Genomic DNA, 66,531 nt, shown 5'->3' on the forward strand with positions numbered 1-66,531 from the left:
CCGTCCTAATTAGAGGTCCCTTAGAAGCTGCAACTGAAAAATCACAGAGGTGGTGGGAACCCATGCCTCCCCCTCCCCCTCCCCCTGCCACGCCTCCCCCTCCTTGGTCCCCCCAAGGCAGTGAGCCCAGGATGAGGGAGGTTGCTGGGTCCCCACAGGCTGTGATTTTTTTACCATCCCCTCCTCCCGTTCATGGCATATCTCAGCCTGGAGCAGCCTGAGCCTTGCTCGGTCTGCAGTTCTCCCTCCCCCAGCACCATCCACACAGAGAAGGGCACAGTGTGGCCCAAGATGGGAAGGCCTTGCTCAGGAGGCTGCCCAGGGAGCTGGGTGTGGGATCTCGCTCCTGGGTTCCTGGCTCTCCGCAGCCCAGCTTCTAGGCTCTGACTCCCACCACCTCCCCAGAGCAGAGAGGAGGAGTGCCTCCCATCACCTACAACCCAGGGGGGTGACAGCACCCTCGACTCAAGCCGCCTGAGCCCCAGCCACCAACTTCTGGGCGGCCTTCGGGGAGGGGAAGGGAAGTACCAGAGCTCACCCTCTAGACCACCTTCACTCCCCAGAATCACCAGGCCTAGAACATGCCTTTGACCCCCTAAACCCCAGTTTGGCTCCAGTTCAGCAGAAGCCCTCATTCCAGATTCAGTCTCACCTTCTAAGAGTTATGTAAAAAGAGGAACCAATATGAAATTCTCTTCATGCCGAACCTCCCACTCCTAGGCTCTCTGTGTGACCTTGGGCAAAGTTCTGCCCTCTCTGGGCTCCTGTTTCCCTGAGAATTTCTAAAGCATACCCTGCCTTGAGGAGTCTTACCTTATTTCCTGGGGAGCCCAAACAAGCTGAAGGAAGATCCCCTCCTTCTTTTTTCTGAGTCCTCCCAGACCCTCCCCTCAGGCGCCAATGGGGGTCAGGAGCTTTGGGTGAGGTTGGCACCCCGTTTATTGGAGAAGACCCCAGAACCCACCCCCTGAGGTCCTGGGGGGCCTCGGCATCTCCTCCGTCTTGAGTGCTGGGCCAGGAAACAGAGCTCCCAAGAGTCAGGTCTAGCGGTTGACTGAGAGCGGAGCCTGGCTGGGCCCGGGGGACCAGGAAGCCTTCTGTCCAGCTGGGCAGCCCCCGTGGGTCCCTGGTGCAGCCTGGCCCATGTGTCCAACGCATGCCCCTTCCCCCACCCCACAGAGCGGGGGCTGCGCCCCATCACACGCTGGTTCTGCAGGTCTGCACCCCTGTGAGGCTGCCCCGGTGGGGCACGGGTTCCGTTGAGCCCTTGCTCCCGGCATGGGTGACCCAGCGATAACAGTCGGTCACGCGCTTATTGGGCGCGTGGGGGCCACAGCGGGTACAGTACACGATGCCCAGTGCAAGTAGGACCACCAAGAAGACGCATGTTGGCACTAGGAGTGCCACCAGCAACCACCGATCATCCCTGCGGCTGCGGCCTGCTGGACTGGCCTCCCCCAGGGCTGTGGGGACTGCCGAGGGCAGCCAGGGGGCCAGGTTGGGGTCAGGGGTACCTTCCCTTGGGACTTGTGGGGCTTTGGAATGGGGGTGTGTCGGGCTAGCGGGTGAGGTCTGGTTAGTGGGGCTCTCTGGGGGCAGGGGAGTATGGAAGGCTGGGGGTTGGGTGGCAGCAGGCACGGGGACTTGATGGGCAGGCGACACAGGGGGCCTGGAGGTAGTGGTCAGAGAAGGCTGGACAGTGGAAGTAATGGGATGGTGGGTGGCCTGGGCTTTGAGGACCGGGATATCTGGGGTCACAGGGGTTTGACGGGCGCTGGAGGTGGTGACCAGAGGGGCGTGGTTAGCTGGGATTCGAGGCAAATGAGTGGTGTTCTGGGTATCAACGACCTGGGTATCTGGAAACACGGGGGACTGGTGAGCGGGGAACAGTTCAGGATATTTGGCTGAGATAATTGGGGGCCGGTGGGCAGGGGTCGGTCCTGGGTGTGTGGCAGAGATAACGGGGGGTTGGTGGGCAGAAGGCAGATCTGGATAGTTGGCTGAGATCTTGGGGAACTGGTGGTCAGAGGGCAAAGCTGGGTGTATGGCAGGGACCACGGGGGGCTGAGGGGCAGGAGTCAGGGGCGGACGCGTGGCAGAGACAATAGGGGGTTGGTGGGCAGAAGGCAGTGGGGGGCGTGTGGCAGAGACCACCACAGGCCGGGTGACAGAGAGCACTGAGGAGTGGTAGGGGACCCTAGGGGCACTAAGCGGGGGTGGCCAGGTGGGGTCCAGGTAGGGCATCCGTGACTCTCTGTCCTCTGGGAAGCTAGGTCTATAGGCCAAGCCAAAGTCAGGTGACTGCGTGGCCTCCATCCACGGGATCCCAGGCATCTCTGTCCAGCCACCATCGAAGACCTCCCAGGCTTCATCTTCATCCTCTTCATCCTCCCCATCATCCAGCAACTCGTCCCCAAGGTCCTGGGAAGCCCGGGCGCCCATGGCCCCAGCGGGGCTGCAGCTGATGCCATCAGCCTCCAGCTCGTGGCCCTCGCTGCAGTAGCACTCAAAGCCACCAACGTAGTTGACGCACATCTGCTGGCACACGCCGGCAATCTGGCATTCATCTGTGTCCACGCAGCGGTGCGGCTCATCCTCGGCTGGCCGGAAACCCAGGCGACAGTGGCAGCTGTAGCCCTGTGGCCCTCCAGGCTCACACTGCTGCTCACACAGGGCATGGGCACAGGGGTCCTCGCAGCTGCGCCCGTCCACTGCCAGCCGGAAGCCCTCGGTGCAGCGACAGGACACCCGACCGTCCGTCTCCTCCACGCACTCGTGTTCACAGCCCCCGTTGTCCGGGCCGCAGCCGGTACCGGGGCACAAGGGCCCAGTCCGCGACCAGCCCACGCCACCGTCAGGCTGCTTCACGCAGAGCAGAGAGGCTTCTCTGCCAGCCTGGCATGGCACGGCAGCCACAGAGCCGAAGGGCAGCCACTGAAACTCTGCGGAGACCAGGTGGAAGGGCGTGGTGTAGACGGCGGGGCCGGCCTGGCCTGCCTCATCGGGCAGCGCTGGGCAGGAGCCCTCGAAGCCAAACTGGCACAGGTAGCCATCGACGGCCAGCGTGCACGAGCCCTCGAGCCAGCGATGCTCGCCACTCGCCTCAAGGGCCGCACAGCGCTGGGCCGGGCAGGGCCCACCCGTGGCGGGCTGGGCCCAGTTGGTGAAGGCCGTGTCCTGGTCCCCTGTGGTCCACGTGAAGCCCCGCAGTGGGCGCTGCGGCTGGCAGTGCCGGGCCTGCCGCTGCAGCCCGATCCACAGCAGCCGGCTGGCCGGGCCGGAGCCCACCAGGCTGTCCACGCGCCGGGCCTCCTCGGGGGTCCGCGGCGTGGCCAGGTCGCCCCCCAGCTCACGGCAGGCCCGCCAGGCCTCCAGGAAGGTGCGGCGCCGCGGGAAGAGCGCGTAACAGCTGCCGGGGCCGCAGGCAGCGCGGGGCTCGGCGGCCCAGGGGGCCTGGCCCAGCGTAGGCACCGCGGCCGCCCAGGCCAGCAGCAGGCGCAGCAGCATCGCGACGCCCCCCGACTGGCCCGGGCCCGGCCGGCAGCCGCTCTTGACAGGGGGCGGGACTGGGGCCTCTGGCAGGCGGGCCGGGGGCGGGCCCGGGCCGGGCTCAGGCCTTGTAAGGAGTGGGCTGGGGCCGCTGCCAGCTCCCTGCTCCCGCTCCCCCGGGGCCGCCAGAGCAGGAAGCAGTCGGGCGGGGGGCAGGGGTGGGGGGTGCTGGGAGTGGGGGCAGGGGAGGGGAGGAGGCGCTGCTAACGGGCTGGGAATCGAGGAGAGGAGGCTGGACGACCCTCAGAAAACTCCAGCGCCGTCTGGGGCTCTTGGCGGTGGGTTGAGGTCGCTTCCCAGAGACTCACAGAGACCCCAGTCGGGACACACCGACCTCGTCACACCCGTGAACAGCTGCTTGTCATGTGTGTGGAAACATGCTCTGACTCACGCTCTCACGTCACACACGTGTGTATGCTCCTCTCCACACACAAGCGCACGTTCTCCATACTCTGTCCCTTCGTCCCAGAGTTGCACATACTCTGACATGCTAAACCCTTTAGGTGTGCATGCGAAAAGTGGTGTGGGTTCTGCAGGCCCTAACACAGGAAGTCACCCACCTTCACATGCAGGCCCTGGATGTGGGAACCACCTCGATCACACAGGCGTGGGCATCCGCAGCCCTCATTTATATACTGAGCTCCTACCTCTGCCCTCAAGCCTCCTGGCTCCAGCTGGACCGGGCGTTGGGGGTGGCCGGGGAAGGAGGAGGGGCAGGGGGCTGCCCTCCCTTCACCTCTGCTCAGCCTGGGGCCCTGGGAACCTGGACTTAGAGGGGGAGGAGGCGGCCCCCAAACAGGAAATGCTTCTCTGGGCTCCCTACTGCAGGAGGGCAGGGTGCATGGGGGAGGGGGTGGGCAGGGTGAGCAGGGCTGGCTGGGAGGGGACTGGTGAGAGGCCATGTATGGACATGGGGCACACAATGGTACACACGTGTGTGTGACACAGGCGTCACATGTGTGGAGCCCTCCTTGCCCCCAGGCAGGGCCTGCTGCGTAGGCCTGGCCGGGGTCCTCTTCCCGCCCCTCCTGGACGCCTCTGGAGGCATGTGTACTGAGCCCATTATTCAGGATGGTCCCTGGGGAGCTGGTTGTCAGATTAACCCGTGCACACCCACTGCACTCTTAGCAGAAATTTGAGCCGGGGCGGGGATGCTGAGAAGAGGTTCTGCCCCTCAGCGTGCTGTCCTGATCCGGCTTCCCACTCTGCCACAATCGGCTGTGTGACTGCAGGAAGTCGCTGACCTTCTCTGGGTCTCCATTTTTCTTACCTACAAAACGGGGCTAACGTGTCAGGGCCCTTCAGCTCAGCAGGGCTATTGTATCACGGCACTCAGTGTGTGCAAATGTGCTTTGTCAGCTGCAAAGCATGAGACAAATGTTCCTTAGTCTTCTGAGCAAATCTGGGGGGGGCGGGGGATGGAACCAGGGCGGCTTTGCTAACCTTCTTACAGTGGCAGGGCTGGCCTTGCAGACGCGGCCAATCCCCTTGAGAACCAGGACTTTAGAAGGGCTTGCTATATGCCAGGAAGGTCGTTCTTTCAAGGTTTACATCTGTGAAGCACAGAGAATTATCCCCCTTCTCATGAGAGGAAAGTCAATGTGGGGCAGTTCATCCTTCCACTGGCTCAGACCCAAAGCCTTGAGATCATCCTTGACTCCTCTTTCTCCCACACCCCACATCCAGTCTCTCAGAAAATCCTGTTGTCTTCACCTTCAGAACAGATCCAGAATCTGACTGCGTCTCACCACCTTTGCCACCCATGTCTGGCCCAAGTCACTACACTTGTCCATTTAGATTCATGCAACATCCTCTCCTCTGGTCTCTCTCTTGCCTTCTCCATCCTGCCAGAGGGATCTTTTTAAACCCCAAGTCAGATCCAGTCACTCTCCTGCTCAGAACCCTCGAGGCCCCCATCTCACTCAGAAGAAAGGCCGGTCTTTACCATGCTCGGCCTCCAGGCTCTTGTGATCTCCCCGCAAACTCCCTCTCTCATCCCTCTCCCTTCCCCTCATTCCCTCTGCTCCAGCCACTCTGGCCTGTGGATGTTCCTCAAACTCACCAGGCACATGTCTACCTCAGGGCCTTTGTATTGGCTGTTCCTCTGCTTAGAACACTCTTCCTGCAAGATGCAAAGTCTCTGCTTCTTCACTTTCTTCAGGTCTCAGCTCGGGCATCAACATCCCAGACCACCACCCTCCTCCACCATACCCTGGGGCTCCCTGGCCCCCTGGTCTTGTTCCATTTTTCTCCTTTGCACTTACCCCTATCTGACATGGTATATATTTGCTTGCTGGCCTGAATTCCCCGATAGCCAGGGTTTCTCGCCGTCAGTATTATTGAGAGTCAGGGCTGGGTAATGATGTCTCCTAGAGACTATGCTGTGCGTTGTAAGATGTCTAGCAGCATCCCTCCAGTTGGGACAATAAAAAATGACTCCTTGGGACTTCCCTGGTGTTCCAGTGGTTAAGACTCCACGCTTCCACTGCAGGGGGCACAGGTTCGATCCTGGGGAACTAAGATCCCACAGGACTCGCAGTGCAGCCAAAAAAAAAAAAAAAAAGACTCCAGACATTGCCAAATGTCATGTCCCCTGGGGGCAGCACTGCCCCCAGTGGAGAACTCCAGCCCTAGGAGACTGCGAGCTCCATTTTGGCAGGGTCATTGTCTTATTTCCTACTGTATCCCCTGAGCCTGGAAAGCTCCTGGCCCACAGATGCTGCTCAATGGGGTTTGCTGAACGAAAGAATGAATGAATGCATGCATGAATGAGTGAATGAGACTCAGCTAAGTGAAGAATCTGGCTCAGGGCAACGCAGGGGGGATGATGCAATTCTGCCTGGAGCCAAAGCCCACCTGCTCCCCACATTCACCCAGCCTTCCCCGGAAGTCATACCATCCTAGACCTGGGAGATCCCTGGAAACCAGCAAGCTTTTTTGTGGGTGGGTACGCTGAGGCCCAGGGGGTCTCAGAGAGACTGTGTGGCAGGGCTGGGACCAGAACCAAGGCCTCGGACCCTTCTTCCAGTTCTCTTTTTGCTGCAGTGCCCTGAGGAGTCGTTGGAGCAGTCTGAGAGTTTGGTATGATGTCAAGAAATGAGGATGGAAGGAAGGCATGATGGGAAGAAGGCACAGCCTAGACAAAGTTACTGAGCTGGGAGAGCTCAAGATGTGTTTGGAGAATACAAAGGACTCTGCCGGGGCCTGGAGGGAGGTTTAGGGTTAGAGGGACAGTGAAGAGTGGAGAGAAAGTATCAGAAAGGGGGTAGAGGCCTGGCCTGGAAAGCGGTGGAGCTGCCCCTGGAAGGCTGGCCTCCATCATGGGGGTCACGGGGAAGAGGCATGATGAGAGATCCCTGTGGCTGGTATGCGGTGGGTGGAGGGGGGACCGGAGGCCAGGGACCAGTCAGGAGGTTGCTGCAATAGTCTGGGAGAGGGGAGGGAGCTGGCTGGAGAGCTGGGTAGCAAGGCGGGGCAGGCTGGGGAAGGCAGCCGCTAGAGGCTCTTCAGGGGCGGGCGGGGGCTGGCCAGAGCCTGGTCCAAGGGTGTGGCGGTCCCAGTCATGATTCGGGCAATGGCCAGTGCTAGGGCGTCTGAGGGGAGGCTGCAGGCCGTCTGGCGAGTGGGCGGGTCAGATCAGAGGTCAGGACTACAGCCTCAGTGGGGGTGAGGCATTGGGGGGCAGGCAAGCAAAGCAGGAGGAGGAGGGTCAAAGGCCAAATTCCAGATGGCCTGGCTGGGCAAGTGGAGGGAAGCCTGATCCAGGAGGCGGGCGGTAGTGGGGAGGAGTGGGACACCCTGATCCCAACAAGACTAAGGGTTTGGTAGGTAGAGAATGAGACTTGGAGATGCACCTGGGTGCCCAGTTTGGGTGGGCATCTAGCACTCACCTACCCGCCCACCCCCAGGGCCATCCATGTTGGGAGAGGTGGGGTGGAGGCTGCCTAAGACTTTCCTACCCTAGGGCTTCCCTGGTGGTGCAGTGGTTAAGAATCCACCTGCCAATGCAGGGGACATGGCTTCGAGCCCTGGTCCGGGAAGATCCCACATGCCGCGGAGCAGCTAAGCCTGTGCGCCACAACAACTGAGCCTGAGCTCTAGAGCCCGCGAGCCACAACTGCTGAGCCCACGTGCCACAACTACTGAAGCCCGCGCGCCTAGAGCCCGTGCTCTGAAACAAGAGAAGCCACAGCAATGAGAAGCCCGCACACCACAACAAAGAGTAGCCCCCGCTCACCGCAACTAGAGAAAGCCCATGCAAAGCAACAAAGACCCAACCCAGCCAAAAATAAACGAATGAATGAATGAATGAATTTAAAAAAAAAAGAGGGCTTCCCTGGTGGCGCAGTGGTTGAGAGTCTGCCTGCCAGTGCAGGGGACACGGGTTCGAGCCCTGGTCTGGGAAGATCCCACATGCCACGGAGCAGCTAGGCCCGTGAGCCACAATTACTGAGCCTGCGCGTCTGGAGCCTGTGCTCCGCAATGGGAGAGGCCGCGATAATGAGAGGCCCGCGCACCACGATGAAGAGTGGCCCCCGCTTGCCGCAACTAGAGGAAGCCCTCGCACAGAAACGAAGACCCAATACAGCCATAAATAAATAAATTAAAAAAAAAAAATTAACTGCTTCCACTTGTGTCCTCTTTATAAAAATAAAAAAAAAAAGAATTTCCTACCCTAGTCAGGAGAAGGTATATAGTGGGCGCAGTATCATGGATCTGGGGGTGAGGGGATAGAGAGGGTCTTGTTGTGGTCTTCATGCCAGTCCTGTTCAGCCTGACTCATCTTGGTTCCCCCATAGCACAGAGAAGATGCTAACTGATGCAATAAATGCTTGGAGGATGGGGGGAATGGGTGGATAGATGGATGGGGGGATGGATGGATAGATGGATGGATTTAGGAATGAGTAAGTGGATGGATGGATAGATGGATGGGTGGACGGATGGATAGATGGATGGATTTAGGAATGAGTAAGTGGATGGATGGATAGATGGCTAAGTAGATGGGTGTGTGGATGAGAAAACGTTTAGATGCATGGTTGGGTACAGGGAATCAGGCAGAAATGCTAATTTATAATTAGCTGCCACCGTGATGGATGGCACACTCAGAATGTAACCCTATGGATCTGTAGGAGTGCAGCCCAGGAGGACGGGACAGCTTGGGCCACCATCAGCAGGGAGCATGTGTGATGCTTCCCTGTTACCACACAGCCTGTTTTCTCTGTTGGGGCCTGAGGCCAATGTGTCTCCCTGGCTGGGGTGGGGACAGCTCAGGACACCAGGCGTGGCTGACTCACATTGGGAGTCAAGAGGCTGGGGTTCCCTGCTCCGATCATGGCCCTTTTGGGGAGAGCTCACCTCAGGAGGGCCATGGAAACAGAAGCCCACTTCCCCGGAGCGTTGTCTTCCAGCTACTGGGACAAGCCAGACGGTGATTCTGGATGCAGTATGTGGGCCTGTTGGAGTTGGGGTGAAGGCAGCTTGCAGAGGGGCTGGCCCTCAGAGGGCCCAGTGGAGCAGCCAGCATGGGGGAGCTGAGTGTGATTGGGGGGCGCCCCCCCGGGCAGGAGTCCTAGAGAGCATTGGCACGAGGGCCGCTGAGCCAGCACATTGCTTTGTGTACAAATCACCTCCTTTCCTCCTTTCTCTTTTGTCCCCATCCCCCCACCTCTCTCCATTTCTAAATTCTTCCCAAACCACCCCAGCCTTCAGGCTTCAGGAGGAAGGGCCAACGGGTGGGCGGGAGGCGCCTGGTCTTGGGTGGGAGAGGTCCCAGGGCAGGAGTGGGGAGGGAGGGGAATCTGGGAGGGAGGGGGTTGATTGCGGCCCCCTCCCCTGCCCCACGTGCTGTGCCACACCCTGTGTGCTTCTGGATGGGAGAGACCCACAGGAAGGGGTGTGTTGCCGGACCGGACAGGGTGGGAGAGAGAGGCTTGGAAAAGGTGGGACCCAGGAAGAAGGGGTGTCTTCCAGGCCTGGCCCCTGGGGTAAAGGATTCTGACAGCTGGAGGGGGCTGAGGTGGGGCAGAGGTGTCTTTGCCATACAGAGAGACTGTGTGTTTGTGGGTGTACCTTGGTGTCTGTGCATGACCGTGTGTGTGTGTGTGTGTGCGCGCGCGCACGCTTGTGAAAGTCTGGCACTGCTGTGGGTGTGCACAGCTGGGTGACGTGTGTGTCCTCGAGGGCCCGCACACACCCTGGCACTGCTGTGGGTGTGCCCACAGCTGTGAGGGAAGAAGCATATGGCTGCCCCTGGATTGCCCAACCTGGGACCAGCTGGAGCCCCAGTCTCTCTCCTGGCAGATGCCTGACCTGAACATCTGGCCACATCTGCCCAGGGGGCCATGAGTCCTGGAGTCCCCATCAGAGCTAGAGGGGCCCGACCCTTCCCCTCAGTGTTCACACGGCCCAGAGAGGGACAAGGCTTGCCCTAGGTCACACAGGCGGAGGCAGAGCGGGGACGGTACCCGAGCCTGGGGATCCCAGGACAGGTGCTCTCCCGGCCCTGTTCTTGTCCTCCCTCTGGAGCCCTTTGCCCGTGCGGCTCCATGGAGCGTCCCTGAAGCTGGCCCTGCCTTGGCCCTGCCGTGTGCTCCAGGGACGTCCCGGCTGGCCCTTCTCGGGCCACAGCTTCCTCATCTGTGTGAAGAGTACCTATGCGAGTGGACTCTCTGATCCCTGTGGCATCTGGCAGAGGCCTGCCACCCAGGGTGACCCACTCTTCCCCGTTTGCTGAGGACTTGCCTGGTCTCAGCACTGCAAGTTCCGTGTCCCTGGAGCCCCCTCAGCCCCGGGCAAACAAGGATGGTTGGTCATCCTGTCTCCAGGGACGTTTCTCTTTCCACCACATCCTTTCCATTGCTACGCCGGTCTCCGCCCGGGCCGTCTCCACTGGCACCTGGAACTTTCCCTTCTCTTCCTGCCCGTTCATGGTCCCCAGGGACCTCTGTGTCTCACTGTCCCTCCCTCTGACTGCAGGGTCTCTTCCTCCCTGTTCCTCTCTTCCCTCTCTGTCGGGGTCTCTAGCTCCCCTGTCTGTCTCTGGGGTCCCTCTTTCTCCTCTCCTGTCCCCAGCATTGTCACCTTGCTGGTTTCTGGGGTCTCTCTGTTCTCTGCCCTCTTCTGTTTCCCCCCTCTCCATCTCTGGCGTCTCACCCGCTCTGTCTCCCTGTTCCTGTCCCCGGGTCTCTGGCTCGCCACCTTCCCTGGGTGGTCCAGGCCTCCCTCGCTCCTCTCCCCCAGCTCGCACCCCCAGAGCTGGCTGGGGTGGGAGCCAGGTCTGGGGGCTGTGACCGGGCCGGGAAGGGGAACCCAAGCAGACATGATATTTATGTTAGGACTTCAAAGTGGAGCAGAGCCCGAGGCGGGAGGGGTGGGAGGGGTGGGAGGATGGCGGGCAGAAGCCAGACTGAGGTCAGCTCAGGCCCCTCCCTGGTGAGGGTCTCCTTGGTGACACACACCTCCCCCGTGGGGACACTGAGACCCAGAGTAGGAATGGAGTGGGCTATTTTGGTGCAGAGTTCCAAGAAAGGCACTTCCTGCACCCCCGTCCTGTCCCCAAGCCCATCCTTTCTTTCTGTCACCCTGCAGGAGCAGCTGGGTCCTCCAAGCATCAGCCCGGCCTGGGAGGCAGGGGCTCCGGGGGAAGCAGGAGCAGAGGGCTCCATCTCAGCAGGAAAACATCCCTGGCGCTGGGACAGGCGCGCCTTCTCAGCTCTCTGGCAGAGGCCTTGCCTGGCAGGGCAGCGAGGGTCTGTAACCCTGTCGGCCCCGACTGGGCCAGGCTGGTCCAGCCCCTCGAGGCCTCTGGGGGCCACTCGGGCTGCCTGCCCGAGGGCCCAAGGGGCCAAGATGGCCGTGAAGGTCACCCCACCCCTGCCCCCCACCCTTGGCCTAACCCCTGCTAAAGACACCCAGCTGCTGGGGCCGGGAAGGCACGGGGTCAGGGGCCCAGGCCATGGGCGGGGTGGGCGGGAGGGACTGATTGTCTCATCCTGCGACTCAGATCTGTGTCCTAAGCCCCTCCCAGGAGCCAGACCCAGCAGACACCCCTTCAGCCTGGGCCACCCCCTCGGGAAGCCCCCCTCCCAGACCAGAGGCTTGCTCTGGACCCAAGACCCTCTGGTCTGAAGCCCACCCAGGCCTCCAAAGCCCCTGCCCCGGGACCAGTCCCCCCGCCCCCCTTCCCCAGGCACTTCCCGTGAATCACTCAGGCTGGAATCTGATGAGCTCAGGCCTCCCCGCCCAGTGCTGCTGGCCTCTGCCTTCTGCCTGGCCAGTGGGGTCACCACGCCCCCAAGAGGGTCTTCTCAGCAACTCCCAGCCCCCACCAGGGTCCACCATGGGGTGGGGTAGCTTAGTGGTGGCAGGGATAGGCCACGGCAGGGGGTGAGATTAGTCAGGAGAAGGACTTGGACCTCTTCTGCATCATCAAAAATACAAAAAAGTATGTGTGTCGTTATGTTGTATGTGTATCTCTGCGTGTGTCTGCACTTGTCTCTGAGTTTGTGTGTGTCTGCACTTCCACGCCTGTGCAGCGTGGGAAGGAGGAGGCATGTCCGAGAGGGGGCCTTGGGTGTGTCAGCGGCAGTCCTGCAGGGGTAGGTGTAAGCCTGTCATGGGAGTCCTTGTGGAGCAGGTCACCGCATGTCTCTGTGTCGGCCTGTCTCCATGTATGTGTGTCAGGGTGTCACATTCTGAACCCGAGAGGGAGGGTGTGAGGGAATATCTCTGAGTTTGCAGATCTAGGGACGTCTGCATCAGGGTGTGGCTCAGAGGAGGGGCCAATGTGTGTCACTGTGTCCCATCCTGCAGGGCATGAATGACTAACAGTGTCAGGGTGTCCTAACACTCTGGGTGTTCCTGTTAAGGGTGGCGGGGCTCAGGCTTCACTGTAGGTGACCCTGGCAGGGCAGGGGGTCACACAGCCTGTGTGCAAATGTGAGTCAGGGTGTTTGCGTGTTAAGTTGTGGGCATGAAGGTGGTCACAAGGCCATGGCGGGGAGTTAATTGCTTGGTGTTGAAGTTGAGTCAGGGTGTTGTGGGTCTCAATGACTGTCTTCCCTGCCACCCTGGCAGGGTCCTCTCTCAGGCCACCCCACAGGCCTGGCTCCTGAGCCTGCCTGGCCAGAGAGCCCTGGGGGAAGAGGCCGCTCTCTCATTCCCTTCCCAACCTCCATTAGCAGGATCCCCATTCGCAGGACGGTCCCAGGGCCCCCTTCCTGGCACCAGGCCCTGCACAGGTCCTCTGAATGCCCTGGGTCCCTGGGCGGCCTCAGGAGAGAAGGGAACCTGGCATGTGACTGGGAGTGGGGCACGCCCGCCCCCTGGTGGCAGCAATGGCGGATGCACCACCCCATCTCCCAAGCCATGGGATGAACAGTTAGGCTGAGTCTTCCCGAATCAATCACTCCACATATACTTACTACGTGCCAGCTCCGGGCCAGGCATTGTTCTAGGCCCCCAAGATTCAGCAGGGAACAAGGCCGACTTGGCTCTGGCCTTCTACTGAGGAAGACAGACAATAAACAAACTCACACAGGGAACTACTGTGAGGTGATAAGTGCAACATTTCCAAGTGAGGAAATGACTCTGCTGCTCCTCCAGAGATCCAAGCGTCAGGATTCCAGCCCTGCCCTGCAGCAGTGGATGCTGGAAATGGCACGGCACCTCTCAGAGCCCTGACTTCCTCTTCCAGAAGGCCAAAGGTGGAAGGCAGTAGTGGGAGTGGGGTGGGGGGCAGTACAGAGTCTGAGCGCACAGTAGGCTGTTACTGCCCAGATCACAGCTGTCTCCCTCTGGCTGGGGTTGCGGGTGCTTGGTCCATACGGACACAATAGATTGCTGAGTGGATGAGTAAACAACTCCTTCTGTTTTGGAGGACTGCAGAATCCGAAGCTCCACGGAACCTGGTGTCTGAGTCCTCTGCCCTGTAACAAGCCACTTTGCCTGAGCAAGCCTCAGTTTCCTCATCTATAAAATGGGGATAATGAGATCAGTTCTAGACCAGCCCGTCATTGGCTGCCCTGCCTGGAGCCCCAGCCCCTGTCTCATGACCCTTGGTCATGCTGATTTATCTGGCTGGGACCTCTAACCCATCAGAATTTCTTCAGAAGGTAAACCAGAAGATTCAGGGAGCAGGCAGGGCCTGGCAGTGCTCCAGTGAGCCACCGCTGGGGTCATGCTGAATTCTCAGAGCCAGGAATTAGGACTGAGCATGGGAAGGAGGTGGGAAGGGGGTGGAAAGGGCTTGCAGAGGCCCCCTTGCAGGGGCCCAGAAGCCTCGGCCAGTCCTAGTTCCCATGAGACCAGCTCTTCATCCGGCCCTGGGGTTCTCTGAACACCCCCTGCAACCATTCCAGGTCCTTCCTCTGGGACTGAACTTGAGACATCCTGTGTTTGGTTCCCAGAACCCAGCCCTCCCTTAACCTCCCACCCCACTGCCCTTCGCTCTTAGTTATCAAACTCCAATTAGTGGACAACATTTATTGAGTGCCTGTGGAGTGCCCAGCACTGTACAGGGCACTCGGGTGGGTGCGGGACTGGGGGGGACATACAAAAGAGTGAAGGGAGACTCCCCACCAGCGAGAAGCTTGTGGGGGGCGGGTAGAAGTGGGGGAAGGAAGAGCTGCTGATGGCCTAGTGAGAAATCTGGGAGCCCTGCAACCTGGGCTGTATCTGGAGGGTCTGAAATCCCAATGTCCAGGATTTCTACCTTCCAGCTGTCATGTCTGATATATGAGCTGATGTCCCTGTGTGCTCAGTGTCTGAGGGAGCACCTCAGAGACTGGCTAGGGTCCTCCTTCCACCAGGGGCTAGTTCCTTCCCAGGGAGTGGTCCCCTGAGGCTGGCCTCATTCAGACCCCTGACTCCAAGACAGCCGAGGGCCAGAGGTCTTGGCCCTGGCACTGTCCCCAAGTTGCCTGGCAGCTGCGAGACTGCAAACCCTGTGACCACCTACACTGTCGCTGCCCTGGAGCTGCGTTCGTCCATCAGGTCACCCTCTCGGCAGCTTCCTGGGCCACGTGCACCCCCTTGGGGTTGTTGCTGGTATTTTCTTTGCTCCTTTGCTGCCTGCTCTGGGCCTCCCTTTGGGGCCTACTGGACCTTCAGGGTTAATTTATTGGTGGCTTAGAACACAAGGAGTAGCTGGAACCTGACCCCTGGTTTGGGTGTGGGGATCCCAATGGCCTCCTGTGTGGTGTCTTAGGAGTCACTTTCCCAAGCCTCAGTGGGTAAAAAGCCAGGCCCTGTGTCCCGTAAAGCTCTTGTGAGGTCCAAGAGTCAAGTGCAGAGAAGATGATTTCCGAATCCTCACCTCACTTCGGAAGTCTGTCTCCTCTGTCCCATTCCCTTGGGACATCACAGTGCCTGGGAGGACTTCCCATCTTGGGGAAAGACCAGAACGTGGGTGCCCTCTCAGCTGGACCCGACCCAGCCCCCGGGGCTGCCTGGAGAGCCTCTCCCCTCCGTGAGGGTGGAGAACGGGCCCCTGGGGAGGTGTGTGTATGTGTCTTGCTGGCATCCAACCTCCTTCCCTCCCCTTTCCCCTAGTCTGAGCTCCGCTTTGCCACAAAACCATCCATCCTGACCCGTGGAAGACTTCTGGGAGAAGGTAGGGCAGCAGTAGCACCCCGACTTCACAGGTGAGGACACTGAGGTTTGGAGGTGCTCGGCCTCCAGGTGGTCTGGGCAGGACTGGGCCCCGAGGTCTTGCTGCCTCCCCAAATCCTCCTGACACCCAGGAGTGGGTGGGGCCTTTCAGGGACTTGAAGCCCCACCCTCCACTGCCAGAGATCGGGCCCCTGTTGGATTTGTCCCCTGTTGGGCACACTCACAACTGCGGGATGGCTGGCCTCCAGCTGGGGGAGAAGGATGAGAGGCCAAGGGGCCTTGGGCCCTTCGTCTGGGGTCCCCCAAAACCCCCTGGGCTTTATTCCAGTGCCCAGATGTGGCCAGTCCAGGCACCTCCCAGCAGGTGTGATCAGAGGGCTGGGTAGTCAGAGGAGGTGGCAGACACGGAGCGGCCTGGGGTGGGGAAGACTAGGGGGCTGTGCCTTGGCCAGTGGGGCGGATGGCTCTGAAAGGCCTTCCCAGCAGGCTCAGAGTTTTCTGCCCTAAATGGCCCTTCTGCCCACTCCCAGCTACTCCTCTGCTGCCTGGCTTCCCTCAGCCTCTGGCCCCCTTGGCTGAGCAGGGCCTCCCCTGGCCTGGTCCTCGCCCCCCTCGGCCATCGTCTCAGCCTCTCCCCTGCTGTCCCTGGGACTGGCTTTGACCTTGGTGTCCCCATCTCCCCAGCCCCCTTTCTCCTCCTCCCTGCCCTCTGCCTCTGGCCTCCCACTGCCCTTCTCTGTGGCAGCCCCCGGTGAGGCCCCCTGGGTCTCGCGCCACTCTGTCCGGCGATAGACGAGGTAGCCGGTGGTGGGGAGCTTGTGGGCCAGGGCTCCGGGGGGCAGGCGGTGGTAGTCCTGCCCCTTGTATAGGAAGAGGCCGAAAGTGTCAGGCTGGGTCACCCGGAACTTGGTGGCACAGAGCTTATTCAGCATGGCAATCGAGGCCCCTGGGGGCAAGGCCAGCGTCTTGGAGGTACAGCCACTGCTGGGGTCCTGATAGGCTACGCGGAGGAGGTGCTGTGCAGGAGGAGAAGCAAAATCAAGAACTCAGTCCTGCCTGGTACAAATCTGGCTGCAAAGCTTGAGGTCTCAGTAGAGGCTCTGCAGGAACAGGGCTGGGATGGTACAGATCCAGTGGTAGAACCAGTGGCAAAAGCTTTTTGAATAAGGTGAGCTCTGAGCGGGGGCTCTGAGGAAGGGAGGGATGTGCCTGGGCTAGCGGGTCACAGCTGCAGGCTGGAAGGACGCCCCAGCAGGCCTCTACAGCCTAACAATCCTACTCAGGTGGAGCTTACTCTGCGCCCTCAGTACTTGTCCTGAATTAACTCATTTCATCCAAATATCAACCCCAGGAGGTAGATACTATTACCCCATTTTATAGACAAGAAAATTGAGGCACAAAGAGGTTATATAACTTGCCCAAGCTCCCAGAGCCAAAAAGCAGCAGAGCCAGCATTTGGATCCAGGATCTGGCTATCAAATCTGGACTCTTAGCCAAGGCTAGAAAGGGTCCCTTGACTGGATGGAAGGAGGGTGAAGGGCAGAGATGCTGTTTGGCTCTAAGGACACCATGCCTGAGCCCAGATGGGAGGGTGAGGGGGTCACGGGCTGGAAGCCTGAGTCCAGCTGGCGGCCAGAAGCCAGGATCTGCCTGCGTCCCTTTCCCTCCCCATGTCATGTCTCAGTTTCCTCATCTGTAAAATGGGGATAATAATGATCCCACTTCAGAGTTTCTGTGAAGATTCAAGGCTGAGCCACCAGAGCACTGAGCACAGTGCCGGCTCGTGGAACGCACCCTCCAGAAAGGCTGGCTCGGCCCGTGTGTTCCGCACGGGGTGCTGTTTCTGTCGCGGGGTGATGCAGGACTGGCCTTTCCCCTTCCCCCTCTTTTCCTGGGTCTCACTGGGCAAAGGAGAGGACTGCACCAGACAATGCCAGACTCCCCCCGGGGCTGGCCAGTCCTGTTACCTGGAAGCTGTGGGTGGCGGGCAGGCGGCGCTGCTCCCAGAGGCTGAGGGAGCACTGCAGCTCCTGCGAGGGGCTCAGCGGGAGGGTGTGGGCCTCGTTCAGGCCACTCAGCAGGACCAGGCTGGCCGAGAGGCTGGTCAGGTAGTAGCCGCCTGGGACACAAGGCGAGGAATGCGGCTCAGGCTGGGCGTGAGTGACCTGCTCCTTCCGCCTCCTCTGCTCAGTCAGGGCGCCCCAGCCTCACCCAGACAGAAGGGGCGTGTGTGGGGTCCCTCACCCTCTCCAGTGAGCAAGGCAGGCTCCAGCAGCTCTGACATGTACTCGGCCTCCAGCAGCAGCTCAGGAAGGTCACACTGGGCCAGGACGAGGCTCAGCAGTGGGAGGAATTCATCGGCCCCCGCACCCTCCCCTGTGGGTGGTGGAGGAGGAAGCTTCAGGCTCCTCTGGGGCCCCAGGGTCAGAATCCACTACTTGTCTTAGACAAGGACCCTCCCCTCCGCCTGCCAGGCCTTGGGCACTGTGGTCTCTATGGCAACCAGGGGGCAAGGCCTGGGGAGTGGACGCTCTGCTTTCTGGGCCACAGTTTTACCATCTGTGAAATGGGAGGGTTGGACCCTTTTTTTTTTTTTTTCCCCTCCCTGCTGTGCTATTCCTGGAGCCTCTGCCTGGTGGCCTACCTCTGACTTGGCAAGGGCCAGTGGGAGGTGGTGGGAAGGGGCATACCCGCCTGGGTCCTCAAGGCTGTGTAGAGCAGCTTGCAGGCCTGCAGGAGCCGCTTGACCTGGGCGCTGGGTGAGTAGGCGCGAAGTAGCTGCAGTAGCTTCTGGCGCACCTGTTCCATCTCTACTGGGGAAGGCAGGCTTAAGTGGGACCCGAAGGCTCTGGGGCCCTGGGCCCGGGCCAGGCAGAGGCCTTCAGCCAGGCGGCCCAGGGAGCCATTGGCGGAAAGACGGCGCCGCAGGCGGGCCACCAGGATGGGCCGGAGAGGCTTGAGCACGGAGCGATGCAGCGACTTCTCCAGGACGCATTCTGCGGGGGAGAGGTAGGCAGGGGTCAGGGGAACCAGGGCAGGGGTAGGGGGCAGAGTCCCTGGGAGGAAGGGCATGATCAGGAGAGGAGAGGGATGAAAAAGAGAAGGAACCTTGGGACTTCTCTGGTGGCGCAGTGGTTAAGAATCCACCTGCCAATGCAGGGGACATAGGTTCGATCCCTGGTCCGGGAAGATCCCACGTGCTGCGGAGCAACTAAGCCCGTGTGCCACAACTACTGAGCATGTGCGCCACAACTACTGAAGCCCGCACGCCTAGAGCCTGTGCTCCACAACAAGAGAAGCCACCGCAATGAGAAGCCTGCTCACCACAACGAAGAGAAGCCCCTGCTCGCCGCAACTAGAGAAAGCCCGCGCGCAGCAACGAAGACCCAATGCGGCCAAAAATAAAATAAATAAACAATAAATTAAAAAAAAAAAAAAAGAGTTGGAAACTTGGTGACAGGGAGGCAGGCGGTGGACAGAATTTGCTTGAATGGTGGTGAGACAAGGTGGGTTGGTAAAGCAGCAGAACAGACTGAGAGACAGGCTGGCAGTGTGGGGAGGCAGAGAGAGTGGAATGGGGAGATGGGGCTGAACCGGCAGAGCCCCGGGCTGGAGTCTCACCCAGCCTTTCTGGTGGCAGCAGCTTCTCGGGGCCCAGCTCCGCGCTCAGCATGGCTCGGGCCCGGCTCAGCGCCTCGCGGATACCCTGCAGCTCCCGGGTCTCAGGGCCGGCCCGCACCTGGGTCAGTAGGTCCTGCACCATCTGGCCCACGGCTGTGTGTCGGTCCTGCATCAGCGCTGCGGCTGCCCGGCCCACCTGCCGCTCGGGCGCCAGCAGGGAGCAGAAGGCAGCGCTCATGGACCGAAGCAGGGGCCGCCGGTGGCCCAGGCGGGGTGACGTTGCTGGGCTCCCCTGGGACCCTGGCACCCCCTCCTCCTCTGAGCTGCTGGGGGAGCCGCAATCCACCTCCTGGAGGGAAGGCAGTGGCGGGAGGCTGGGGCCGGTGCCCCCTGGCACACGGTACCCCACTGAGCTCTCCCTCCGCAGCAGCTGGCGAGAGGGCAACCTTTCTGTCTGGTTGGGGGCTGTCCCTGGCAGCACTGGGACTGGGGGAGGCGGCACAGCTGGTGGAGACAGGGGGCTGGAGGTCTCTGTGGACACACGCACTTTGAAGCTCCTCTTGAATTTCTCCCGCTTGGTGGGGCCCAGGTCCCCTGGGAACAAGGGGTTGAAGAAACACAAGGCAGCTCCGGTGCCCTGGTCCAGCTCTTGTGGGGACCGGGGCTTCAGCCGGGGCAGCAGTGGGCCTTCAGATGGGCCTGGCTGAGCCTTGGTGTTGAGGGAGGAGCTCCAGAACTCTAGGGAAGAGAAACAGGTTGGGGCCTCAGGGGGTTCAGGGAGGGGCCCAACCAAGGGAAAGGCACAGGCTTCAGGCTGTGTGCCCATGCCTTCCCCTTCCCTCTTGGCCTCAGCTTGTCCATCTGAGCAATGGGTAGCAGGGGAGCCCTTACCAACGCCCAGATGGGAGATGGCTTCCAGCTCCTTGCGGGTGACTGCCTGGCAGATCGCTCTGGGGAGCTGAAGCGGGAGGAGAAGAATGTCCCTGAGGCCGGAGAGGGGAGCAAAAAGTCAGGAGTGAGGAAAGCTCCGGGCTGTGGGCACTGAGAGCGTCTGTGGGGGAGGAGGACAGGGTATCCCAGGGAGCAGGGCCCCATGGGCAGCAGGCGCCCTGCAGGCAGGCTTACCGGGTGTGGCAGTAGGCACAGATGAGCTGGACCAGGTCCAGGAACACAAGCTCTGAGCCCTCCAAGGAGACGCCTGAGAGACGGGAAGTGAGGTTGTTCTCTGGGGAACCCCGGTGCCCTGCCTTGATGGCTTCCAGCCCCTCCCGCCAGGCCGGTCCCTCTCACCCCCACGGCTCTCCTGGATGTAGTGGCTGGAGACGAAGGAGGGGCCGCTGGCCTCGGGCAGCCGCATGCACAAGGCTTGGCACTGGCGAGTGTTAGATTTCCGCACCAGGAATGTCTGCGAGCGGACAGGGGTCGGAGGCTCAGGACCTCCGCGTCCTGCCCCTCTCCCTCCCACCCTCAGCCACCAGCCCCAGGGGTGGGGAAAGACTCACCCCGGGGGGCTCGGTCCTCAGCACGTGCAGCGCGGCCGCGGCGTTGGCCCGCAGCTGCAGCCACACAGGCCGGGTGAGCAGTAGACGCTCCCGCAGGCTCACGGTGCGCCCGGGCTGCTGGGGCCCACCTGCTTGTGCCCCGCCGGCATCGGGCACGTCGTACAGCGGGTCCTGGGCTGGCCTGGGGGCAGGCACCAGACCTGAGCAGGGGGCCAGGGGCTGGGACCCTTACCCAACCCTCTCCCCCTCCTTTGCCCCAGGACAGACCCAGTTCTGTGGTCCCCCTGCCTGCCCCCCCGCCCCCCCCACCACCTGCCCCACCGGGCTGCCCTTCCTACTTCACTAACTTTTCTCTCTCCAGGTGCCCAGGTGCGAAGCTGGTTGGGTTGCGGGCTCCGAGAAGGCCTGCTCCAGTCTCTACAGGGGCTTCCATGGCTGGGAGCTCCTTCGGCATCTCCGGGGACTCAGGAAGAGAATCCAGCCCCCAAGGCAAGAGCACGCACATTCCCAGTGGTGAGTAACACTTCCTGAGGGCGGTTCGCCCTGTCACAGCCGCCAGTTAACTCTTGTGTGTCCACTCAGCCCGGGCAGTGCCTGCTTCCTCTGTTCTGGGCCCAGTCTCTGGGGGTAGGGATCATCTCCATGCAAGTGGCCCTCCGAGGGCCCCAGCTGTGGGGCTACCACCTCCATACACTGCGTCCTGCAGCCTTGCCAGCCTCCTCGAATCATACAGGTGGGCAGGAAGGGGTTAAACAGGGCCCATCTAGGTCCCCACAGGCCTCGCTTTTGGGGCACCTTTATGTCTGTGGTCAACTGCTCATCTGTCCAGTCTTGAGGTCAGCCTTGTGGGAGAGCGCCCCCTACAGGTCACCGATGACACATTCCTGAGCTTAACTTGCGCTTGGGGATTTCAGGTTGCCGTGGAGAAAGGATGCTGTGTCTCCATGGAAACTAACCTCTTTGCTTAACTGAGGTTCTGGGGGTGGTTCTAACAGTCAGCGCTAAACGGGGGGGAGTCTGGCTGTGAGGTCGTCAGAACATGGCGCTGCTGCCAGCTGCCTCCCACGCACACGGGCTCTGCCAGCCTGCCCTGCCAATCTGCCAAGTGACTGGGGCAGGTGCAGACATGATCCAGGCTCCAAGCACCGAGCACCCAGTCCCCGTCCCCACCCAAGGCCACGTGCTCTGCCTGTGCCACATGTTGCTTCAGACGTTGCTCACCAGCACCAGGCAGTCCAGGGCCCAGCCCCCACCTCTGGGGAGCAGGCGAGTGGGAGAACCCCCCTTCCCCAGCCTATACCCCAAGTCAGAGCGGGCAGGCTCCCGCTAGGCAGTGAGAAGAGGTAGCAGGGACCCCAGAAGAGACTGCCTGTCACAAGCACTCTCCGTGAGAGCCCTGCTTCCCTTGCAAGGTAAATTAGACACACGCTGGTCACGCAAGAGTCCCAGGAAAGGTTTTAATTCCAGTCCCTGAAATCTGGGAGGCGGACACCAGGAACCGCCTTGAGAAGGAAGACCTGTCTTCTCACCTCCAGCAACAGCCAGGACACAAAGGTCCCCCAAATATCATTTCTCGCCCAGAGTTCCTGTGAAGTGGGACCCAGCTCACTGGCCCAGTGACTAGGGAGCCAGGTCCAAGGTCAGCAGAAAGGATGTTGCTTTGGATTAAGATGAGGCACATCTTCCATCAGGGAGGGCACCGCGAAGGCTGACCTTCGGTGGGGGCAGGTGCTGGGCTGGCCGGGGATGGAGGAGACAGTCTTGCCTGGCTAGGGCAGCTCCAGGCCACAGTTGAACAGGGGCCCGAGGAGAGGCAGAGGAGGAGTCCAGACCAGTGGCGGCTGGAGGGGAGGGCCACAGCAGCACGGGAGGGCTGGCTGGGCAGACGCCGAGGGGCCCGTCCGTCTGCCTTTCTGCAGCAGGTAAGTTCAAATGCTGGGTTTGCTGCCAGCTGCTCCAAGGGCCCCCTGGCTGTGAACAGCAGGGTCAAGGTCCTGGGAGTACACAGGAAGGGAAAAATCACTGCAGGTGAGAGGATGCCGAACCAAGAGGGAAGCAGGCACTTCATATGGGGGACTGAGAGGAGTGGCCTCAGTCTGGCCCAGAGCAGGCAAGGCCAGGAGGGCGCAGGTCAGCTCCACACCTCTGATTCCTGGGCCTCTCTGGTACTCTGGGCCCGCCAGGCCGGCTGCTAGGGCTCAGGACTCCACCCTCCCTAACCAGGGCTGGCGGGGCGGGTCCATCACCTAGTCCCATTACCCACCCCCGCCCTAACTCCCACAATGCCCTCACACCCAGACCGTCCTGACTCTCTCAGGCCACTGATCTGACACAGCCCCTGCCTCCCTCTGGGCTCCTTTCCTGGAGGCTGGGCGGGGGGAGGGAGAACAACCCCGGTGGTTTGTGTTTTTTTTTGACCAGGGATCGAACCCGCACCCCCTGCAGTGGAAGCGCGGAGTCTTAACCACTGGACCGCCAGGGAAGTCCCGACCCCGCTGGTTCTTACCATCTGATTTTCTCTTCTGAGGGGACACGGCTGCTCTCGCCTGGGTGGGTAAGAAGAAAACCCCCCTGAGAGCCTGCCTCCAGCTTGGCAAGTCCCCCCTCCACCATCAGCCTTTCTGGGGTGGAGGCGCTGCTGGGTCCGGGCTGCACAAGAGGGGTTGCCGGGGGATAAGACCCCTTCTAGGCAAAGGTTTGATGTGCTCTCCTGTCAGAGACCCAGGCAGCCCAGCTGCTTTCCCGCCTTCCTGCCCTCCCTTTACCACCCCCATCAAAACCTGCCCTGCAACAAGGAAGGGGCTGATGTAAACTAGAAACTCCCTCTTCCAGGGCAGCCTCAGGCCAAACAAGGCCTGTGAGGTCAAGCAATGCCAGGGAACCTGGGCTGAAGGCAGAGGGTGCCAAGGGCTGAGCAGAGAGCTCCCCAGGCCCTCAGGAAGTCCACACGTGGAGAGCCTGCAAAGACCAAAGCTGGCGTCTGGTTGGGGAGGGGGCGCTACACTGCCAGCCCCCATCCTGAGACAGGCAGCACCGGACCCACCTTTTTGATGGCCGTCCAGTCCTCCAGGATGTCGATCTCCTGCAGCATGTACACGATGTAAGGGCCTGCAATGGGGGGTCAAGGAAGCAGGAAGCCTGGTGGAGGGGGCAGGTGATGGGCCTTGGCCCGGGAGCTCTAACACTCAGGAGAGGCGGTGCCGTGGACAGCGGGGCGGGGAGCTGAGGATCTGGATAAGAGCTCGGGCTCCACCTCCTACCTCTCGGCCCCCAGGTTCTCGGTAGGGTGGAGGGGTGGCATGGCTATGGCCTATTTCACCCACTCCGCGGGGGCCTTCCAGCCTCAACCCTACCACTCCTCAGCTCCCCCTCACCTCTTCTCCAGTCTCAAGGTCAGAAGACCAAGCCCATGCCACCCACTCAGGGATCTGGCCCCTTTCCCCATCTACAAAGAGACTCTAGTCTCCTCTGTCCTGAAAACAACCCTCCTTCGGTCTCACACTCCCCTGTGGGGACCAGCCACTCTGTCCCCCTGATGTCTCCACACCCTCACCTCCCATTCACCCTTCAAGTCTCTGCAGTCTAGATTCTTCCCTCCCTCCCTGAGTGAACCTGATTCCCACCACCAGGAGGTCAGTGCCCTGAGAATCTGGTCACTGCAGGAATATGAGGGGTGGGGTGGGGTGCACAAGAGAATTAAATTCAACGCCACACTGGCTGTGCCAGGAGGGAGGAAGGCACAGCAGGCCCTGGACCAAAGGGACTCACGCCTGGGGCAGGGCAGAGATGACCATGCCCAGATGGGAGGCAGGTGCCCCAGTTTAGGTACAGGGGTAATACCTAAATAGCCATTTCGGCGGGGAAACCAGGAGAGGCTTCGTGGAGGAGGTAACAACCAAGATGAGCACTGAGCAGGCACCCAGGCAAAGGCAGCCGATAGAAGAGTGGAAAGTCAGCAAAGGCATGGGGGTGGGAAAGCCTGGGACATCATGGGAAAGCCAGAAGGGCCTCAAAAGAGATCTCACTCAGGAAATTATGAGGAAATCTCTGGATGGATGTTTCTATTTTTTCATGGTCCACACAGCCTAGGAGGACCCTGCAAAAAATCCCTGACGGCTGGATTTGACTGGACATGGCCACAGGATGCCAGATGACCATAAGTGAGTCTGGTCTGCCTCTGTCTTCCGTGTCCCTCCACCCTCCTCCGCCCTGACCTCTCGCCCAGCTCGGGCCACCGTGGGGGAAAGGATACCGGAAACAAGAGGGGCCTTCTTCCTCTTGCTGGGCGGCAGGGAGTCCCAGGTCTTCGAGCTGCCTCTGGCGTGCAGTTTGTCATCCCACCACTCTGTGCCCCAGACCAGGGTCAGGATCGGGGTGCCGGCCATCCCAGGACGCCCCACCCCTGTAGCCTGCGCCGCTCACCCGGGCCAGGCCAGCCCTTCCCCATCACCGCCCCCCCCGCAACCAGGGCAGTGCAGAGAAGCCTGGGCTTGGGGTTAGAAGCTGAATTCAACCCTGGGAAAGAGGTCACCGTGATTTTGTGAGCCTCAGTTTCTTCATCTGTTTCATGGACAGGGGTACGATAATAATTCCTCCCTCCCCAGTGCCCTGTATGAACGTCGGCCTGTGGACATGGAGAGGACTTGGCCATGGCATGTGCGTGTGTCAGAATGACCCCTCCGTTCTGGAAATTGAGCAGGGGGGCAGGGGACCCGCTCTTCCTGAGTCCCCACTGTGTGCCAGGCTCTGGGCTAGGCGCTTCCCTGGCTGCTTTCATTCAGTCCCCACAGTGACCACGAAGCAGGTCCTCTTACAACCCCCCTGTGCAGGCGGGGAAGCTGAGGCCCAGATGGGGGGCAGGCACTGAAAGCACAGGGCCTGGGGCAGGGGCGCCCAGCCGGCCGCTCGCCTCACCAGAACTGATGTCCAGGCTCTGGCGGTCCTCCTCCAGCCTCTGGATCCGCTCCTGCAGCTCCCCCTGCAGCGTGTCGTAGAGCAGCAGCTTCTCACTCTGGAAGAGGCGGAGTGGCTCAGCCAGGCCGGCCGGGGAGGCCACCTCCGTCCCCACCCCGCGCCCGGCGCCCGGCACATTCACCTCCAGGTGCTGCTTGGCTCCCTGCAGCTCACACTCGTACTTGTTCCTGATCACGTCCAGACAGAAGCCCTTGTAAATCCCTGCGGAGGGAGGGAGAGGGAGGTCCTGCTTGGCCAGGGACCCAGGGGCCCATAAAGGGGGGCCAGGAGCACGGGTGAGGCAGGGCAGGGACGAGAGGGGAAGGCGACAGAGAGCCATGGCTTCTGGTAGGGGAAGAGGGCACAGACCTGCCACCTGAATGCGGATCTTGAGGCTCCGCTGCAGCCCCCCGAGAGGCTCTGTGTATTCGGGCGCCCTCTCGGCTCCCACCTCCTCCAGCCGCAACCGCAGCTGACTCAGCCGTTCCCTGAACAACCTGGGAGGTAAGAGGCAGCCGCGCACCCGTGTGCTCGCCCGTCAACCACGAGCGGAGCACCCGCTCCACGGCAGGCCCCAGCCAGCCCTGCCCGGCCCCAGGCCCGCTGCCTCCTGGAAGCCCGGCCCCAGGGTCCCTTGCTCACTTCTCCTTCAGTTCCGAGAACTGCTTCTCCAGGTCCAGCATTTCGCTGACGCACTCGCTGCGGCGGCGCTCGTAGTCCTCGTCGTCCATCTCTGGGACAAGAGGCCAGTCAGGGCCGGCGGAGCAGGGGCAGGCGGGCGCGCGGGCGGGTGGGGCTCACCTGAGCTCTCCTCCTCGGACTCGGTCTGGCTGCCGCTCCGTTCCTCCTCGCTCTCTTCCTCCTCCCCATTCATCTCGGTGGCCGAGTCGCCCTCTGCTTCCATCTCCTCGGTGTCTTTGCTTGGAGGCTGGACGGGCATCTGGGCTCTGGGAGTAGGAGTGGAGCCATCACTCGCCACTGCCCACAGCTCTGAGCGGGAAAGTGGCCACTTGGGAAGTCAAACCAGGCCTCACTGCGGACGGGGACAACCGGGGGGGGGGGTGACTGGGCTCGCCACACCCTGGGCACACACTGGGTGGGGCAGGTGCGAGTGGCCCTGCAGGCACATCTCCCGGAAGCCTGGGAGCCACAGAAGTGCCCATGCCCATGGACGCTGCTGGTGACCCCAGCCCCGGGAACAGTGGCCAAGGTGACAATCCATAAGATGGGAAAGGCCAGGGGTGGGCTCCCCACTGTCTGTGGGTCTGGGCCCAAACTTCTGACTGGGGCTCTCAAGGCCCTGCGTAGACTGGACTTGAACTGCTGGCCCGGCTCCTTCACCCCGCCATCAAACGCTTAGTTCTCAAATACACCATGCACTTCCTCCCCCGCGCCCCCCGCCCACCGCGCTGCCCCTTCTGCCTATGATGCCATCCACTTCTCTTCCTGAGAACACTCTGCAATGCTCGTTTTCTCACTGTGCTCAAATCCTATCTCCCTCTGCTTCCTCTAAGACCTCACGTCATCAGTGCTCCCGTCTTCTGCATCCTCCACTCTCCCTCTTGACAGCTCTTTCCCATGAACCTTTAGACGCGCTCAGGAATTTCCCACCATATGGAAAAAGCAGAAACACAAAACTTCGCCCCGCTCCACTCAACCGCCCCCCATTTTCCACCTTTTCCAGGCCTTGCTCTTCCTACTTTCACCTCCCGCTTGTTCCAGTCTGTTTCTACATCATCGCTCTCAGCTGAAACTGACCCTGCAGAGTTAACAGATGACCTCCTTGTACCTAATGCCAATATTTTTTGGTGCTTACCTCAGGTTGACTTCTCAGCAACACTGAACGCTGTTAAGCATTCTTTCTTTTAATCACTCATTTAATCTTTATTGAAAATCTAATATAAGCTAGGTACCATCAGACACCATGGTAGGAAGCAGGCACAAGTGTGACAGAAAGACAGTCTCTGACCTCAAGGAGTTTACAAGTTCCTGGATGAGAGAGAAGCCAAGAAGCAGATCATTACTGTGGGGTGAGAAGAGTTAAGACGAGGGGCATATGGGAGAGGCAGCTAAACTGGGACCTGGCGCCTGCTGCAGCTGTGAGGGCAGAGGAAGATGGGCCAGACAGATGAGCTGAGCTGGCTGAGGGAGGGAGCATTCTAACCACAGTGAGTGGCGTGAGCAAAGACCCCGAAAGGAGAGAAGGGGCAGGGTTGGGGGCACCTGGGTCTAAGCCTCAGAGAGAAATCTGGGCTGCAGAGATCTGGTCATCACATACAGTGAGTTCTTCAGGCCTTGGGAGAGGGTGCAACCAGCAAGGTAGAATGTGTGGAGTGAGAAGGGGCTCGTGATGGAACTCCCAGGGTCACCAAAGGGGCAGATGATGCGACCCCTGCAAAACAGAAGGAAAGTAGCAAGAGATGGAGGAGGGAAAACTCAAAGCATGGAGAGAACTTCAGAACGAAGGAGACGTGACAGTGCCAAGTGCGGCCAAAAGATCACCCAAGAGGAAGAATAAACAGTCTTCTCAACAGATCATCTCTTTGTCTGCTGGGGGCTTCTGGTTCACTGTGATGTGCTTGTCTGGGCACTTTTTTTGTAGTCCTTTAGCTCCGTGTAGACACCCTTCCTTATTTATTTACATGTCTATTTGCCCATTCTCATGTCTGTCTCCCCAACCAGTCTGTAAGCCTCACCAGGGCTGGGTTGCACATGCGCTTTATTCGCCTAGCACAGTACTGACTCATTCGATGACTGGAGGATTTGCAAATACAAATTAAACCAAACAAACTTTTGCAGGGCAGGGATTGGCTTTTACTTCTTGGTAGCCCCTGGCCTCTGTAGTGGTAGCAAACGTCAATTCAGGTAAATTAACTGGCCTAGCCTAGAGGACAGTTTTGAAACATTCCTCAATGATTTCACAAATGATCTGACCCTGACCTGAAAACCTCGGTTCTCCAAACCAGCCTCATCTTTCCCATTCTCAAGCCTCAGTTCCTGCATTTCCCAAACTTCGCAATTCCTCTTCACTGTTAAATATATTTATTTTGGAAGACGCAGCGGCAGGTAAGTCCTACCTTTCCGGACCAGAAAGGGTGAGGGGTTGGGGGAGGTCTCTCCAGCAGTCTCTGAGTCTACTGGGTGAGCTAAATTAAATCACAACCTCCCCCTCCTTACCCTGGGTATAAAAAGAGCATAATAAAGATTGCAAGCGGTAAGGAATGGAAAAGCAAATTATAAGGCACTGTGCACAGGCAGTTTATCTCTCAGAAAGTGAGCATGTCGAGGGCAGGCCTCCTCGGAAGGAAGACTCTTCCCCACCCTCGAAGAAGCCAACACAGCCCCTCTACGGCGCGCCAAGAGCCTCCCGTTCCGCTCCATCTCCGTACGCGCGGGCGCGGGCGGGACAATCACTGGCTCTTCCACGGCCAGCACCGGTCTCGCGGCCCCCGGCACGCGTCCGGCCGGTTAAGTCTCCGCTTCGGCCCTGGAGATTGGGCCGGCTCCGACCAACTGGCCGGAGAGGGCGAACCAGGCGCCAAGGTTGGCGTTACGCACCCGCGGGGTGTGGGGCCTCCGGCCTCACGTCCGAGACTCCCTGAGAGGTGCCGGACGCTGCCGGTACTGGCCGCGGCCTCGGGACTCCCGGAAGCGCCGAGCGGGCCTTTTCTCCTGAGGCGGGAGCCTGTCCACGCTTCCGCATGCGTCATCAGCAGGCGCCCGTCGGAGTGCTCACAATTGGACAGCTGGGGGCGAGGCATGTCGGGATACCGCGGGCCGGTTTCCATAGCAACCGACTGAAATTCACACAGGCTTTCAACAGGCTGGGAAGGCCCTTGTGCGTTTGTTGCTCTGCAGCACGGGAGCCTCGGTCCGCAGCCACCACCCACGGCTTGAAAGGGGAGAACCCGCGACCTGCTCCCCCACCCCGCCCGGTTCAGGAGAGTAATGGAGCCAGCTTTAGGTGTGAACACTCATTTATTTACACATTGTAGTCGGTAGGCAAATTACCCAGCCCAGCCTATTCAAGGGTCCAGATCTCAGACTCCCACGCACAGAGCCTGCAGACCCATCCTTTCTCCAGGGCCCCCGAGACGGAGGCCTAAGACAACCAGGAAGTTGCCCAAAAGCTAAGAACTAAATTCAACGCCTTCAACTGGTTTCTTTCCAAAATTCCCATTTTGTTAAGTACTCAGACTTCTCAGCTCTGCCCCATTCATACTTTTTGCTCTCCTACAGCCCACCCACCCAAGAGTGTTAATAATAATAACAATAACAACAATAATAATACTGTAATAATATTAATAATACTTCACATTTGTACGAAGCTTACAGAATGTTTTCACATGTAGCATCTCATCTGAACCTCCCAACAGTTCTGTGAGGTAGGTATTCTCACCTCCCTTTAACAGACGGGGTAACTGAGGCTCAGAGAGAGAACGGGATTTGCTCAAGGCCACACAACTAGTTAGTGGTTAAGCTAGGACTTGATCCCAGCATCCCATACTCAAGTCCAGTGTTCGAACACCACAGCTACCACTGTAAAGTGGAGTGACATTTCTTACCCCAGTCAGGCCTGAGGGGCAGCCTAAGGAGGGAGGAGGCTGAGACTTCTCAGACTAGGGGAGGGAAGGGCTCAGCAGTGACGCGGGGAGTCAGGGTACTTGGCCTTCAACTCCTGTTTGAACTGACGGTAAAGGATCTTATTGTGCTGATTTTCGGCCTCTTTCTGGGGATGGAATTTCAGAGCTTCTTTGAAGCCCTTATGAACCAGGAAACCTTCGTTCAGCACCTCGAAATCGAATCCTGCCACGTGCAGCTCACAGGCCTGTGGGGGGAGAGACAGGTCAGCAAAGTTTGATGACATTCCTAGGGCAGAGACTGACATCCCGGCTCGCTCCAGCATTCCTATTCCTCTGGAGGCATCCTGGATCTTCCAACCATCCAACCACCTCCTGAACTATGATCCCTCCTGCTCATTGCCTCCTTTCCATCCAGAGCCACTCATAGCTCCCTGACCCCACCATCCATCCTGCCCCATTTCCCCTGCCCTCTCCCTTATGAGCACCTGGCTGATACGATTGAAGCCATACTGCCGAAAGCGCTCGTCGAAGTTGGGCACCTTGCCTCCGGCCACGTAGAATGGCTCCCAGGGGTCTTGCCAGGGCACCACGTAGGCAGGCCTCAGCAAGGTCTCTTCTGGCAGGTTGACCCAGCGGGAGTAGTTGGTGGGCGCCTGGCAGGGGGTGCACAGCCCATAGTAGAAGGGCCGCACCTCGCCCACCTGGTAGAGCTGCAGCAGCTCATTTTTGTTCGTGGGCATGCGGCGGGCTCGACGGATCTCGAAGGCAGGCACCACCAGCGCTGTGCCCGCCCACTGCTTGCTCTGATCCAGCATTTCTCGCAGGCCTCTCCACAGCCCCTCACTGGGCACCATGTCCACGTCGATTACCAGGGCATAGTTGGCCCCCTCACGAGCCAGATTCCTCAGCAGGTTATTGGGGTAGGAGACATTGGTGCCCAGCGCGTAATTGATCCCGGGCTGGGCCACCCTGGCTAGCTTGTCAAAGACCTCCTGGCAGGACCGCAACAGGGCAAACTCCCCTGGCTCCCGGGGGTCGGGCACGGCGGCCTCATAGCGTGAGGGGCACACAAGGTGCATGGCAACCCTGGCACGCATATCGGGGCAGTGGCTGCTCAGCGCGTAGGTCAGCACCGTGGCCAGCTGCGCCTCCTCCTTGGTGGCGGCGAACACCGACACGGATAGCGGGCCCTCCCAGCGCTCCAACAGGCCCGATAGGTGCAGCAGGTTGTCCACACTGGCGTGAGTGGCCAGGATCACATCGTTGGGGTCCATGGTGGTCTTCAGTAGGCCCCTGTAGACGCGATAGTCGCCGCTAGCGTCCAGGACGCCTCCGGAGGCCAGCGCGGTGCGGAGCTGCGCCTTGACTTGGTCCACCGACCGCGGGGACGGGGGAAAGAATTCAAAATATTGGTCTTGCTCCTCCTGCCCGTGCAGCCCGGACAGCAGCGACAGGTAGAGCAGCTGCAGCATCGCCACCAGCATTAGCGCGGCCAGCAGCAGCTGGTAGAAGGCGCACCGGATGGCGTAGGACATCTGCATGGTTCTCGGGGCTCGCGGCGCGCAGCAGGGACCACCGGGCCGCAGCCTCTGCCTGCCGCCGCAAGCCCGGATTTACCGCAGCCTGCCGAGCGCGGCCGAAGCGAGCCGAGGCGAGCCGAGCCCCTCGCGCAGCCGCGCCCGCCCGCCCGCGCCGGCCTCGGGCGCGCCAGCTCGCCCCCTGTGCTCCGGGAGGAGCTACTGCATTCTCTGCCCGCGCCGCGCGCTTTGTAAACGCTGGAAACTGCCCGCCACCGCTCCGCCGCGCCTGCTGGGTTCCCAGGGACAGGCACCCCCTCCTCCGGGTCAGTGCGCGACCTCCTGGACCAAGCGCGTCCTGAAACCCCGGCGCGCTCGCCCCCGCTTTAGGGAGGGGAAATTGTGGCAGAGCTTGGCTGCAGAGTGGTGAAGGATGGCGCGGGTTTCCGCCTATGGCAGGCGGAAAGGAACACAAAAAGCCCCTTTCTGTCCGCCGTCTCTCCCTCCTCTAGGTCTCATCAGGTCTGTACTGAGGAGTGCCTGCGAGGGTCCCGGGAGGCGCGGAGATGAGAGAGAAAGGAATGTGGAAAAGAACCTTGTACGTGGGACGAGGTGGCCGAGTGGTTAAGGCGATGGACTGCTAATCCATTGTGCTTTGCACGCGTGGGTTCGAATCCCATCCTCGTCGGTCGTGTTTTACACTGGAGATGATTCTTAATTTTCACAACCCGATGTCTGGAGCAGCGGGTCGAAGAGAACTGAACAGGAGGTGGGACCCAATTCAGTCCGGACGGGGCCTCTCTTCTGTGTTTGTTCAACGTGCATTCCTGGCCGGTTCATACTCCAGGTACCTGGACCTTATGGGAGGAGGTTGGAGGTGTGCTTTTCCTTCTCCCTAGAAACAGGGCCCGGGGTTTGGTGGCAACTAAAAACCAGAACCGGAATTCTGGCCAATGCCAAATTGGGGGCCAATATGTTTTCCGCAGGAACTAGAGAAAACCACCCTGGAGGAACTGCTCTGTCTAAAGTACTGGACTTGGTGGTGGCGGTGGCGGTGATGCTTGATCATTTAAATTATTAATCTATTCAGTGCACTGATTCCCCTCCCCCAGCACTTCTCCCAGGGCAGAGACCTTGTGTGTATCCACACACCTGCCTCCCTCACACACACACACACACACACACACACACAAGCAGAAGGCCTCGAATATCTTAACACCAGTCAGCGTACACAGAAGGTGCTTGATAAGTTTGTGGAATGATTGCTCCATGGACTCTTTAAAAGAGGAGAGGCTGTGAGGAAGGGCAGATACTTTGATATGTATTGTAGCAACTGTTCGAGCGCTGTGAATCTTGGGAAGGTGCTTTAGGACAGTCAGGGGAGGACCTGGAACGTCAGGATAAGGTGTTCGCCGGCTACTCCACACGCAGTAGGGAACCAAGATTGTTGAGTTGAAGAGTGATCAGGAGACCTATATTCTGCGGCTCCAACTTGTGGAATCTGATGCTATCTCCAGGTAGACAATGTCAGAACTGAGTTGTATTGTAGGGCACTTAGCTGGTGTCAGAGAATTGCTTGGTGTGGGGAAAAAAAAAACCCACGCATCAGAATTGATGTCAAAATTGTCTGTATAGAAATAAAACTGAATTTTGTGTATTCTTGAATCCTGCAACTTTGCTGAAGTCATTTATTAGCTCTAATTGTGCGTGTCGGTGTGTGTATTCTTTAGGATTTTCTGTATGTGTGTATATCATTTGTGATTATGGATAGTTTTCCTGCTTCCTTTCCAATTTGGATGCCTTTTATTTCTCTTTCTTGCCCAGTTGCTCCGGCTAGAATGTCCAGTACAAAGTTGAATAGATGAAATAGTGAAAGCAGGCATCCTTGTCTTTTTCCTGATCTTAGGGGGAAGACTTCAGTCTTTCACCATTAAGCATGAAGTTTGTTGTGGATTTTTCATAAACACTCTTTATCAGGTTGAAGAAGTTCTTATTTATTCCTTGTTTGTTGAGTGTTTTTATCTTGAGAGGATGTTGGATTTTGTCAGATGCTTTTTCTGCATCAATTGAGATGATCATGTGGTTTTTCCCCTTCATTTCATATTTGGTGTATTACAATGATTGATTTTTGTATGTTGAAACACCTTGCATTCTAGAGTAAATCCCACTTGGTCATGGTGTATAATTCTTTTAATATGTTGCTGGGTTCAGTCTGCTAGTGTTTTGTTGAGGAATTTTACATCTATATTCCTAAGGGATATTAGTTTGTAGTTTTCTTTTCTTGTGATGTCTTTATCTAGCTTTGGCATCAGGGTAACGCTGGTCACATAGAATGACTTAGGAAGTGTTCCCTCCTCTTGTATTTTTTTGAAGAGTTTGAGGACTGGTGTTAATCCTTTAAATGACTGGTAGAATTTGCCTGGGAAGTCATCTAGTCCTGGAGTTTCCTGGGAGGTTTTTGATTACTGATTCAATCTCATTCCTTGTTATAGATATGTCCAGATTTTCTATTTCTTCTTGAGTTACTTTTGGTAGTTTGTGTGTTTCTAGGAATTTGTCCATTTCATCTAGGTATCTCATTTGTTGGCATACAGTTATTCATAATGTTCTCTTATAATGCTTTTTATTTCTGTATAATCAATAGTAATGACCCCCTTTCATTTCTGATTTTAGTAATTTTCAGGTCTTCACTTTTTTTCTTAGTCTACTCAAAGGTGTGTCAATTTTATTGACCGTTTCAAAGAACCAACTTTTGGTTTCATTGATCTTCTGTGTTGTTTTTCTATCTTCCATTTTGTTTATCTCCACTGTAATCTTTTTTTTTTGGCCACATTGGGTCTTCGTTGCTGCGCACGGGCTTTCTCTAGCTGCGGTGAGCGGAGGCTATTCTTTGCTGCGGTGCACGGGCTTCTCATTGTGGTGGCTTCTCTTGTTGCGGAGCGCAGGCTCTAGACACACGGGTTCAGTAGTTGTGGCTCGCGGGCTTAGTTGCTCCGTGGCATGCCCACTCTAATCTTTATCATCTCCTTCCTTCTGCTAGTTTTGGGTTTAATTTGCTTGAGATCCTTCCTCCTTTTTAATGAGGCATTTACAGCTGCAAGTTTCCTCTCAGCACTGCTCTTGCTGCATCCCATAAAGTTTAGTATGTTATCTTCATTTCCATTTGTCTCAAAGCGTTTTCTAATTTCTCTTTTGATTTCTTTTTTAACCCATTAGTTGTTTAGGGGCATGTTGTTTAATTTCCACATATTTGTGAGGTTTCCAGTTTTTCTATTATTGGTTCCTAGTTTCCTTCCACTGTGATTGGAAAAGATACTTTGTGTGATTTTACTCTTTTAAAAATTATTGCAGGGACTTTCCTGGTGGTCCAGTGGGTAAGACTCCACGCTCCCAATGCAGGGGGCCCGGATTGAATCCCTGGTCGAAGAACTAGGTCCCACATGCATGCCACAACTAAGGAGTCTGCATGCCGCAACTAAAGATCCTGCATGCTGCAACTTAGACCTGGCGCAGCCTAAATAAATATTTTTAAAAAATTATTGCAACTTTGTTTTGTGACCTAATATGTGATCTTCCCTGGAGAATGTTCCGTGTGCACTTGGGAAGAAGGTATATTCTGCTGTTTTTAGGTAGAGTGTTGTGTGTATGTCTGTTTGGCCTGTTTGGTTTGTAGTGTGTTCAAGTCCTGTTTCCTTGTTGATCTTCTGTCTAGTTGTTCTATCGTTTATTGAAAGTGGGATCCTGAAGTCTCTATCATTGTAGAAATGTCTGTTTCTCCTTCAATTGTGTCAATTTTTGCTTCATAGCTTTTAGGACTTTGTTGTTAGGTGTGTATATGTTTATAATTATTATATCTTCGTGATGGACTTACACTTCTACGAATATATAATATCCCTCTTTGTCTCTTCAATGATTTTTGAATTAAAGCCTATTTTTTCTGATATTAGTATATCCACCCAAACTGTCTTTTTTGGTTACCATTTTACATAGAAATCTTTTTCCATTCTTTAACTTTCAACCTATTTGTGGTTTTGGCTCTAAAGTGAGTTTCTGGTAGATAGCAAGCATATAGTTGAATCATTTTCAAATCCATTCTGACAATCTCTGACTTTTTTTTTTTTTTTTTTTTTTAATTTTATTTATTTATTATTATCATTATTTTTTTTTTGGCTGTGTTGGGTCTTCGTTTCTGTGCGAGGGCTTTCTCTAGTTGCGGCGAGCGGGGGCCACTCGTCATCGCGGTGCGCGGGCCTCTCATTATCGCGGCCTCTCTTGCTGCGGAGCACAGGCTCCAGACGCGCAGGCTCAGTAATTGTGGCTCACGGGCCCAGTTGCTCCGCGGCATGTGGGATCTTCCCAGACCAGGGCTCGAACCCGTGTCCCCTGCACTGGCAGGCGGATTCTCAACCACTGCGCCACCAGGGAAGCCCAATCTCTGACTTTTAATTGGAGAGCTGAATCAATTTACAGACCAGGAGGTGTCCTCCTCATAAAAAGGTGAGCAACTGGAGGATAAGGGCTGGCCTTGCAAAGTTTGTGTCCCTCCACCAAGCCTATCTCAGTGCCCTCCACATAGAGCCCTCTCCAACTGTTTGCTCACGGACACTGGCTGCTTCTGAGGGAAACTGGGCCTGTTGGCAGAGCTGTGTCAGGCTGGGGATGTGGCGGTGGCCGGGTGGGCTGGGCATCAGGAGAGGGATGAGCAAGTGTAGCCCATCAGCCCAAGTATTTTTCTAACATCAAAACCAGCTGCATCCTGACCTGATGGGAAAGTTGGGCTAGGTATACGGGGAAGGAGGACAGGGAGAAGGAATTCCACGTTGTGACATCATAAGGACATCTTTCTGGGCCCATCCTCCACTGCTCAGCCCAACCCGGCTGAACGTGGACCAGCGCCACTGGGTTCCCCGGGATGGCTGGGTCTGGCAGGTCTAGGGAGCTTCTGGGTACAACAGACAACAGTCTCTGAAGGTAGAGAAGGAGAAGGGGACCTAGGAAGTACTGGGGTCCTGCTCCCAGCAGTCCCAGCCAAAGGGTACAGCTAGGCCTAGTGGTCTGCACAAAGTAATCCCAGGATTACAACTACCATTTAGTAAATGTCAGTCTGTACTCCCGTGCTTTCTCCAGGACTGCAGTCTCCAGGAATCCCAGTTCCCACTGCTGGGAGAGGGCCTGGCTTCGAACCCAGGACTGTGGGTCAGGGCACAGGCACTTAACCACCAAGTTAAACGGCCTCTGTCGAGGCCGCAGCCTTCTCTTCTGTGGGCCTTCTCCTCTCTCTAATCCCCTGGTTAGGCCTCAGCCTTAAGGCCCTTCAGCATTTGTCCCCAGCCCACTGCCCCAGCCTCATCCTCTCCCGTGCCCTTCCTCACACCCTAGGAGGTTCCGCTCCCCCCGTGACCTGCTGCCAGAAGTCCCCACTGTTCCCTGAATATTCCATGTCCATGCCTTCCACATTTTCTGGTACCTCTGCCTGGGACGCCCCTCCCCACCTCAGCCCAGCCAGCTCGTATTCATCCTTCAAGGCCCAGCTCAGGGGACACCTCCTCAGGGATGCTTGCCCCAACTTCCCAGTGAGATCACTGGCCCCCTCTTCTAGAGTTTCATATTACACATTCTGCAGGGTCCTCACAAGCCCCATCACAAGTTACATTCTATTTCCCATGGCCTTGGGAGGAGGGTCACAACTCCTTTGTTTCAGGGTTGCCAGACCAGCCAGAACCTGGCACAGTGAAAAAGGGTCAAAGGAGTGTGGCTCTATTTCAGCTCCCAAGGTCATAGCTTGCCTCACTTTCCTCTTTGGTAGCAAAGCAGCCTCTGGCTTCTGAGCAGGGGGCCTGCGCTGGCTCAGCGCCTGGCATATAATAGCTGCTGAGGGAATGGTCACAGAAGGCAGGAGGGCAAGTGGGCAGAAAGGCCGCTGCCTGTAATCTCAAAACCCCCTGCTTTTCTCTGCGCTGGGCAGGGTAGCACAGGTGTGTGGCCAAGCAGGCCTTTCCTGCATCCCTCTGGAGAATTGGCTGACTGCCTCTCTGAGTCTCCATTTCTGAGAAGGGGGAGCCTGGGGAAGCAGAGGACACCGGTGGGGGAGAGAGCGATAGTCATCCATGCGGCCAGGCACTCTGCCTGGGAGCACAGGGCTCCTTGCAGGCCAGCACCCCTGGTAGATAATGGGCCATGATGTGGTCAAGGGGGCCTGGGCCATGATGTGGTCAAGAGGGCCCAGCGCAGGGATGCCCACAAGTCCCTGCCCCTCTCAGGGCCTTGGTCATCCCATCTGTCAAATGGGTACAATCATCCCCACCCCACCCAGCTCATCAAAGCCAACAGAGCTGAAAGCGCTTTGGAAAGTGAATTCATTGTACAAATGGAGAAGGTTATTATTAGACCCAGGAGCAGGGTCAGAGGGAAAAAACAAGCAAAAAGGTGGAGTAAGTGCTTAGGGCTCTCGCCTTGAGCCCCTCAAGGAAAAGGGAAGCAGGCAGTGGGCAGGAAGAACAGCACCTACAGGGAGGTGGGGGCTGAGTCCTGGCTCTGCCAAGAACTGGTCACTTCCCCCTGGGACTCGGTTTCCTCACCTGTACAGAGGGGAGCACAATCCCTGCTGGCCTCCCTCCAAGGTCCTCAGTGTGGCTTCAGTGAGAGAGCGGGTGCAGAAGAGCTTTGCAAACTGTAAAGTGCAGTGCACACATGCAGGCTAACTGCAGTTCTGGGACCCAGGCCCAGGTGGGCTCTGGGGAGTGGACACAGTAAATGCTGGCGACGAAAACCCTGTTTGAGGCCCAGAGGGTCCTTCGAGCACCCTCAGATCCTGAACTCCTTCTCCCTGTCCCTTCCACTTCCCTGGAATCCTCTGTTCTGGAGTCCAGGAGACTTGACCATGGGGTCGCTGAGGCCGGGAGAGAAGAGGAGCTCCTGCCCAGGGCTGGCCCCCGCTCCCACTCTGAATCTGAAGCTGCGGCCACACCAGCCACACAGTTGGCAAGGTCCCACCTGTGGCCTCTGAGCCCCGGCACTTGGCCAGTGAGTTTCTCATGATTAACAAATGCACTCCTGATGGTGAGGAAGGGCCATTGTCCTTGGCCCTCTTTTTCATGATCATCACCCTTTCAGTGAGGTCTGTGTGCATCTAGATAGTCTGTCTCTGTGCGTCAGCTCCACTCCTGGGGAGGGTTAGAATGGCAGGTGTTGAATTCTTCCTTGCAGCACTCCAGGTGGTCACCAGCCCAGGAAGGAGAACAGCACCTGCCTCTTCCTGGCACCCCCAGACCGCGGGGCCCCAGCTCAGCAGAGGCTTGAGCCCGGCCCACCATTCCCCCTGTGCTGGGTCTCAGCTCCGAAGAGAAGATGCTGGGAGAGCCCTGGACGGAGCACTTCAGAGCAGCGCCTTGAAGAGGAAAGAGAGGGAGGCTCCACAGGACAGCCCCAGAGCCAGGAAGAAGGTCATGAGGGTGCCGGCCACCTCCCTCTCGTGTGGCAGCACCTGCCTAGAACACACAGGAGTAGGAGCTCTTAGAAAATGTCAGGCCCAACCTGGACCCAGCCCTGTGCCCTCCACCCTCCTAACAACAGGACGCCTGAGTTCTAGTCTGGGCTGACCCAACCTCTGGTCACTGTAATTAGGCCCTTCTCTCTGGACTCCAGTTTCCTGATCTGTAAAATGGGGCCACTGGACACAGACATCTCTCACGCCTCTGGGGTCTATATGCAACTGCCTTCCTTCCTGGCAAAATGTCCCCTACCTGGTCCTCCCGGTCACCTCTGCTCTCCCTGGATTCTCAACTCCATTTTCCCTAGAGTAAATAGCCCAGGAACTCTGCTTGTGATCAAAACCTTAGCTCCCTTGCAACTGAGAATTTGGGGGAGTAGCTGGGCCCTAAGGAATGACAGTCCAACCCATTTATTTCACAGATGGGGAAACTGAGGACCAAAGAGGAGGCCCCAAAATCAGTGCCTGGGCTGCTTTACTGGGCAGGAACCTCCCCAGCCAAGTCCTCCTCTCCCCAGCTCCTGGCCTGGGGCCGGCTCAGCAGTTCAAGCCTGACCTGACAGGTGGCACCAGTGAGGCCTGGAGACAGCTAGGGCTGGGCTGGCCCCCCTCAAAGAGCTAGCCCATCTCCCTGCTCCCAGGCCCTCCCCCCCACCTTCCCATCCCCCAGACCTGGGCGCCAGGCACATGGTGAGGGACACCAGGTAACCATTTGAAACAGCAAAAAGCAGCATGAAAGTGATGAAGTAGGCGTCCTGTGGGAAGAGGATGGGCAGCCGGGACCTCTCGGGCACGTGGCACAGCATGAAGAGTGGCACAAACAGGACGCGCAGGCAGACCAGCAGGGGCAGCAGCCGGCTGTCTTCGTCTGGCTGCGGCAGAAGGTTGGGGTGAGGGTGGTCCCTGGGAGCAGGGTCTCTGCTCCAGGGACACCCCAGATAGACTCGACTATCACTTCCCCTGACCTACTCCATGTGCGCCAGTGAGGACCCAGCACTTGGGCCTCTGGAGAGCGAGCAGCTGGGCCAAGGCCACCCAGCAATCAAGGACCAGCCTGGGACTAGACTTTGCCTCTCCTGAGCTCCAGTTCGTGCTCTCTCCATGGCAGAACCAGACAAGCATCTTCGGTTTTCAACGTTGGTGGCTCTGAGCACCCCTGGGGGTTCCGAAGACCCCTTTGGGGAAGATGGGTTTGGAAGCTGGGGATCCAGGCCCCATCCTGGCTTGGCTGCACAGCTTGTGGGATCTTAGTTCCCCGGCCAGGGATTGAACCTGGGCCCTTGGCAGTGAGAGCTCGTTGTCCTAACCACTGGACCGCTGGGGAATTCCCCGAGCAGCTACTCTTTGATCTGCTTTGTTTGTTGTGTGTCCTTGGAAGATTTCATTTAAAGAAGCAGCATCTTGGCTAAAAGCAATCTAAATACTAGGAATCTTGTCTGACCTCCCACGTGGTGCAGGAAGCTCCACATAACAGTCTCTAAGCACCGGGGTCTGGGCCCTAGGCTGGATGCTGGAGACACAGGTCAATTGGACAAGGCTTCTGCTTTCAAAGAGTTCATAGTCTAAGCCCTGGCTTGCATATCTCCAGGGGCCAGGTGCTCACTGCTCAACCAGCCAGCTGTTCCATTACCAGACCCAGACCAGTGGGACTGTCGGGACATCACCTTTCTGTGCTCTTTCACACCCTCTGATCCCCGACTGCTGCCCCAAACCATCAGATCACCCCAGCCTAGGTGTGCTCACCCACAGGAAGTAAGAGGTCAGGCTCCGTCCCAGACAGTCCATGACGTTGAAGAGAAGGAAGCAGCAGATGGGGTTGAAGAACTGACCTGGGAGGGAGAGAGGGCTTATCCTGGTCCCGGCTGCCCTCTTCCCTCTCTGCCCTTCATTCCCACTGCCCTGTCCTCTTCCACTTCCCAGCACTCACTCCACTTCCCGGGGCTGGTGGAGCTGGTCACCATGGCCGTGATGGCTGGGAAGACAGACAGGGTGACTGTGAAGACCAACACGAGGCACAGCGCCGTCAGCCAGATCTGGGAGTCGGAGGCAAGGGTGTGAGCAGGCGGGCAGACCCAGAGCCCAACGCGCAGCCAAACCCTCCTGCTCAAGCCCTGGCCCAGGAACAGGACACTGGGGCCTGGCCCAGCGTGTCTCTGACCCACCATGACTCTGTCACCTTGGGTGGACCAGGTGAGTACTAAGGCCCCAGTCCATTCTAAGAGTCTCTGGGGAAGGCTGGAGAGAGCAGCCCTCTTCCCCAGGGATGGTGGTTGGGGGCTCTATCCAAGCCAAACCTTCTGGAAGACAATGAAAACTGAAGGTTTTCCTGGCTTCTGGGGTTCCTCTGGCTCCATCTCTGTCTCCTTCTCAGGGTCAAGATCCAGAGTCAGGGCTGCCTTTTGGGGGCTGTTGGGAATCCCATTCTTCTCATCTGGGGCAAGAGGGGAGGGCAGGGTCATGCCTGTGACCCACGCTTGTTACAACCAGGCCTGAGGGAAGGAGATTCCAAGCAATTAAAACAAGTGACCCTCCACCAGCCCAGGGTGCAGGCAAAGAGAATTAACAATGGAAATATGCCGAGCTACTATTTATTAAGCCCACACTTGTGCATGGCAGAGTTAAGCACCTTAAATGGATTATTTCACTGCCATTGCTTTACAAATAAAGAAGCTGATGCTCAGAGGGGTTACGTGACTTGACTAAGGTCACACAGCGTGGGTGTTATGAAGCTAGAATTCAAACTCAGACACACTTGGATCTAGAACTTGTATGCCTGAAGCTCTACTGCCTCCCCATTTTATAGAGGAGGAAACTGAGGCCCAGAGGGCAAAGGGATGACTTTAATCCCATTGACTTCCCTTCAAGATCTTCTGCCTCTGATTACACGAGGCTACTAGGGATGAGGGTTCTAGTTGGGGCAGAGGGGAAATGCTTCCCTGTGGTGGTGGCTCTAGCCTCCTCTGGGTCCTCCACCTCCCTGGCAGGGTCCCAGGCTCACCAGACTTGAGGAGCTCAGCTTTGGTCTCCAGCTCTTGACCTTGTGCCTTTGATGGTTTCTTGGCCAGGTAGTAGCGGGCAAACTTCTGCAGAAGGAAAGCGTTGTCCCTGCCTGGCTTGGCTGAAGTGCCTGGATCCCTCCCCACCCTGTTGACTTAGAGGCGGGGATCCCCCAGTGGCTGACTCCTTTGGGGATCAGGGCTGGGCCCAGGTCCCCTCTGCCTCCTTTGGCCTCTCTCAGGGCCTCAGACTCAGGGCTGTATCTGTGATGCTCTGAAGTGGGCCTTGAGCCCAATACCAGGCTCACCAGGTGGGGCAGGCTCAGGTAACACACGATGGACATGAGGATGCCCACGCAGGGCGTGATGAAGTACCCCAGGGCGGAGGTCTGGGCATCCACGCCACCTGTGCAGAAACTTCAGCTGCAGAAGGGAGGTGGCTGGTCCACCAGCTCCCGCAGGGCTAACAACTCTTTTCCTACTTCGCATTATGCATGTCTCAGATTCACCTCCCGGCATCTTCCATTCCTCCCACTAACAAACTCAGGACCCTTGTGCCGGGGGCCCCAGCCCAGCCCTTCACTTCTCTCACTCTTCCCCATGTGTCATTTTTGTTGAGCACCTACTATGTGCTCATTACTGCATGCTCCTTACAATCTGAGGATGGAACTATAATAATCATTCAGGTGGGGAACCTGACACAGGTAAGTGCCAGCCAATGCCCCCAGCTAGGGAGCAGTAGAACCGGGATTCAAACCCAAGTCCATCTGAATCCCAAACCTGTCCCCCCTTCCCTCAGCCTCAGCCTACTGCCACATGCCAGTGCTGGCCTCAGGAATCCTGCCCCTGGCCCCAAGTTAACCCAATCCTCACCTAGTCATTCTCTCATTGTATAACTCAAGAGCCCCAAACCCAATCCTCAGCTCCCCCATCACCCCATCACCTCCATCTCCACCAAAGCCTAAGGCACCCTGCTCTTGGCACACTCTCTCTGCTCCCCAGAATCCCAGAGGCCACCCCTGCCCTCCAGCCACCCAAGTCTACTCACTGGCCATGGACATGAGCATGGCAAGAGCAGCGAAGATCCCAGCCAGGCCCTGGCCGCTGAGGAAGAGGGTGCTGTACGTGGAAGGCATGGTGCCCAGTTGCCCGAAGAGGCTGCCCTGCAGAACTGCACAGAAGGCTGTGGAGGGACAGGATTGGGGGCCGCCGCTCAACTAGGCAGGCCTTGGGGGCTCCCTGGAGGAGGTGTTGGCAGGGTGCATAGGGGACTCCGGACTAGGTTGGGTAGGCATGAGACTCTGGACATTCCGATGTAACACCCCACATTCATCCCCCCTCCGAGGTGCAGCCCTAGGTGTGAAGGGCTAGGGGCCAGGAGACCTGCTCTTAGGTCACTGTGGGGCCTTGGACGAGTGACTTTTCTTCCCCCCTGGGCCTCAGTTTCTCATCAGGGATATGGGTGATGCTACTGCTGTCTTCCCTTCTTGGATACCTTGGGCCCTTTCAGTAAAAAGAAGAGGCTGGGCTGAAGCCCTGGGGGGCTGGGTGGGGAGGTGGGGAAGGGCAGCGGTGCTCACAGTTGATGAACCAGACAGAGGCCATGGTGATGGAGAAGAAGGGCCCGGGGCTCATGTCCACCTTGACCAACACCGCCGTCAGGGTGAAGAGCAGCAGGATGGCCAGCAGGCTGCCCAGAATCCGCACCGTCTCAGGGACCCTGCTCATAACGGGGGAGGGCGGAGTGGGCATCGCTGGGCCCAGGCCAGGGGAGGGGAGGGGGCAAGAGTTTCATCCCAGGGCTGGACAGTGGGGGCTGGGGAGAGATGCAGGGGGAGGGAAGGAAGGATGGGAGGTCTTCCCTGGGCCCAGATGGAGCTGCCTCAGCAAAGGCGGGGAAGGGACAACAGAGGGATGGCCTGGGATTGAGCCCAAGGGGCAGGGCTTCTCACCACTGGTACAGGAAGGAGTTGAGGAGTGTGAAGAACAGCAGAGGCAGCTGGGACAGCAGTGTCACCCAGTTGTTGAAGTTGAAGGTATCTGCAGGGCTCGTGTGGTTGGTGCCCAGGGTCTCGGTGGTGCCGTTGGCCCCTGCCAGACGCCCCTGGAAGTACTGCCAGTATGCCAGGGAAGTGGGGTACAGGGTCACCCTACAACCTACCCTCAGGAACCCCCCAGCCTTCTCCGTCTACCTCCTCCCATGCTTGGGATTGCTCCGTTAACTTCTGCGGGACTGACTCTCTGTCCTTGCACCGTCCCCAGCACCCGGCACACAGTTGGAGCTCGATGAACGTGCATTGAATTGAACGGCTGAAGTCTGGGACTGAGCCCAAGCCCTAAGAACCCCCAACGTGGGCCTTGCTCCATCTTTGGATCACCCCTCCTCTCCTATGCCCTGGCTCCAGCCCCCACCCCCACTCCTGCAGCAGCTTCTAGGTTCCCAAGTATTTATGGAGCTCCTACTGTAAGCCAGGCTCTGGCCCAGGTGCTGACCAACTGCTTTCTCTCTGGAACACACATCCTGCCACGACTCTGCTTAACTTCCCCGCTCCCCATCCATGGCTTCCTGTTGCCTGCAAGGCAAAGCCCCAAGGTTTTGGAACAGCATTTGGGGGCCTTCAGAACCAGACCCTGGTCTCCCTTTTGTGCCCCATTTCCTGTTCCGTCCTGCTAAGCTCCAGGCACCCCAAGCTCTGGCCCTTTCTCTGAATAAGCTAGTACTCTCCTGCCTCTCGGTGTCTTTGCAAGGCTGCTGTCTCCGCCTGGGGTGCCCTCTCCCCTCCTACCACTCCCCTCCCCCAACACAAATGCTTTACCCAAGTTACAAATCACCTCTTCCGTTAAGCAGAAGGAATTGCTCCCTCCCCTGGGGACCCACAGGACTCTGCTCCAAGCCTGGGATGGCACGTGTCATGTTACATTATTTATATTTCTTATGCACCCATCTTGCTCTCAAGACCATGGGCTGATTCATCTTTGGGTCTCCAGGGCCCAGCACAGAGCCAGGCACTAAAGAGGCATCTGGAAAGTTGTTGCATTTAATATATAAGAATAACCCAGTCCCAAAGAGAACACAAGCCCCACATTCTTGCCTTCCCTTGAAAGAATGTAAGCTCCGTGAGGATGAAACCTTCCTCTGCTATGTTTCCTTCTGTACCCCCAGTGCCAGGAACTCTAGGTGTACATTAACTATTTGTTGGATGAATGAATGTAATTCATGCTACTTCAAAGAAAACCAAAGGCTTGGATAACCCACTTTTTGAGTGACTAGCCAGGAATAATGACAAACAGGGGAAGTAGGTGGGTAGCTCCTTTCTGGTTCCACAGGATCCCCTGACCTGGTGGCCTTGCCCCTCTAGGATCTGGGCATCCCTCAAAGCTTGGTCGTCCTAGCCATGAGAGAGGCACCTCCCCTCTCTGAGGATCCTGCCTCAGCCGACAAACGGACATAATGAGGAGTCAAAGGCGGCGTGGTGGGGAAAGGCAGCTGGAGGGACGGACGGTGGCTGTGACCGTGGGGCTGTCACTCCAGCCACGAGTCTCACCGGGATGGCTGTGATGAAGAAGTTCCAGGGAAGGAGGGTGCCCAGCCCCAGGATGAAGAAGCTGATCCCGACCAGGTGGTAGCTGTGAGGATCATTCAGAAGGTCACCCGGAGGACGTCCCGCTTCGGCGGCCCCTCCCACCTCCCAGGGCAGCTCCTCCAGAGAGCGGACTACAGCCCCCATCACCCAGGCTCAGGCACCCGAGGGAGGCGGCTGACGGGAATTGTAGTTCCAGCTGGTCTGCTTTGAGCTTTGGAGAGCCCGAAGGGAGCGGGTCTGAGCTGCCCACGGCCACCGGATCCCCATACGCACCCCATCCGGTCCCCAACTCGCCTGTCCTGCGGGGCGTCTCCTCGCGCCATGGCCGCCCAGCGGGATGCGCCCGGGTGGGAGAGAGATGGGGAAGCCGCACCTGCACCTGCTCCGGGGCCCGTGGGCCGAGCCGGGGACCCGGGAGGCTGGGTCTTGCAGGTGGTGGACAGGGGAAGGGGGGGGGGTCGGGTCTCCCCGAGGGGAGGCTGGAGCCGGGCAGGGAGCCTCGGGCCGATTTCGCCTGGTCTCAGGCTCCGCAGGCTCCGACCTCGGCTCCGCCCCCGGGGCGGAGACAGAGGGTCGCACCACCCCTCCCGGCCTCAGGACTGGGGACTCCAGACTCCCGCGTCTGACCCCGGCCCGACCTCGCCGTCCCCGGACCCCACGGCACCTCGCGCCGCCCGAGAGGCGGTGACTCGGGAAGATTCCCCCGCCGCCTCCCCTCTCTGCGGGCGCCTGGCCCGGACCAGTGCAGGCAGGGTGGGGGGAGGTAGTGGGGAAGGTGCCCCCCACCCCCCAGCGGAGTGCTGTGGAGCTGACCTGGCGAAGGGTTCTCCCGGCTCCGGCAAGTCGGAGGTGGTGCCGTGGCGCTGCTAGCGCCGGCTAACTTGGGAGACCGCCGAGGGGCCGGGTCGCCGCGCGCCCGCAGAGCCCCGGCCGAGGGTGTAACCCGAGAGCGGCCGGTGCCGGGGGAAGCCGGAGAGACCGTCTGTCGCCAGCGGTCCTGGCGGGCTGCGCCTAGATGGGTCCCCCGGGAGGCAGAGGGGAGGGCCAAGTGCAGGTGCCGGTCTGGAAGACAGACGGACCCATCTCCTCCAGTGGGTGCCTGGGGAAGCGCCGGGACTTTGGGGCGCACAACGGAGGGGCGAGTCCCTCCGGGGCCTCCAGGCGGGCTTCCCGGTGGCGGTGTGGCTGAGCTCCGGAGCAGTGAGGGGCTAAGCAAAGGGTCCGGAGGAATGGGTGAGCCGGAGGTGGGCCCAGGCCCGCTTCCTAGCCTCGCCTGGTGCCCTCCCACCACCGCCGCTTAAAAAAAAAATTACTTTCAGCGGTCCCACGTCACATCTTATCAAACATTAAGATGCACCCACTTCCCACTTTTTTCCGTTAAAAACTTTGAAAGATGATAGACCATTGCCCTTTTGTAATTAATTCTCTCTAACTCATGTAATTCACGAGTGGGTTTGTTTTCTCTTCAGTCGTCATGCGTATTGGGGATGCTGGAGAAATAAGAGGTTTTAAATCACAAATTATTTGCATAAGTAATGACATTTTTTGGCCATTTCCAGGTTCTTGGGGTTTTTTTTTTTTCCTCTAGCCGACTGTGAGTATGTGAAGCAAAGACTGTACTTACCTGTTTTTTTTTTTTTATATTTATTTATTTGGTTGCACTGGGTCTTAGTTGTGGCAGGCGGGCTCCTTAGTTGTGGCTCGCTGGCTCCTTAGTTGTGGCATGTGAACTCTTAGTTGTGGCATGCATGTAGGATCTAGTTCCCCGACCAGGGATCGAACCCGGGCCCCCTGAATTGGGAGCGTAGAGTCTTAACCACTGTGCCACCAGGAAAGTCCCTACTTACCTGGTTTACTGTTTATTGCAAACATCTAGCACCACTGCCCGGTACATAGCAGGTGCCTGATAAATATTTAGTTAATAAATGGATTGCAGTGACGTACAAATGATTTTAGGGAAAACAAGAGACATCATTAAACTACAGTGAATGAGAAAGTGATTCTCTCTTCAATTTGCTTTCAAGCTTTCGGAATACAACAAGGGGGAAAGTCTCCATTGCGGTGCTAACATGTTTCTAACATCTATTAATCTCTCTCTCTCTCTCTCTCTCTCTCTCTCTCTCTCTCTCTCTCTCTCTCTCACACACACACACACACACACACACACACTCACTGGCCTCAGGGCTTCTGCTGACAAATTTACCTAAATAGAGATCAATAACTTACGTTCATTCTATGTATTTTTATAGTTACTTTATTTTTAGGGCTACTTATGCTGGTTTCCTATTTATTATAAGATATACTTTTCCTTGAAAATGAATTTATTTATACATTTAATTAGAGGGGGGCACAGCTGTGACACAAGTTTCCATGGAAGTACATGAGGAACTGAGGTTTAAGGAACATTGCATTTGTGAGGCTGTGAGCGAAGAGGATGAAGGCATTTCACCGAAAGAACAGCCGTACCAGGGTCAGGGACATAAGAATGCCGACACATTCTGGGACATACAAATAGATCCCTTTGGCAGGCACGGCAGGAGGAGGGAACGGAGCCTCTGCGACAACTGGTCTAGTTATGACCGGCCTGAGGGCTGAGTAAGGAGTGTGGATTTCATTTTAAAGGAGGGGTTCTCCACTCAATCAGACTCAGTCATTCCTCTAAGAGAAAATATTTTGTTACTATCCTGCAGTGAAATTCATCTGTAATAAAACCTATCTATATACGCAAAAGTTAATGTCAATAAAATACCCTAATTGTACTACCCAGGATAAAGAAAAGTATCTAGTAATAAAATAATGTGTGTTTGAATATATTAATGCTCAGGCACAGTGAAGCAGTCGGATGCTGGCCCCTCTTTATAAAACCACTGTTCACGCAATGGCTGTGAATGCATACACAGTACAGGCGAACCGGCCGCTCCAAGACTAGTTTGCTATTGGTGATGTGATTTTCTGAAATTGTGACCAAGTCTTGGCAAAATTCCAAACAAAACAAAGTGCAGCTGTCCCTCTACATAGAGAGTCACTGCGTTACTGAAAAATTCTGTGTATATTCGAACCTTACAAATAATACATTTTATCCGTACGTGAAATGTGTTAGTCTAGGCAGAGAAAATTATCAACATGGTTTTCAAAAATAAATAATAGATTTTATTTTTAGTACAGTTTTAGATTTACAGAAGAGTTGAGTAAATAATACATAGAGATCCATACACTCACCCTTGCACTCCATTGTCCAGCTTCCCCTATTAATAACATCTTGTGTTAGTGTGGTACATTTGTTACACTTGATGAACCAATATCAATATATTATTATTAACTATAGTCCGTAGTTTACATTAAGATTCACTCTTTGTGTTGTACAGTCTATGGGTTTTGACAAATGTATAATGTCATGTGCCCACTGTTACAGTTTCATGTAGAATAGTTTCACTGCCCTAAAAGTCCCCCGTGTTTTACCTATTCACACCTTCCCTGCATCCCCCAAACCCCGGGCAACCACTGATCTCTTTACTGTCAATATAGTTTTGCCTTTTCTGAAATGTCATATAGTTAGAATCATACAGTACATAGTCTTTTCCCAGCCTCAGCACTACAGACATTTGTCTGGATAATTCTTGGTTGTGGGAGCTGTCCTGTTCATTGGAGGATGTTTAGCAGAGCCCTAGACCACACCCACTAGATGCCAGTAGCACCTTCCCCCAGTTGTGATAATCAATGTCTCCACACATTGCCAATTTGCCCTGGGGGCAAAACTGCGCCTAGTTGAGAACTGATGTTCTGGAGTCTTTGTTCTCAGCTCTGTCAGACCCAACACCCTCTTTTTTTTTTCTTAATTGAAGTATAGTTGATTTACAATGTTGTGTTAGTTTCAGGTGTACAGCAATATATATATATATTCTTTTTCAAAATCTTTTCCATTATAGGTTATCAAAAGATACTGAATATAGTTCCCTGTGCTATACAGTAGGTCCTTGTTGTTTACCTTTTATATATATAGTAGTGTATATCTGTTAATCCCAAACTCCTAATTTATCCCTCCCCTCCTTTCCACTTTGGTAACCATAAGTGTGTTTTCTATTTACGAACAGTCTATTTCTGTTCTGTAAATAAGTTCATTTGTATCATATTTTTATTTTTAAAATTTTTATTTATTTATTTATTTTTGGCTGTGTTGGGTCTTTGTTGCTGCACGTGGGCTTTCTCTAGTTGTGGTGAGCGGGGGCTACTCTTCTCTGCGGTGCTTGTGCTTCTCATTGCGGTGGCTTCTCTTGTTGCGGAACACGGGCTCTAGGCACGCGGGCTTCAGTAGTTGTGGCTCGCGGGCTCTAGAGCACAGGTTCCGTAGTTGTGGCGCACGGGCTTAGTTGCTCCGCGGCATATGGGATCTTCCCGGACCAGGGATCAAACCCGTGTCCCCTGCATTCTTAACCACTGCGCCACCAGGGAAGTCCCCACACTCGTTTCTATCTTCCTCCTTGACATCTCCTCTTTGCTGATATGAGCAATGAAGAACTGGGGATTATCTATTGCCACAGTATAACATGGCCTACCATTACAGCTCCTAACTTGTCAAGAAGTCCTTCCTGTTACTCTATTTAAAATTCCAAACCAATTTCCCCATCCCACAACCCTGCTCTACATTTTCTTTTTCCATAAACTTAACACCTAATTTTATTTTTCTTTTTTGGCCACGCCACATGGCTTGCAGGGCCTCAGTTTTCCCACCAGGGATTGAACCCGGGCCACAGCAGTGAAAGCCCAGGATCCTAACCACTAGGCCACCAGGGAACTCCCTCTCCTAATTTTCTTAGACAGTATGTCCGTTGTTTCATCTGTCTGTCCTCACTAGACTGTAAGCTCCACAGGGGGAGAAACATTTATCTGGTTGGTACACTGATGTATCCGAAGTGTCTTGAGCAGGATCTAGCATAAATATTTGTTGAATGAATGAATAATGTTTTCCTACTTGTATATAAAAAGTTTTTTTCCCCCATGAATGTTCATGGGAATCTTTCTGTATCTGTGGAATCTAGTACCTTCAGGATACAGCTTTGTTCTATCCTTTCATGTGATTCCTCCTCTCCCCTAGGACATGTGTGCTTTTTCCATCTATGAGTTCTTTATATATAAAGGCCATTCCTTGTTTTGGAAAAGTGAGATACTATACCTTTTAATATTTTTACTGTTGCATTTTTTTCTGATCTCTTCACTAGGAATGCCAGTTATCCTATGTTTGACTTCACTGGTGAATCTTCCATCTCTATCATATTCTTTCTAATCATTTTACCTTGTTGCTCCCTCCCACTATGTTCTGGCTCAGATATAGGAATCTTACTCAATTGCAGCCAATGAAACCAGTGGGATAGACCTGTAGGGGAGGGTGTCTGTCAGAATCCTGGGACCAAAGCAGATGGCACAAACTGGGAAAACAGTATTATCTACAAAGCTATGGTTTAGAGAAACAAGGGTCAGAGAGCGAGAGCAGAGGGCCATCACCACACCTCAGCCAGAATTTAGAAAGTGGGAGCTGTATGGAGAGAGGGCTCCAGTCTTTGATAAAGAAACTGCCACCAATCCATGGTGGCCCAGCAGAAATGGAGCTGGGAGGTTTGAATACCTCAAACTCACTCTCCTCCTGCCTTCTATTCTCTTGCCAAGGACTCCTGTTGGCCACATTGCCTGGCAACAAATGGGCAAAGGAGACCACTGATGCTATCGTAGAGGTCACCCTCCCAGGGCTTGGAGCAAGCTAGAGAAGGTGGCAAGTGGGTCTGGAGGCGCAAATGGAAAATAACCAGTACCAGAGATTTGGAGGGGGGGGGGAGAAGTTCCCTCTCTTCTGAGAAAGAGATCCAGGAATAGAAAGACCCACTCTTTTTCTCCTCTGGATATTAACCACTGACATCAACTTCTCCCATTCAAATGATGAACCTCATGCTGCGCCTGGCAGAACAGATACATGGGATGATCCTGAGTCCTTGACGATATTCTCAGAAGTTTAAATCAACCACCCTTCCTCTGGATTTCCCCGTCTGTGAGATATTACATTTAATTATTTTAAAGCCACTTTGAGTTGATTTTCTTTTACTTGCAGCTGAACGCTTGATACATGGATGATAGTGAGCTGCCTTGAGTGGCTTCTAACTACGAATAAAGTTCTATCAATTCAAAATTTCTATTTATGGGTGGTGCTTGTGAAACCTAATAACACAGTTTTTCTTTTTTCTTTTTTTTGGCTGTGTTGTGCAGCTTTCAAGATCTTAGTTCCCCGACCAGGGATTGAACCTGGGCCAGGGCAGTGAAAGTGCCAAGTCCCAACCACTGGACGCCAGGGAATTCCCCTAATAATACAAATTCAGAACCTGGTAAACATCAATTCTAGGAATGCAATATAGAATAATGAACCTATTATAAATCAAGGTGTGAGCAGGCATAATTCACTGTCACCATAACTGGCTATTGTAGGGAAACTCATGGAGCCTGTGGTAAGTTAACTGCATTCGTGGCCCCAGTTTCTGGCCTCTCTGTATCCACACCATTTGCCCTGGAACTCTGTAGTCTCCTCCCACTCTGATGCGGGGTTGAGTCTGTGACTGACTTGGCCATATAGAACGTGGAGAAAGTAACACAATGCCATGCCTTGGCCTCAGAAAGCTTTGTATGCCACTTCTCTCTAGGAACCCTGTCACCTCCGTGTGGACAAGCACAGGCTCGGGTGCTAGAGGTTGAGAGACCACATGGAAGAGAGCCCAACTGTCCCTTTCAAGACTATACTGGACCAGCCTACATTCAGCTGATCCCCAAACGCGTGGGAGATCCCAACCAACGTCACCAGGGTTGCCTACCCAACTCACAGCTGACCACAAAGCATTAACTGAACACATCCAAAACCAGAAGAACTGCCCAGATCATCCATAGACTTGTGTGCAATAATAAATGTGTAATGTTTTAAGCTACCCCGCTTTGGGGTTGTTTGTTATAAAGCGATAACTAACTGATACAGAATCTCAAGGATTAACAAATCTGAACAGATACGATGCACAAAGATTCAGATACAGTGCACAAAGATTGACCCCACTGACTGTAGGAATAACGTGGAACTTTTTATCTTTTAAAAAAATATTTATTTATTTACTTACTTACTTATTTGGCTGCGCCAGGTCTTAGTTGTGGCACTCGGGATCTTCGTTGCAGCGTGCAGGAGGGATCTAGTTCCTTGACCAGGGATCGAACCCGGGCCCCCTGCTTTGGGAGCACAGAGACTTAACCGCTGGACCACCAGGGAAGTCCCGGAAATTTTTATCTTCAACCAGTGGCCTACCTGCAACACGTGGAGTATGGTTGGCTTATAAGAATTTACTAGATATGGCTCCAATTGAAAATGCTCATGAGACAGTTCGCAGCTCTGCCTGGTGGAAATTAGAACCGAACAACTATGGGAAACCACAGCTGAGAGGCACATCCTTGTGGCCATCCCTGGGAGCCACTCAGGGACAGATATGGAATTGGTGGGAAATTACACACGTATGATCATAACATAATGGTGGAGTAGTGAATGGATAAGGAATTTACCAACTGGTCTCAAACTGTCCAACCCCTATAGACTTTCTGGAGCTACTAACTGTTCCAGAGGACTTTGATGTCAGGAGGCAGAAAGGGTCTATATGGGCAACTGTAAGCACACCTTGTAAGAGAAACTTTGGGGTCAGAAAGAGGGGACACCCTAATATCAGTCAGCAGCTGGAGGAAACAGTAGGAAAACATTTAGGAGAAGCTACTTGGGGACATATCTGGGAAAGTCTAGATAAAGGTCACTTCTGGATGGATTTCTCCAGCCCTTTCAGAATTGCCATAATGGCAGCAAATCCTGTTTACAAGCTCACGGGGAAACAGCAGAGCCATCCAGGATGAAGGAAAGGGGTTGACTGAGTTGGCATCCCTTGAATGGGACAAGACGGCCATTGACAGGCCTTGGAAGTCCACGATCTGGTAAGTGGGGCTATTGTCACCCACGTGGGGACAACATGCCTTGTAGCTGATGGTTCACTGTAAATTCCTGAAAAACCTAAACCATGCTGGTAGCAGCGCCTTTAGCTTTAGAAATTGTGACCACCAGCCCCTTGGATTCCCTTTAATGGTTAACACTCAATCCTCTGGCATCCTCAAGTGGCTTAGCAAAGAATAATGGGTAAGACAGGAGCTGCAGCTGAGGTACAGAGTTTGAATCTCCACGAATTCCCAGTTGAAAACAGAGCAACTAGATAATATAACCAAATCATGTGGGGAATTTTTACACCAAAACTAGGTGATAAAGTGTGTCCCTTCAACCCAAAATACAAGTTGGTAAGAACAAACCACCAACAGCCCCCAGAGACTTTCATGGAGTCAGCACCTCTGCAGGAAAACAAGAAAACCATAGACCTGAGAAAAGTTATTCTCTGGAAAATTCACCGGTCAGTTTTAAAGCAGCAAGCTGAAACCAGGAGGCATTATTTTCACCCCAATAGTAGATAATAGCAAGGGACCCAGCATAAGCAGGAAGACTGCATTAGAAGATACCAATACAATTTGAAAATATATACATATATATATATAATATGTTATATATATAATATGTATATTATATATTATATTATACATATAATATATTTTTATACTATATATATACATAAGACAAACTGGAACATCTAAGTCCTATGAACTCTCAAAACCTCGGGAGGTGAGGGAGAGTCCCTGCCCCTCTACTGACCTTGGCCTGCTCCATTTGCTCCATTGTCCACGGAGGAACAGCCCGGGATGAGCTAGCCCCTCAGTCTCTCTTGCCAAAGGGGTAGAGTCTCAGAGGAATGTGCTGGACTCCCTGTTATTCAGCCACCTCATCCTAAAATGCCTAGATCAGGGACCTAGAGGCCTGGGCTCCATCCATGGCTGCTCAAACTGGGCAAAACATTTCACTTCTCTGGGTCTCAGTCTCGTTATTGGTAAAATGGGAATAATTTTAATGAGTGCTGTCCTGCTTATCTCAAGAGGCTATGAGCTGGATCAAAAGTGACCATGGGTTTGGAAGTGAAGGGGTCACAAACGCTTTTCGCACAGTCATGAGTTCAGGTGGTCCCTGCCCTGTACAGCCGTAGGATCTTAAGCAAGCCCAACTTCTCTAAGCCTGTTTTTCTTACCTGTAAAATGGTAGTAGTCGTGGTCATCGTCATCATCTTCATCACCATCTGCATTGCAAGGTTGTGTGAGAATGAAATGAAGTGATATGGGGGAAGCCCTTAGCAGCGATCGACACATCCGGAGCACTCATTAAACGTTAACTACTGATGTCATAACGATGTCATTGTTCATTAGGGTCTTAATGTGAGGACTGTCGAGATCCTTTATGCTCTTCCCTCTCCCAAACGCCAGAGGACGACATAGACGGCGAGACCCCAGCCACAGCACGCCAGACGCAGCGACATTACCCGCCACGCGGTGGCGCTAAGCCACATGATGTCATTTTCCGCAGAGTTTGGGGAGCAGAGAGAGGTGACGGACTGGGAGGGTAGATGAAGGTAAAGGGGAACCCTGAGACTTGAGGATGCCTGAACCAAAAGATCAGGGATCCCTGCTGGAATTGAGTAGCTCCCGGGTTCCCAGGACATAATAGAGTCAGTAGGGATGAATGGGTCTTGGAGCCCTTTTGAATATGAGGGCACCCCCTCCTTCCCAGTGCCGGGTCTGCATCGCCTTTCCTGGGGCAGCTTCTAAGCCTGGACGCCTGAAAGAGGGAGCGCGGTCCTCCTTTCTTCGCGGTAGCTCATTCATCTGCGGTCGCGGCACGCCGTTGCCATGGAGACCTGATGCAGGCGTTGGGGAGGGAGGCCCCGGGTGACGTCTGCGCTGCTAGCAGCTGGTCTCTCGCGGCCTCCCAGTTCTTGCCTATTTTGGAAGAGAGCCGCAGCCCTTCTGCTGATGCGCGCGCGCTGGCGCCTTTTAAAGGCAACCGGCGGAGTGGCGGCTCAGCCAGAGCCCGAGAGCTGCCCCCGCCCCCGAGCCGCGAGCCCCGCGCGGGGCCTGGGCCCGGGAAGACTCCGGTGCCATGCCCCACCTCCCCAGTCTTAGCGCCCTCCACCCACTTTGGGGAAATTTCAACCTCGGAGAAAGGAGGTCCTGCCCTTGCCCCCTCCCCACCACGTCCCCCCATCTCTCTCCAACAGGGAGACTCTTCTTCCATAGGAGACTTGGAAGGAAACAAGATGCCAGGCCTAGCGCGTTTGGGGATCCTCTCTGGACAAGGCCACAGAGTGAAAACACCAGGTGAGGACTCCTCTGCTGGCCGGGCCACCCGGGGTCTCTGGTGACCCATGCCCCCTCCAGCCTCCTGCCTTAGCCTTTTTCTCCTTGGGCACAGCCTGAGGTCACGTTAGGATCTTAGCTGGAAGGACCCTCACCAGTTTCTCCAACCCTCTCATTAAACTGAAAGAGAAACTGAGGCCCAGAGAAGAGTAGTGACTTGACCAAGGTCACATGGCACGTTCCTGGGCAGCATGGGCCAGAGTTCAGGGATGCTGACTTCCTAGCCAAAGGTCATTCCCCCGGTGCTTAACATTGAGAATAGCTGGCACAGTGTGCCAGTCTCCGGCTCCTGCCTTGTACCCAATAGAGGGGCTGGACAACTCTTGCAGCGGTGGCACCAGCTGCTTCTTTTTCCCCAGCAGAGTCCAGACCTAGGTAGGCTTTCTGGATCGATGATCACTTTGGACAAGCTTCTGGATCCCATGGGCTCCATGACCAACAAACCAGATTGCTGCTTACAAACGTCTGCTTCCGTCAAAAGCTTCTGGCAGCCCACCAGCTCTCTGGAACTTTCTGGAGCCAAACCTTCTCCATACTGCTTGCAGATGCCAGTTGGCTTCTGGATGGAGATGTGGCCTTCAGGCTCTGGCAGGGCTCGCCAGGGCCCTGTGGACCCAGCTCTTTGGACTCCCCCCCACAGTCCTGATGATGCCTGTACTCTCTCTGCAGCACCTGCAGGGGCGTTTGACCAGGACTCACTGAAGACAGCTGTGAAGTACTTGACCACGCCCAAGGAGCTATCGATACAGAGGTTCCAGACATCTCTGGGCCCCTACTCTGGACCAGGGCTGGGGCCCCAAAGCTGGATATGATCCAGCCCAACTGTGGGCACCAAGTCTGGCAAAGGAGAGAGGTTCATGTTCTGGAGAAGTCAGCCCTGGACTTGAATGGCTCTTCCCAGGGGCATCCATTGTCAGGGCCAAGCCTTCAATGCACAGAGGGGGAAACTGAGGCAGCCCTCCAAGAGACGTTATTTGCCAAGGTCACACAGCAAGTCAGTGCACTGTTGAGACTAAGACCCTAGAACCCTGCCTCCTGGCCCAGGCTCTCTCTCTCTCTCTACACCTTGACCTCAGAGACCAGCCTTTGAGAGGCGCTCAAAAGGTCATTGTGCTGTGAGCCAGGTCCCTGTTGCAGGGTCCCCCTCTACTAAGTGTTGGCTGTGTCACTTGGGCCACTCCATTCTCTGCATGAGGCCTCAGTCACTCCAGGTGGATGATCTCTGAGGGGCCCCCACTTCAACTGTGAGTCTGGGATCCTCTGAATGGGGTGTCTTGCCAGGCTGTGGACTCTCTCTGTGGTGGTCTGTGGGAAAATTCTGGGGGGGTTTTCTTCCTCCCACCAGACCGAAGCTAAACAATACTGGAAGTAATAGTCCCTTCAACCACAGGCTGTGCAGACCACCCGAGGATGACCTGGGGTCTGTCTTACACACCTTGGAACCTATCAGATTCCCCCAGCGGTGAGTCCCCTGGTGCTCTTAGCACAGACCTGTGAAAATGGCCCCTGATGGGTTGGGTTTGAAGAAGGAAAACCATACCAGCCCTGCGCCCCCATGCCCTCAAGGCCAGGTCTGCAGGGCCCAATATGGGCTGAGGACTTGGTCCTCTGGGAGACTTCAGGCCCACTCAGACCCTAGCACTGGGCACATGGGCTCATCCCCACCTGAAAGTGGGTCTCAGGGCAGCAGCATTTGAATTCTAAAGCCTGGGAGGCACTGGCCAGGGGGGACCTGGGCCCAGAGATGCTCAGGGTGCTGGAGATGGGAGGGCCCTTCCAAGCCAAGGGGTCCAACCCACTCACCTGCCATTTTGCAAATAGGGAAACTGAGGCCCAAAGAGAGGAAGGGGCTTACATAACACCCCAGTAGGCTGGTGGCAGAGCTAGGACCAGAACCCCTGTCTCTAGATCCTCCTGTCCAGGACTCTTTCCCCCCGCATCGAACATAATCTGCTGACATCTAGACTGAGCCCACCTCCAAGTCTTTCCAGACCTTCGAATCCTTGACAGAAGGCTTCTCCAGCCCACCCCTGTCTGCACTGGGTGATTCAGGAGCTTTCCCCTCAACCGGGTGGTCCTTTCTCCTAAAGCTTCCTGGTGTCCCCTTTCCATTCGTCTAGGGCTCATCTTTTCCTGGTTCCAGAAGCTTCTCTGTCAACAGATCATAACTGCGGCTACCCCCTTCTTGCCATGGTTTGACCAACTCCCTGCAGTTCCAGCATTCCCAGGGGCGGGGGTCATCATTCTCCCTGCTCTTGGGTGGTCTCTTGGTTGCTCCTAGGGCTTCCCTTCTGTCACTGGCCCGGGCCCAGGCCTACTGCTCGTCCATGGTCACCCCAGCCTTGCAGCCCATCAGTCTCCCTTGGGACTTCATGGATCATTCCCTGCAGACTTCCTCTCTGCTGGGCCCAGGTTCCAGTGGAAATAACATTAACAACCCAGGTGTCACTGGGTTGCTGTGAGTTGTGAATGAGTTAATGCTTGATTAGGTGTATAAGGCACAGGTAAGTATCCATGGACTCTCAGTTATGAGGTGCATTAGGTGATAACAAGGAGTCCCTTGAACCTGGAGCCTATGATGGCCTAGGCACCCGGGGGGAGAAGGGGCGAAAGGGCCAGGAGGACCTTTGGTAACAGGGAGTGATGGGAGCCAGGAGGGTTTTAAGCTGGGGAAGAACACGGCCAGGTTGGCTTCTAGGAAAATGGCAGGGGGAGCTTGGTCGCTGAGCACTGCAAGGGGCTCCATCCCCGGACTTGTTGAGCAGTGCGGCAGCCAGCGGATGCCCAGGGAAGGAGCGCGTGGGGACCCAGGCCAGAGCCCCTAGTATGACTTTGTGTGCATCCCTCAACCTCCCCAGGCCCCCAGCTGTCATCTCTGTCCTTCTCTTTGGAACTGCTGCAGCCCCCAGCCTGCCCCACCCCAGCTGGTGCTCTCAGACCAAGCTGAGCCAAGGCTGCAAAAAGCCAGTGGGTGTCCAGGCCCTGTTCCCACACTTATAGTGACAGAGCGTGTGCTACCTCCCAAACCAGCCCATGCTATCTCTTCAGAGCCTTGTTCAAAATCATATTTTCATAAAGTTAACAATGACTGACATTCCTTCATTCAACATTGATTGTACTCCTTTTGTGTACCAGGCATTGTTCCAAGTACTTTAATGATTTAACTCAATTTCCTCATCAATCCTTTGATGTAGGTGCTACTATTCTCCTTACATCCCTATTTGACAGACAGGTAAACTGAGGCACAAGAGGTTAAGTCACTTGCCCAATGTGAAGGAGCCAGGACTCCGGGTGGGCGTCTCACCCCAGAGCCTCCCTCCCGGCCTCCACCCTCTCTTGCTTCTCCAAGCCTCAGGCTCCCTCCCACCCACCTGCCTTCCCACAAAGAACTTATTGGCTTTCTGCCCATGGACCCCTCTGCTCAAGGCTGAGCCACTTCATCTCAGTCCTGCCACAGGCGCCAAACCTGGTGGAAGTGGAGATTGGCCTCCCTTACCAGTGGCTGGCCCTCTGCACCTTCACACCGTGCACCTGTAAACACAGCTGCGGGCTTCGGTGGCTTCTTTTGTGGCACGTGTCCTGTGTTGTCTGGTTTATGATACTGCACTCCACCACCCCCCCCCACCCCACCTACTCAGCACAGCTGAACCTGGTCAGCCAGTCACTTGACACCTGGCAACTCAGCCCAATCACACCTCCTCCGGGAAGCCAACCCGGACTCCCAGGCTCGGTCATCCCTCATTTTGCTCTCCCCAAATACCGTGTATGCCTTCTTCCCAGCAGTTATTCCACTTAAATGGCTTGATCGAGTTCTCACTTTCTCACCAGCCTGGATGCTCCATGAGGTTAAGACCAAGCCCGTGTTTCTAAACCACCGCATCGCCATTGCCTAGCACAGACGCTGGCACAAACTCAGCCCTCAGATGTGTGTGTGTGAATGAATGAATGAGTGGCATACCTGAGGCCCTGCTCTGGGCCGGACCCTATGCTGGATGCCGAGAATACGAGACCAGGCGTAGACGCTGGTGGGGGAGACAGACAAGCAAACAGGCGGCGACAATGCAGGATGAGAGCTGCACTGATGAGGAGGCACAGGGGGCCGCGGGGGCCGTTGAGCAGGGGCCCTGGACCCAACCGGAGGACCAGAGGACAAGGAGTTAGCCAGCTGGAGAGCGGTGATGGAGAGGATCCTGAAGCTGGGCTGAACTAATGACTGAATGTGCGGAAGGTCTGTCTCCTCCCCCCAGACCTCCAGCTCCCTGAGGGCAAGGCGGGCATCCTGCACTCCTTTCTCCCCTACGGTGCTAGGGGGAGTGTTGGGTCCCTGCTCTGCATTTAAAGAGTGGTTTCAGTTGATTGATTTTCCTTCCCTCCTTGGAACATGGCTGGTCTGACACGCTCCTCACTGCGTTGCTTGTGCCATCTTCTCTCAGCCCTGCCTTCAGGCCCTGGCCTAGAAAAGCTGCATCTTTTCCCACCTGAGCTGCACTCTCCCCCTCCCACCCTCTCCATGATTCCGTGCCCCTCACCTTCTCTGCTCAGCCCACTCACCTGGCTCTGACCGTCTCAATGCGTGGGCGCCAGCGTGTACCTTCTTCACATGAGATTTGTTGATTTCATAACCATAAATAGATGAAATGTTCTGAATACTTCCCTATGCAAGTAGAATTGGGGGAGTGATAACATAATGAAAAGACCTCAAGAGAAAGAAAACAGCCTGCTAAGATGCGTCTTTGCACAAACCAACACGAGGATTATATTTTCACTGCAGACTGGTGGACCCTAGACCCAGGATGGGGGAGGTACTTGGGAATCTGTTAGAAAACCTTTACATGGTTTCAAACTCATGGATTCAAAAGAACAACCTAGTTAAAAGTAGCAAGAAGTAGAAATCAGGAGACCTGGGTTCTAATTCTGAATTTCTCTCATTCTAGCTGTGTGACCCTGGACAAGTTACTAAACTTCTCTGAGGAAGTGGATAGAGAGTCTTCCCCTGGGTTAGACTGGAGGCTCTAGGAGGCCTGAGACCCCACAGTACTGTCATTTTCCTCCCACCAGGACATTTTGTCTTCTTGTTGATACCTTAATCACCACCCAAAATGCAGTCTTGAGACTGGGGTTGGGGTAGGATGGAATGGAGTATCCTGACTCTTCATTGCTAACTCCAACTCATGTTGCCATGGGGACAGGATGTGGAACATCAGTTCTGCATGGGGAGGCTACATCTACACAGCTACAGAGTGGCTAGAAGCTAGTAAGGAGCCTAGCCCATCAGGGCTTCCCAATCTCTTCACCCTTAAGGAGTACGGGGACACTACTGCTCCAAGGCATTTGGAAGAGTAAAGGGAGATGAAATGACATTTTGGTATGCCCTGGGTCCAGAGAGCTTCTGGTTGAGAAAGAGAGAGACAAGCAAAGATATTCCTAGCATGAACTCATCCTCTACTCCAAAAGAAAACAATCTTTTTCTGTAAAGTGTCAGTTTGTAAATATTTTAGGCTTTCAGGCCATATGGTCTCTGTTGCAACTGCTCAACTCCGCCATTGTAGGGTGAAAACAGCCATAGACAATATATAAACAAATGGATGTGGTTGTGTGCCAATAAAACTTTATTTGCAAAAACACTTTGGGGGTTAGATTTGGCATGCAAGTCAGAGTTTGCAGACTTCAACTCTACCCCAAGGTACAAGAGAAAGCCTGGACTTGGGAGCAAGAGCTAGGCTTAAGGCTCAGCATCGCCAATAACTTGCTGTGTGACCCTGAGTAAGTCATTGTGTCTGAGCCTCAGTTTCACTATCTATCAAATGAGCATAATAATATCAACCTGATTTGTCATGATGAGAATAGGTCTAACAGGTCAGAACAAATCTGAAGTCTTTTCATCCCTCTGTTCCATCACTTCGGGTGGAGCTAACCCCCTCCTCAGGCCATGCCCTTGCCTGCTGAGGGTGGGCAGCAGCCCGCTGGAAGGGAGGAGGTGTTTCTCTCTAGAATCAGATTCTTGGTCTGGCTTTCCAGTCCCCAGCCCCAGGTGACCCCATTTATGCAGCAAGCCAAGCACAGGAAGAAATGAGGAATCCCTTCCTTTCCACCATCCAGTCATTTGGCAGGAGGCTACAGTTCACTTGAGAAAGTGATGTGGCTGCAGTGGCTGGTGGCCAGGCTTCAGAGGAGGCATTTGAGACTCAGGCTGGGACTAGAGTTTGGAAAGGTAAGCTTCAGTGCTCTTCTAGATTGTTCACCTATGACCCCAATTTCCCTGGGGTCCAAGTCAAGTAGCTGCACCTGTGGTCTGGTGGTGACTTGCAGCACCATCAATTGCCTTAATGGATCTGTCTTGAGCCATCTTGTCTATCTGTCTGGCCTGACCACCACTGAGATCTTGCATCCTTTGGCATCTTGTCATCTGTTCTGAAGACCCATCAAGTGATTCATTCATTCATTCGTTCATTCATTCATTCATTCATATTTTCCCTCTCTCTCTCTCTCCCTCCCTCCCTCCCTCTTTATCCTTCTCATAGACACATTTGTCCAGAGCCATACAGGATACACTTTGACAGCCCTCTGTCTAGATCCTTGCCCCAAGTCTCCAGAAAATTAGCCTTAACCAGGAGTCTCCATGCTGTTTTAAAGAAGCAAACTCCCCATTCACCCTCCCGCTCCCTCCCAGCAGGTCATCCTCCCTGAAATCTCTGGAAAAGATATACCTTCTCTTCTCTGATACAGGCTGAGGGGTGATGTCCCTCCAGGTCCCCAGTAAAGCCATGTAAGACAGGGGCAAGGGATCTCACGGCCTGTTCTTGCTATAAAAATCCCTTTTTCGGAAAAAATAATAAAGAAATAAATCAGCCAATCCCTCCTCGATGCCATCACCTCTTCTTGGTGATTTTTCGGGGAAGGAGTGGGCGGGGTTGCCATGGCAACAGATGCGAGCTTGTCTCGGTAAAGAAGGGACCTTGATATTTTTTCTCTCTCTCATTCTCTCTTTCAGTTGTGTGTGTGTGTGCGTGTGTGTGTGCGCGCTGCGCATGCCTGTGCCCACACCAGGAATTTTTTTTTTTTAGAACTAAAGAAAGCCCTTCTCTTTCCTCAGCTCCCCAAATATGGAGTGATGGAAAACCATTTACTCCTGCAGGCCAGGGACGATTCAGGATGGTTCAAGAGAAAAGGGAGAGGTCATATGGGGCTCCTTTCCTCCATCTTTTAGCTAGAGATTGCATGCAACAGAGACCTTCACAAATCGTTGGGGTCCAAGGGCTGGAAAGAAGAGAAGATGTTGGGTGGAGAGAGATGATTAAGGCATAAATGGTGCAAGAGCCCAACAAGTGACATCTGAGAGAGCAACAGAAGGTGCACTGAGGCTAGGGATGCAAGCAAATCCGTACACACCATCAGGTGCTGGGAGAGAAAGGCACAGAGCCAACTCAGACGTGGACACAAACACACACGTGTACAGGGAGGCACACAGAAAGCTGCAAACATATAAATACATACCAGCACAAACATAGAACTACACACAACACAGGAAATCATAGACATTCTTAATAAAGACAGGCATAGATGCAGGCATAAGTAAATGCAGAGATATAAAGGGATACGGACACTCAGCTACGAAGACACATGCGAACAGACATACAGAGACCTACAAATACAGTCATGGTCAAATGGACAGACAGACACACACACACATTCTCAGAGTCTGGTCCCCTCCCTTCAATTGCCCAAGCATCCCCAAGCAGCAGTGCATAGCTGGAAATGCTGCAGGCTCACACAGAGAGTTTGGGTGGGTGGCTCCTGCTCCCCCCATTTCTTCTACAAACTCACCCCAAGGCCCCCCTCTGAATTCATTCCCTTGCCCACTTTCCTATAGTCAATGGGCTCTAATACCTCCCTCATCTCAGACTTCCAATTCTTAGCCTGTTCTGCTGCTGCTGCCTGCTGCTTGTTGGGGTGGGAGGGAGGTGTGTGTGGGGTGACTCAGCCAGGCCAGGATGACTCACACTGCCAGTATTTTTAGCAGCGGCCAGGAGCTCTCTAGCGTGCCAGCCGCCCCCCTCCTCCTGCTTGCTATTTTGGAACCATCACTGGCGATATAAATAGCTCCTCTCCCACGTCCTGAAGCTGCTGCCAAGCTATTTTTGGTTCTCCACAGCTAAAAATAGCTTTAAGGAGGTGGGATGCAAGGGGTGTGGGAGTTGGCCTGGGGAGAGCAGACATTGGGGCATACAGAGCTTCTCAACTTGAATCAGAGTGGGCGAACTAGGATGAGCCCTTCTGTGCCCCCTCCCTTGTCCCTTTCTAGACCCTTCTTCTCTTCCAGAGTGCCTTCCCCCCAGTCCATTCTGGAAAAATCCAAGGGCTTTTCCCTTGAGCCCAGTCCCCCCCCCCATTTACTTCACTCCTAGAGCTCAGATATCTTGCCCCCCTACAATCCACTCCCTTATTCATTCTCAGAGGAGAAGGGGACAGCCAGCTGGGGCCTCACTGTGAGACCTGTATGGATTCAAGCTCTACTTTAACGTCCCATGGTCCATATGACATACCTTGTGATAGTTCAGGACCACGGACAGCGGTGATTGCCCCATTCTTTCACCGCGGCTCTACTCAGCTTGCTGGAGACCGGCTGGACCAAACCAATAGGCACCTCTGGTCATGGAGAGGAACACTAAGAATGCCTCTCAGTCAGGGATAAAGAACCAATAAGTGAATAAAACAGGAACACTGCCCTGGATTTTCCTACAGGAAAGGGGTCCAAAGATTAAGGGCTTGTCCAAACAGAAGCTTGAGCGAGGGGTGGGTGAGTATGTCAGGGGCCAGACAGAGATGAAAGTAGAACAGAGATACACTTTCTGAAGGAACCATTCTTCTGTCACCCAGGTAAATAGGGTTAGAGACAGTGGCAGACAGGCAGACAGACATACCCCTTCCCTCCATCTCAGCTGTGCCACTGAATATGGGAAGGTTGATGTGGATGGCCCCAACCTCTGCCAGAATGCACAGGAGGTCAGGATTGGGCCCCCAGAGACCCCCTTCTTAGACAGCCTTCTTGTCAGTTGTCTCTCCTCCTCCCACTCTACCTCTCTTGCTTCCACCCTTTTCCACGAGGAGTGAAGACCCCAAATTTTGCTTCTTGGTGTCAGAGTTTATCTCCACCACTCCTATGTGACTTTCTACAATCAGGCCAATCCCTTTCTCCCAAATTTTAAGTGGCCTCATCCCCAGCCCCTCAAGTGACTTCACACACACCCTTACCCCACAGAATTCGATTTCAGATAAAATGTCCCCTAGCCCATTTCCTTCCCCTTTGTTTGGGGGAAACAAAGGCACCCTTCAGCCCCAGTAGAGAGTGGTCATCCATGCTGAAAAGAGAAAGAAGAAAGAGGGAGATAGGGCAAAGTGATATGATGTCGAGACAAAACTGACAAAGAAGAGAGACGAGAGAGAGCGGAAGGGGGACGTTTTGGGGGGCGCAGAGGGCGCACAAAGCTGAGATAGACCACCAAGCCGGCAATGAGATAAAGAAACTAGCTGGTGCGGGGCGGTGGCGGGGTGGGGGGTATGTGGAGAGTTGAAGATGGAGAGACAGCGAGGAATCCTACCGCCCATGACGGGGAAGGGGTTGGAGGGGAGTGTGGACAGCCCGACGGAGTTAAGGGGTCTCTGGTCGGTGCATGGATCGTGCAGAGGGTCCAGCACGGCCCCCTCGCTTCTCTGCTGCTTCCCCATCCTCCCCGCTGGAGGCAGGGGGGAGCCCTCCGGAGCGTGGCGGAGGCAGCCAGGCCCCGCCCGCCGCCGCCGCCGCCGCGGCAGCCGCCGGAGGATTCCTGTCCTAATATGGAGCTGGGATTCCCCCGGCCCCGCCCCCGCCCCCGGCCCGCGGGGAGACGGAGGCTTGCACTCGAGCGGGGGGGGGGGTGGGGGGATATGCGGGTGGTGGCGGGGGGAGCCGCTGGCTTTGGGGGCTGGCAATGGGGGAAGGGATACCTTGGTGTAGACCCAGATCCTCACCAGGCCCTGGGACCCTGCCTCACTTTCCCCCGTCAGTGGCTGAGGTTAATTAGTTGACAGAGAAACGAAGAGTCACTGCCGACTGCGGCGTTGGTGCAGGTGTTCCTATTCTTGGCTGTGGGAAAGTAGAACCAAGGCCAGATTCAGCTGGTTCCTCTCCCTCAGGACCTCAGGACCCTTTTCCCACCCATCCTAGGGACTTAGAACCCCCCCCCCCAAGACTCCCCCTGCTAAATCAGCAAGGCCCGGGTTTGGAAAGGGGGGAGGAGGAGATTTGTTCTTTGAAAGTGACTAAGGGAATCCCGGATTGAGTAATCCCTAGAGAGAAACCCCAGCTGCGACCTATCCCACAGAGGCCAAGGAAGGTCCTTCTCCCCACCCCCATCCCCCCGCCCCAGACGAACTTGACCTTTGGCAAATAGGGAGGGGGGATTTGTGTACGACCCTGCTCTTCCCCTTTCCTTTATCTCTTCAGAAATATCATTGTCAGAATCAGCCCCTCCTGCCCTCTACAGACTCTCCTGCCAGGGGCTTCAGACCGCCCCAACCCTTGCCCTGTCCCTTCCCTCAGCTGAATACATTAGGATACCTGGGTCCCTGCACCCCCTTTCAGGCCTTCCTAAAGCAGCGCCTGCCTCTCGGCGCAGCTGCCGCCAGCCGCGGCCCCCTCCGCAGCCTGCGTTCTCCCCCTCCCCCCGGCACCCCTCCCGCTCTCGTTCTACGTCATGGGATGACGTCGGAAGCCTGGGAGGGAGGAGGAGCGCGCCCCCCCCAACCC

The 66,531-nt window shown here is 55.8% G+C and overlaps 5 protein-coding genes and 1 non-coding gene across 11 annotated transcripts; 1 reads left to right on the forward strand and 5 right to left on the reverse strand.

Annotated features, from left to right (window-relative positions):
- Positions 1 to 921: 921 nt before the first annotated feature.
- Positions 922 to 3,533, reverse strand: CD248 (CD248 molecule). The gene has a single exon (XM_068556118.1). It carries the CDS (start codon positions 3,505 to 3,507, stop codon positions 1,198 to 1,200), a length of 2,310 nt encoding a protein of 769 aa, XP_068412219.1. The 5' UTR covers positions 3,508 to 3,533; the 3' UTR covers positions 922 to 1,197.
- A 12,065-nt stretch (positions 3,534 to 15,598) lies between these two features.
- RIN1 (Ras and Rab interactor 1) lies at positions 15,599 to 21,657 on the reverse strand. 3 transcript variants are annotated; one of them, XM_068554366.1, is made up of 10 exons: positions 20,630 to 21,657; positions 20,283 to 20,463; positions 20,071 to 20,185; positions 19,906 to 19,978; positions 19,672 to 19,763; positions 18,781 to 19,518; positions 17,850 to 18,155; positions 17,404 to 17,535; positions 17,127 to 17,278; positions 15,599 to 16,175 (listed from the first exon to the last, which is right to left on the reverse strand). In XM_068554366.1, the coding sequence occupies exons 1-10, from the start codon at positions 20,785 to 20,787 to the stop codon at positions 15,690 to 15,692; spliced, it is 2,433 nt and encodes an 810-aa protein (XP_068410467.1). In that variant the 5' UTR covers positions 20,788 to 21,657; the 3' UTR covers positions 15,599 to 15,689. The 3 variants fall into 3 exon arrangements, with proteins under 3 accessions (XP_068410467.1, XP_068410466.1, XP_068410468.1); XM_068554365.1 differs by having other exon boundaries at positions 17,371 to 17,535; XM_068554367.1 differs by lacking the exon at positions 17,404 to 17,535.
- A 68-nt stretch (positions 21,658 to 21,725) lies between these two features.
- BRMS1 (BRMS1 transcriptional repressor and anoikis regulator) lies at positions 21,726 to 28,933 on the reverse strand. 4 transcript variants are annotated; one of them, XM_068554371.1, is made up of 11 exons: positions 28,794 to 28,933; positions 26,037 to 26,182; positions 25,878 to 25,968; positions 25,605 to 25,732; positions 25,378 to 25,457; positions 25,197 to 25,293; positions 24,535 to 24,627; positions 23,326 to 23,390; positions 22,791 to 22,828; positions 22,546 to 22,657; positions 21,726 to 22,276 (listed from the first exon to the last, which is right to left on the reverse strand). In XM_068554371.1, exons 2-11 carry the CDS (start codon positions 26,173 to 26,175, stop codon positions 22,211 to 22,213), a joined length of 909 nt encoding a protein of 302 aa, XP_068410472.1. In that variant the 5' UTR covers positions 26,176 to 26,182; positions 28,794 to 28,933; the 3' UTR covers positions 21,726 to 22,210. The 4 variants fall into 4 exon arrangements, with proteins under 4 accessions (XP_068410472.1, XP_068410470.1, XP_068410469.1 ...); XM_068554369.1 differs by lacking the exon at positions 22,546 to 22,657 and having other exon boundaries at positions 22,789 to 22,828; positions 25,605 to 25,723; XM_068554368.1 differs by lacking the exon at positions 22,546 to 22,657 and having other exon boundaries at positions 22,789 to 22,828.
- Positions 28,934 to 29,194: 261 nt separating this feature from the next.
- Positions 29,195 to 31,465, reverse strand: B4GAT1 (beta-1,4-glucuronyltransferase 1). Its single transcript, XM_068556302.1, has 2 exons — positions 30,304 to 31,465; positions 29,195 to 30,063 (listed from the first exon to the last, which is right to left on the reverse strand). The coding sequence occupies exons 1-2, from the start codon at positions 31,357 to 31,359 to the stop codon at positions 29,872 to 29,874; spliced, it is 1,248 nt and encodes a 415-aa protein (XP_068412403.1). The 5' UTR covers positions 31,360 to 31,465; the 3' UTR covers positions 29,195 to 29,871.
- Positions 31,466 to 31,941: 476 nt separating this feature from the next.
- On the forward strand, positions 31,942 to 32,023 carry TRNAS-GCU (transfer RNA serine (anticodon GCU)). The gene has a single exon. It is a non-coding gene; the product is annotated as a tRNA-Ser (tRNA).
- Positions 32,024 to 38,710: 6,687 nt separating this feature from the next.
- On the reverse strand, positions 38,711 to 45,727 carry SLC29A2 (solute carrier family 29 member 2). The gene is made up of 12 exons (XM_068555790.1): positions 45,699 to 45,727; positions 45,366 to 45,447; positions 43,773 to 43,933; positions 43,401 to 43,543; positions 42,869 to 43,003; positions 42,129 to 42,226; positions 41,823 to 41,907; positions 41,119 to 41,255; positions 40,752 to 40,857; positions 40,568 to 40,653; positions 39,497 to 39,696; positions 38,711 to 38,822 (listed from the first exon to the last, which is right to left on the reverse strand). Exons 1-12 carry the CDS (start codon positions 45,725 to 45,727, stop codon positions 38,711 to 38,713), a joined length of 1,374 nt encoding a protein of 457 aa, XP_068411891.1.
- Between the last annotated feature and the right edge of the window lie 20,804 nt (positions 45,728 to 66,531).

The sequence above is a fragment of the Eschrichtius robustus genome, chromosome 11 (assembly GCF_028021215.1).
Source record: "Eschrichtius robustus isolate mEscRob2 chromosome 11, mEscRob2.pri, whole genome shotgun sequence".
Lineage (NCBI taxonomy): Eukaryota > Metazoa > Chordata > Mammalia > Artiodactyla > Eschrichtiidae > Eschrichtius > Eschrichtius robustus.

What these genes read in the sequence shown, in the direction of transcription:
- B4GAT1 (XM_068556302.1), bottom strand. Translation starts at nt 31,359, where the DNA reads ATGCAGATGTCCTACGCCATCCGGTGCGCCTTCTACCAGCTGCTGCTG. An exon ending in GCTTCAATCGTATCAGCCAG is followed by an intron (nt 30,064 to 30,303) that starts GTGCTCATAAGG and finishes CTCCCCCCACAG; the next exon opens with GCCTGTGAGCTGCACGTGGC.
- SLC29A2 (XM_068555790.1), bottom strand. Translation starts at nt 45,727, where the DNA reads ATGGCGCGAGGAGACGCCCCGCAGGACAG. An exon ending in ACCTGAGCCTGCCCCACCTG is followed by an intron (nt 41,908 to 42,128) that starts GTGAGCCTGGTA and finishes TTCCTTCTGCAG; the next exon opens with AAGTTTGCCCGCTACTACCT. An exon ending in AGCTGAGCTCCTCAAGTCTG is followed by an intron (nt 41,256 to 41,822) that starts GTGAGCCTGGGA and finishes CTCTTGCCCCAG; the next exon opens with ATGAGAAGAATGGGATTCCC.
- RIN1 (XM_068554365.1), bottom strand. Translation starts at nt 20,787, where the DNA reads ATGTGCGTGCTCTTGCCTTGGGGGCTGGATTCTCTTCCTGAGTCCCCG. An exon ending in CATCCAGGAGAGCCGTGGGG is followed by an intron (nt 19,979 to 20,070) that starts GTGAGAGGGACC and finishes CCCGTCTCTCAG; the next exon opens with GCGTCTCCTTGGAGGGCTCA. An exon ending in CACACGCCCCTTCTGTCTGG is followed by an intron (nt 17,279 to 17,370) that starts GTGAGGCTGGGG and finishes CTTGTGTCCCAG; the next exon opens with GCGGCTACTACCTGACCAGC.
- BRMS1 (XM_068554371.1), bottom strand. Translation starts at nt 26,175, where the DNA reads ATGCCCGTCCAGCCTCCAAGCAAAGACACCGAGGAGATGGAAGCAGAG. An exon ending in GATCCGCATTCAGGTGGCAG is followed by an intron (nt 25,458 to 25,604) that starts GTCTGTGCCCTC and finishes CTCCCTCCGCAG; the next exon opens with GGATTTACAAGGGCTTCTGT. An exon ending in CCTCAGAAGAGAAAATCAGA is followed by an intron (nt 22,658 to 22,790) that starts TGGTAAGAACCA and finishes TCTCCCTCCCCC; the next exon opens with CGCCCAGCCTCCAGGAAAGG.
- CD248 (XM_068556118.1), bottom strand. Translation starts at nt 3,507, where the DNA reads ATGCTGCTGCGCCTGCTGCTGGCCTGGGCGGCCGCGGTGCCTACGCTG.